Source organism: Genypterus blacodes, unplaced genomic scaffold (genome assembly GCF_046128005.1).
Source record: "Genypterus blacodes isolate CSIRO-AG114 ecotype Tasmania unplaced genomic scaffold, CSIRO-AGI_Gbla_v1 ptg000090l_1, whole genome shotgun sequence".
Lineage (NCBI taxonomy): Eukaryota > Metazoa > Chordata > Actinopteri > Ophidiiformes > Ophidiidae > Genypterus > Genypterus blacodes.
Window position 1 is genome coordinate 530,699 of NW_027466895.1, and position 61,205 is coordinate 591,903.

Consider the following 61,205-nt stretch of genomic DNA (forward strand, 5'->3'; position numbering starts at 1 on the left):
ACGCTGCTTGACAAATCACCCATTAACACGCGCGCCTCTCCTTCTCTCTCTCTCCCTCTCCCTCTCTCCACTAGATGACTGCCTCGCCATGAACCCTCCCTCCATGATCGCCACAGGCAGCGTGGGAGCCGCCGTCTGTGGCCTGCAGCTGGACCACACCGACCAGATGCTGAGTCGAGACAACCTGACGGACCTGCTGGCCAAGATCACCAACACGGAGGTGGTGAGTACCGCAACGGGGGCGCTGTCGGGAAAAACCTGTACCTGCTAAGAGACTCTAAGTAGTACTCAGGGTTGGTACCGGCGCTGTTAATCATAATGGTTTAAATGTGTCACGATGGGAGCGCAGAAAGCATTCTAGTAAACAACGGCGGTGAGTTCTGTAGTGGCAGACTGAAGCTATTTACTTTCCATAGAGAGAGAGAGAGATCTGCTCTTGGCTGGGTAGCCAGACTGCTGCTATAAAGAGCAGCAGAGGGGAATGTCTTCTTAAAACTCCCGAGCCCACATTCTTGTGGTAGGACACAGGCAATTTCTTTGCAGGGTTCCTGCTTATAGCCGCGCGCCCCTCCTGGTAGAGGAATATGCTCCTCGGCTCTCCAAGTCTGTCCAATCCAGACCGGGAAAAGATCTCCCGTTAAGCCAGCCACTGTGTTCTGCATGTAAACACGGGAGCTGTACATGGAGAGGCCACTTTATTAGATACACCTGTGCACACACACACACACGCATCACACTCCTGCTATAATATAAGAGTGTTATGTTGAGTTGTATTGTACAGGTGTGTGTGTGTGTGTGTGTGTGTGTGTGTGTGTGTGTGTGTGTGTGTGTGTGTGTGTGTGTGTGTGTGTGTGTGTGTGTGTGTGTGTGTGTGTGTGTGTGTGTGTGTGTGTGTGTGTGTGTGTGTGTGAGAGACGAGTTCACAGGCTTAGATACCCGAAAAGGCTGCAGCCAATGGGCCAGCAGAACAGCACAGTTGCCTCTGAGCTTTGTGGTTGCGTCGCCGTGACAACGCGGGCCCCGCAAAAACCCAGTCGTCACAACACGCTCCGGCACCAACTGCAGCTCCATCGGGTTCCAATTATCCGTACGTTTCAAAGGAATGCTGGCCTCTTTGCGAGCCTCGGTACGTCCTCCCCGGGTCCCGGCGGTCGGCGGGCTCAGGCGGACCTCCCACGTCTCCCACAGACCTGCTGCGGGGGAGGGGGGGGTGCAGAAACAGGAGGATCCCCTTTCATGCGGGCTGCGGGGTAGCTGCACTGAGGAGGCATCCAAAACATCCGGTCCCACTGTCCTGTTCTCTGCTTTACTACCAAACTTTTGAGGGCCAAAGGGCAGTAGGTCAAAGCCATTTCCTCTGGACCTCCACATCAGACTGCACTGCGTCCCCGGGGAGAAAAGGGAGGTCTGGAGTCCGATTTCCCCCCCCCCCCCCCCCCCCCCCATTCGCTTACACGCATACTGCAGACGTGCACAAGATTCCAGTGCCCACCACGTCGCTCTCAGCACTGTGCGTTCGGTACCGGAGCGTGCCAGCCCCCTTTGTTCTGCTCATGATGCAGACGGGGAGACCACCTACCTACAAGACGCTTAATTCCCTGCTGGTATGCGGCGCATGTGATCGGAGCTGCAGGGCTGCTAAAGCACTGGATGTGTCCGATTGCGGTCGTGCCAATGCCAGTGTGTGTGATATTTTATCTTCAGATCCCAATGTAAAGACCAAACAGTTGGCGCTCCGCTGGCCCAAATATTGTACATTTTGGCACATTTTTGGGATTTCTTGATTAGAAATGTAAAGTGATGCCGAGTTTAGAGAGGATTAAAGGCCTCAATGCTCTATTTTGTTTGTTCCTGAATGATTTTAGAAGTAGGTCCACTAGAGGGCAGAGAAGTGCTGAATCACCCTGGAGGCCAACAGACACTAGAGAGCTGGAGCTTTTGCACAATTTAATCTTTTTTAGGTGTGTGTGTGTGTGTGTGTGTGTGTGTGTGTGTGTGTGTGTGTGTGTGTGTGTGTGTGTGTGTGTGTGTGTGTGTGTGTGTGTGTGTGTGTGTGTGTGTGTGTGTGTGTGTGTGTGTGTGTGTGTGTGTGTGTGTGTGTGTGTGTGTGTGTGTGTGTGACAACTCTGACCCCCCTCTCTCTCTTTTGGTCCCAGGATTGTCTGAGGGCGTGCCAGGAACAGATTGAGCGCGTGTTGGCCACCAGCCTGCAGCGGGGCCAGCAGTGCAGGCAGGACCCCGGGGTCATGGCGGGGAGCAAGGCGAGGGAGCAGCAGCAGGACCAGGCCAGCACCCCGACAGACGTGCGCGACGTCAACTTATGAACTCTCCTCTGCCACCCGATCCGACGCGCCGCTTACGCCCGCCCGTCTGCCAACGGACTAATGGGGAGGGGGAGCGGCATGAAGGTCGACCGACGAGCTGGGGCCAGAAATCCGCGTCACGTCACCCTGCGAGCTCCTGTCGAGGTGTCGAGTCAATCGAACATTTTAGAAATCAAATTCCAAGACAGTAATTCCGAGTTTTCCTCCTTTTTCTCTCCACTCACACCCGGATCGGTTGTCCTTTGTCCTATTGTATGGGCCGCATGTAATCAAACAAGCTATTTAAAAACGGTTAATTCTTGAAAACTTGATAGTGCCTTAGGTTCCCAGACGGAGACCTGAATATATTTTCATACTTGAAAAAAAAAATTGCATAATTATATGAAATATGCATATTTCTTTAGATAAAACCTAGAAAAAACAAATGTATTTGGATAAGTAATGTCTGCTTATTTAGTTAGTAGTACATAGTAACTCTTTTATCGTCTTTACCAAGCAGTTATCAAGTCACAGTTTCATCGGGGTTTCCTGCGTCTGTGGTTCAGACCCAGGCGATGGATCCACCGCGGCGTTTGAAGCAGCCAGCGAGCTGCTGGGCCTCTTATCATACTGTGCACCTGTAGCACTGCTTTAACTATTTATGCTCCGATGTCCTGGCCGGGAGCGGGCTGGGCCTGCTCAGAGGAAGGAGGCGAAAAGGGTCAGAGGTCAGAGGACAGGGTCGGTTGTTAAGGGCTTGATCTCGATGCCGACACGTCAGCGGGGACGGTTTGTGCGTTTATTTGAATTCAGCGAGGCCACGTTTGGGGTAATAGATTAATATTATTATTGTTGTTCTGTAGTTTGTCTGGGTCTGACATGTTGGGAAGTGAGTTTGGCGTTCCCTGGGGACAGGATTTGTTTTGAGGCGAAGTGGAGCAGTACTGACGAAGAGAGAGGAGAAGTTGGCACGTCGATTGTTTGCGAATACGCAGGTTGGAAACGTTTCTGCACGAGACGGCGAGGCGTTTAGATAAGGAAGTGCGATGTAGTAGAATGAAAGAACGAAGAACGGATGAATGAACGGCATGGGGAAGTGAACTTAAGCTACGTCATGCATCTGCAGTTGAATGATACTTGAGGAAGAAGAAGAAGCAGCCCTGGTTTGTCTGATAGGTGTGAAACGTGGCTGAAACTGCAGCTTTATCAGTTTGGATTTGACCTTTTTTTTGTTTTTGGTTTTGTTCTAGATATTTGGAGGGGGAGGGGAGGCTCAGAACAATATCGATGCACTTTTAAAACACACTCCTTAAAGAGCGGTAAGGGGGTGGGTGTGGAGGCGAGTTCAGTGGGTTATTAGGGTCATTTCTTTTGTTGTTTTTTTTGGTTTAGTTTTCCTTATTTTAAGTTATTTGATCTTTTTTTCTGGGGCTGGATTCCCATAGGGGGTAAACGCACCATGTCTTGAAAGCTACACCCCGACAGGTGAGAGACGGCGTAGTAGGATATTCCATGTTATAGTCTGTTGAAATATGGAACCAAAATCAGTTGCAATGCAAACTAAGGAAAGCCAAGTCACCTGTAGACTTAGATTATTATTATTTTTTTTTTAATCTGTGCTTTTATTTAACCTTACTTGAATTTTTTTCGTTTGACCTAATTCATAGCCAAGCAACCTTCCAGTAGATCTCTCAAAGAGTTCCATACATACTGAGTCCTGAATATTGTGTCGTTGGTGTTTTATGTACATTGGACTCTAAACAGAGTTGTTGTTTCTTCTTTGTGAGTTTTCTCTCTGGCATATAGACGTAGGTATGTGGGGGTTTATACAGTGTGAGCGTTTCTCCATATGGAACCCCCCCACCCCCGTGAGCAGAAATGCCGCATTATGTTGTAGAGCATTTTGTCTCGTTTCTAAATTCTCTGTTCGTGCACGATGTGTCTTTCCAAAAGCCCCAAAAAAAATGAAAAACTGAACTTTAAACAGGAAAATTTTAAAATTTAAGCTTTAAAAACAAAACAAAATTGTGTATAATTTGAAATTCCAAAGTGACTAAACTAAATTATACACATCTGTCTCTTGCTGCTATGAAAGCTTTTCTTGTCTAGTCTTACACAAAGATGACATCGCCTTATTGTGTTTCACTTGAGTGTGCTGCTATATTATGAAATGTTTGTATATGTAACGGTCTTCTTGCTTTTCTGTTGTGCCTGAACTGGAGGGAAAGAAACCAGTTTAGTGTGGGACTGGAAGTACCTGTTTGCCAATCTTTATTGATTAGCATGTCAATTATTCCCTTATTGTTTTTCCATGTGTATCTTATATTCTATCATATCCTAGCTGCTTCCTGTAATGTTCGTGTACCTCAGGTTAATTGGACAGATAGAGCAAGAATCCCATCTTGCATTACCTCATCACACCTCGCAGCACACATCCTTTCACCCTTTTGTTGGACGGGTTTCACCTTTTAGTTTTTTTTCCTGGATGAGAAGGGAGGGAGGGGACGGTACTTTCTCTCTTTAAATCACAAGAGTCAGCCGCCAGATTCCAGCGAGCAGCTTCAAGTGCCTGTGGCTGAGATGGTTTAATGTGTCTGCTGATCAATCAAAAACTGCTTATACAGTATGTTATGCATATATCTCAAAGACAAAAACTTGGACTTTATTTGGAGTGTTTAGACCAGTTAGAATTGTTTTTGTGAGGTACCCACAACCAGAATGAGAATGTTTGTCATTGTTCACGGTGTGGGGAAGAAAAAGAAAAGACCAGCTTGTTATTCCAACACAGTGTACCTCAAAGGTGTCTGATCCACAATTTCTGCTCAATAAATTGGCTACAATCATTTCCTTATGTTGTCCTCCTCTGCACACACTGCGACCTGCCTCCCTGCTCCATTTTACACATGTGAAGAAAACCTTACAAGATGACGTGTGTAAAAGTCTGAGATGTTTTTACTCACATTCACCACAAGAGAGCGACCAAGCGTTGGAAAACATGAAGAGTTGAGACAAACTATGGAGCGTTTGTGTCTGTATGAAACACGTGAAGAGAAAAGAAGCCGATAATACAAAGGTTGACGATATAAATTATTTACACGGACATACTATTGATGTCTGTAAGGCATGAAATCATATTAGTAATTTCCAAGCACATTAACAATCTCCCCCTGCCTCATCCTGTGCCCGTCTCGCTCTCATCCAGTTCAAGGTCGTGCACAGACGTAGATGACAAATGTAATAGATGTTCGATGCCTCACTGTAACTTAAGCCACATGTTTTGTCTTTGCCCCAGGCTCTTCAACTACTGGGCGGGTTACTTCAACATACTGTCCACCATATTGGGAATACAAATTCAACCCTCCCCTTATATTGCCATCTTCGGTACTCCGTATGACCTACACCGTTTTAACACCCCAAAGGAAATCATCATGTTCACCTCTTTGCTTGCAAGGCGACGCCTGCTCCTACATTGGAAATCCCCCCCAATCAAATCAAATGAACTATGAGGAACCACACTGATAAATTCTATCAGAGATGGCAACCTGTCCTCTCTTATTTCACAGATCTACAGGCTATGACAGACCAGTGACTGTTCACCAGAACACAGATCAGTTCCTTTTTATTTTATTTTATCATTTTATTTTGCATTTCAGGCAGTCCAGGATGGGGGTGTGTGAATGCGGGGTTGTATGACTGTGGGTTGGGTGTTGTTTCGGGGTGGGACGCCATCTCTCTGGTTCTTTCCTTTCCTGTTTGTTTCTCCCCTATCTCTCTCTCTCTCTATCACAACCTATGATGCGATTTGTACTAGCCTACATTGCTGTTTGACATCATCCTGTAAGTTCTGTATGAACCCTATGACATCACTGCAACTCCAGCCCACTTGTACTCTACCTCAGGGTCTATGTATAAAGTTCAACAACAATAGTAGAGATATCACAACCTTCCTCCCTTCTCTCTCTCTCTCTCTCCTCTTTCCCCCTCTTTCTATATAAAAATGATCTCCAAAATACCCTACACCTGTATGCACAATGTCATGTACAATATCTACTTCAATAAAAACAAATTGCACAAAAAAAAACAATCTCCCCCTATATAGAATCCTTTTTGTCTGCCCTGTATGTATAAACATAGCTGGCTTCTCTTCTGACCCCTTGCACTGATTAATGTTACATTTGCTGGGATCTAAAGAGGCTTTAGTACATTTATAAGATTTGGGGCACAACGTAACAAAGACTTGTTCAGATTGCTTACACATACATTTCTTATTTTAGTATTTCCTTATTTTTTGGACTCAATCTTATTTTTAGAAATCCTATTGTAAATGCTTTAAAGTGAGAGATTCATAGACTTTTCATGTACGGTTTTAACAAATAATTTCAATACATAAATCCATTATAGACTTGAATGCCTTTATTTGTCTCGGTCAATATATTAACGATTTCCTCCACCACAAAAGAATTATATGAAATTCCTCCGTCTTGATTTGCGTCATGACGTAGCCAAGTGCGTAGCGACGTACGTAATGCGCAGAGCAGGAAGGATGCTGGCGAAACGTTAACGTTTAACACTTAGCTTTTGCTGCGTCCCTTGTTGTACCTGAGCCGGAGGGACAGGAAGCAGTTGAGTGCTTGGACCGGAAGTATCTGCTGCGTCACAGCTCCGCAGGTGCCGGGAGGACGCCGACCAAATGTTTACGTTTAGCTTAACGCTCATCCGACAGTAAGTACAGCCACGGCGGCTTCGTTTTGTGTAATATTTAGTGTCAAACGAACATTGAACTAAGTGTCGTTGCCGCCACAATGTGAGGACGTGTTGCTGAAGTGAGCGCACAAGTTCGACGCTAGGCTAAGCTACGTGTGTGTGTGTGTGTGTGTGTGTGTGTGTGTGTGTGTGTGTGTGTGTGTGTGTGTGTGTGTGTGTGTGTGTGTTTGTGTGTGTGTGTTTTCATTCAGTGGGGAAACGCAGTACAACAGAGACAAGCTGCTGCAAGGTACGTTGATTAAAGTCTTCAGGCTGAATCCACGGAAGGGCCTCATTCTCCGCCTGCCACCATGCCGGCACTTCCGGTTAAAAGCGTGAGCGTGACCATGGTTGAACATATTCTTACTAACACTGGCTTGATGTTCCACTAGTTCACGTTCCTCAGGCCTAATCACAGAGTTTGTTGATGGGGTCTTGCGTGTGCTGTAACAGTTTAATCATCTGTCTTGCGGCGATCAATCTCTGGTCTAGTCTGGACAGAAAGACACGCCTGACTGCCTTGTGTTCTCAGGTCAAGGTGTGGACACTTCCTTGTCAGAGACGGGCCTGCAGCAGGCTGAGGCGGCGGGTCGTTACCTCAGAGACCTCAGGTTCAACAATGTGTTTGTGAGCAACCTGCAGCGAGCACAAGAGGTGAGACAGAGATGTGACTGTTCAGTATCGGCCACTGGAAAATCAAAAATATGTTACTATTATAGACAGAGGTTGACGTCTTTCCTCCGGGGATTTCTCTGTTGTCTTCCCGTAAATCACAATGACTTTCAAATATGAAATAGTTGTGTGTGCGTTCATCCCTCTGTGGTGTGTGACTCAGTGATGTCGGGCACATATTAAAGCCTTCCCATGAATATGTTGAGTAGTAACTTCCTGATCAGTAATTACCTGTGTATCTTTGCTTTGTCAGACCGCTGAAATCATTCTGAGGAAGAACACTCACTCCTCTGGTACAGAGATGGTTTTGGATCCCTTACTCAGAGAGAGGGTGAGAGATTTTGCCTTCAAGATGTGTGGAAATAAACGGCGTTTGCTGTATCGTTTTCACTCTTCTGAGTTCTAAATTGTGGTTGTTGCTAATGCAGGGTTTCGGCATTGCTGAGGGACATCCCAAAGAGCATCTGAAGAACCTGGCCAAAGCTGCCGGCCAGTCGTGTCGGGACTTCACCCCTCCTGGAGGAGAAACCATAGCCCAGGTGAGTCAGCGCAGGCACACTTCTTTGGAAACTGACTGACTAACTGATGCTGAAAACTGGAACATAGAAACTCAAGGTCAAGGGTGCATTACTTGCACAACAGTGCCGTGTGGTGGCAATATCCGGTATTGCAAGTTTAAATGTGTTATTTGGGTTTAGACCTTATGCAAAATAAGATGTGTGGGTCAGTGTGATGTCATCACACTGTGATTAAAAATGTATTGTTAACTAAAGGATATAAGAGGCAAAGCTATTTACAAGTAAATAAATGTGAAATTTACCAAATAAGTACTAAAAGTGATGATCAAAGTAAAGAGTGTAGCAACAATAAGTGAGTCCTCAGTCTAATCGTGTCATATCGAGGATCGAGGTGGAAACTTCCACACTACAATACTGTTCAGGGGTCTTAACCTTCTTTTTAGTAGAAATGTAATACCAGTACACAATATAGGAATCAAGCAAATGCGCCTGAAAATTGAGTTTGACTTTGGCTGCAGTTCCCGATCGCTCGATCTCAACCCTGCTGGAGTAGAGGAGCAGTTTGGGCTCTGGTCCTGTCTCACTGTCGCCTTGCTTCTAGGTGAGGCATCGATTCCAAAAATTCCTCAAAGTCCTTTTCCAGCGCATGTTGGAGGATCACGGATGGTCGGGACCGGCTCCTTGTGAAGGGGCGCTGGAAGCTGCAGCAGCAGCAGCAGATGGGCCCGCGGCTGACGACGGGCTCGCCGGCGTGCCGGTTCACGCTCTGGTGGTGAGTCACGGCGCTTACATCCGCCTGGCCATCAGGCACCTTGTGGAGGACATTGTGTGCTCCTTGCCTCCCGGGGTGAAGATTCCCCAGCTGTTCTCGCTCTGCGCCAACACGGGCATCAGCCGCTTTGTTCTCAGCCTGAGTCCCTCCAAGTCTGGCACCAAGCTGAGTGCTGCTCGCTGCGTTTTCACCAACCGAGTGGATCACCTGGAAGACCTCGAGCCTTCTGAGTAGTGATGTGTGTGTGCAGGGGTGTAAACACTGATAGACCTCAAATTTACCACTGAGCTGTTAGTAAATGAACACCAACAATGCACACCAACACTGTAAAGTGAATATGCAGCCCTTAAGTATGTCACTGTGTTCTACATGGAGCCTCCTTCTGTCTGAATCACTGCACTTTATCTAAACGTGTCAGACCATTTACTCGGCAATGAAGTTTTAAATCATTCATTAGTCTTGTTCTGTGGTGTGTTCTTAGTGGACACTGTGCACATGTGAAGCATCACACTGTAATAACACAACAACACTTCAGCTTCACTGTATTTATGCTGCTTTAGGTTCCCTCATTTTAACAGACAAATAGCAGGAGGAGACTTTTCTCTTGATTCCTGGGATATAAATAAAAACCCCTGATTCAAAAGGCTCCCCGGGTCAAGTGGAGAGAGAGGCTGACATGCTGCTTTCAGGCGTCATTGAGAATAGATAAGAATCGTGTTGTTTTCTTGGAAAGTGAGGGAAGTGAAGGCTAATGAGTGGAACAGGGTTAATGTTAAACCTGCTTACATATTCATAACTTCCTGCCACCTAGCCTGGATGAAACCACGCACAAAAGACCAAACACACAACCAGGCTTTTCCCTCTCTGACTTTATTTTTGTCCCAAATTCAAGCAACACTCCCAGCAACACACATTCAAAGACAAATCACGTTTTCTTACATGTACATTGAACCATAAAGCATCTGTATAAATACTATAAATAACAATAAAGGAATGGATTTAAATAAATAAATACTCTTTGGGACTGGTTCTGTTGTTGGCTGGTGGTGCCCAGCACCTGTAGAATCACTGAGTCACTGCTCTACCCTGTGCATGTGCTCCTACTGTAGTCCCCTCAAGTCATGAGCTGTGTTGTGAGTGTTGTGTGTGTGTACTCTTTGATGGAAAATAATACACAAATACTACAACAGACAAACTGTGATTGGATTCTGTAGTTTGGATGAATTTGTGGATTTGTTTGAAGTTGTTCCGGTTCTTCTCCATCCACAGGCACATGAAGTGAAACCTGTTGAACGTGTTTTTGACTTTGTGTTATTTCATCTGTGGGTTTCTCAGACCAGCTGTGTCAAACCTCAATCAGAACCAAACCAAGTAGAACAGGAATGTGTCCCACGCTGTCCTACGCTGTCCCTGTGTTGGACTCTTTAGGCTCTGGATCTTCGTCTACCAATGTTCTTTCTTCCCTTTTGCTCAATGCTTAAAAAATATTTCCACCAAGATAAATAATACATTTGTCTAATCTACTGTAGCTCAGTGTAAGAGGATCCATTATCAAGCTAAAGAAATAAAGCTAATTCTGCTATGTAAATGCTAACATTCAATAATTAAATTACTACTGAGATTAAGATTAAAGGGATCAGATTAGCAAAGGCAAAACCCCAAACCCCAGCCTGCTCACGAATGCACCAAATATTGACGATTTGTATGAAGAATTGATTGATTGTCGTTTTGTGAATAATTGATGACTGGCATCTTTTTTTGGCCAGTGCTCTTTCAAATCAAGCAAATGTGATATTTCAATATTTCCCCTCTGAGATATTTGATCATACGAGGCTGGTTAGCGATGCTCCGCTGCGGCTCTCGGCCCTGAATCAGCCCATGATCCCGGTGATCCGCGGGCTCGCCTGGTTGGATGAATGCACGTTCCAGGGGTCGTGGCTGGACGGAGCCAGCGGCGTCTCTCGGGACACGTTGCGCCCTTCGTCCCCGGCCTCCACCTCCACCTCCAGGTCGGCGTCGTCCTCCTGCACGGCCCGGGAGTCTGAGCCTTCCTCGGTCTGACCCAGGTAGACGTTGTGCGGGTCGGACGGGTCCACCAGCTGGTTCCGCTTCTCCCTGTGCAGCAGGAGGCGCTCCAGCGGCACCGTGTTCTTCTTGGGCATGAAGAGGGCCGTCTGAGGGAGGTTCTGACCCGCCGTGTACACCTGCCGGGAGCCCTCCAGGTTAAACAGGATGCCGGTCCGGGTGGAGTAATACACGTCCCGGTTGTTCTCCAGGAGCTTGTGGTTGAACAGACAGTCGTCCCTCAGGCAGATGGGCTGAGAGGCACAGAGAGACACATAAGGTGAACACGCTTGGAAATACGGAGATTTTGTTCCAGTGCGCGTTGTTTAATTTGAAGCAGACTGTGAAACTCGGAACATTTTTACGGAATCGTTTGAAATTTTCTAATATTCTATGTAAAGCTGGCAGGAAATGAATCCGCAAACCCTTGGGGTTGAAGTATTTCGTGTTTTTGGCAGTAAAGTTTGCGCGTAAAAGCGATGGACTGGTGCGTAAAAGTCCTCATCCATACAACAAAACACACCAAACCTAATCGTTGTTGTAGATATGGCTGATTGAATTCATTTTAAATAGATTATAATTCACAGTGAGGTTGTACTTACAGAGCTGAAGGAGTTTCCCTCCGCGTCCATACACAGGTAGCGGCTGCTTTTGATGCCCAGGATGGCGACGCGCTCCCTCGTTTCTGACTTGAGTAAGATCACACCTGCAGAGGAGAGGAGAGGACAGAGAGAGAAATGAGAGATGAGAGTGACGTAACCTCACAGGTACTGTTTTGCAATACCGGTGGATGACGTGACTTGAGTGTCTCTTACTGTATGAGCTCCGGAGTGTGGTCCGGCGCACTGTCCCATCCAGCCTTATCTCCAAGTAGAAGGTGTTGAGGTCCGTGGACGTCTGCAGGTGAACGTATCTCCGCGGGTTCCCCCAGTTTGATCCAACCAGCGGTGATGGGTTCGGGGCCGTTTCCCCCAGAGGGAAGCCGTGCAGGACGGCGAGCAGCAGGGCCAGCAGCGCGTCTCTCATCCCCAGTCGCTTGGTTACGTCCATCCCCGGTTGCAAAGTTCCGATTTCCACTGCGCGCTTTTCTGGGAGTCTTCAGACGGTCTGTTGTCCCAAAGTTTGGAGACGGCGCCTATTTAAAGCCCCCCAGCTGCCACTCCTGCTCACATCCGTTCATGCAAAAAAAGAAACATCTGCCCCCAAAGCAGATGTGGGGGGAGGCAGCAGCGGAAGGGGCAAGTTCACCTCTGCCTGTTTATTCCGATGCTGTTGGTCAAACAAAATTACATTTGGTCTGTTTTTGTCCTGCAGGGTTCAGGACCGTTATTCCTGTGCGTCCTGATGGGCCAAAGTTCAGAGGTCCCGTTACTTTGTCTCGTTTGGGCTGGAAACATTTTAGGACCATGAAAAGACAGAATTCAAATGACTCCTGGAAAAATGTTTCAGTTAAATGACGTATATTATTCATTAAGCATTCTGAGGTGACGTCATGATTTATGTTTCTTCCGTTGTTACTTTGAAGTCTTGTGTTAAACCACAATGAAGATGAATCGCTGAAGTCTAAGCAGTTAGAAGCGAGTTACGTCTTAAACCCTTATTGTTTTGGCACAGTTCTGCGTTTACACACCTGCCAAACTCAACACTTCCACTCTTTGTCCAGCAGAGGGAGCCGCGCTCTAATGGTTTCATTCGGCCTAGTTTCCACATTCAAATAAATAAAAATCAGCAGCGTTGAAAAAGAGCATAGAAGAGTTTTGTCCCGGGAATCGAATCCATCATCAGCTTAGAAGCCAACTAATACAAATGTGCACGACAGGAAATGACTCTTAACCAACAACCAGTAAAAAAACAAACTTTTATTGTAATCTCAGGAATACAGTAGACTGCTGTGCACAGCACATACGTACAAAAATAAAAGGAAAAACTTTTTTATATCCTTACTTAGCATCGTCGGTTTTCAGAAACAAATAACGGAAGAAGTTCTGTTTGTTACTTCTTATTTTACAGTCATCAGCAAACCAAAACTATAAGGCAGAAGGTGAGGTATATGAGAACAGAGATGAGAGGAATTAGGGTGCAGGCTCACTCCCTTCTGAGCGGGAGTCAAACAAAACTAACACCAAGTTTGCAAACACACATCAAGCTCGGGGCTCAGGCATGCTCTCACGTACACTAAGCTTTATAAAAACAAACCGATTCCTCACCTTAAATGAACTTCAATTTGACCTCTATGATAAGCCGTGGAAAGGAAACGCGGATATATTTGGATAAAGTTTTTGGTCAAAGCTGAAAGGTGAGCTTTTTGTTTTACACACAAACCTTCACTCTTTAGTGATCCAGTTATATTTCATCTCGACACACACACACACCAAGATACAAATAAACGCAACAGCGCTCGCTTCTTTACTCTCCCTCTCTCATGGAGATGTTGTTAATAAGGTGCTACTAGAGACGTTAGACATCTTGACTGTGATGTGGGTGAGGTAAGTGCTCGTTGCTGTGCATGCACAAAGGTCACCTCCACACCTTCCTCTGCTGAAAATGTGGACTGTGATTGGTTTGCTATTTAAGCCAAAACGACGACGATTTACTTCAAGTTGTTTCGGACACTCCAAACAAGTATTTAACATCCGTGGTACTGCATGCGGCCTTGTCTACAACAGCAACAAGTCTTATTAGCGAGCTTTGAGCTAAGCCCCTGATCATATGGCTATGCTGTATTGCATGGCGGCACACTAATAACAGGACGCTATCATTCACTCACAAATGTCCTCCGAGCAGAGAGAATAGGGCAATACTGTTCAATTCATGGATTGATCTCTGTTCTTCGTACAAAAGAGTTGAGCAGCAGGTGATAATGTGCCACGCCTGTGTGTAGATGGAGGGGAGGGGGAGCATTGCCCCAAATCTGAGGGTGTGTCCCGCAGATGGCAAAGGTGCCACCCTGCAGGATAGGAGTGCAGCAGGAGAAAGAAGCCTCTGCGTGACTCTGCTTTCTGCCTGCTCCTCACACACACACACACACACACACACACACACACACACACACACACACACACACACACACGCTGCATTAACTCTGCAGATGTCTCCTCCCCAGAAATATCCCGACACAAGTACTTGGAAATGGGAGTGCAGGGGAGGGGAAGGGGGACAGTATGTTGTGGAGCTGCATTTCAAAGACGTGTGGCTCCAAATTCACAGAGGGAAGATTGTTATCAAGCGATTGCAGATGGCAGAGCAGTGCACGATTTCTTGACTAGTATACAATGGAAATAGAGACTAGCATTTGTGAGGCCAGTCCTGATATTGTGTTCACGCAGAAAATGCACTTAATGCATGAGAAAGATGGTTAAATTTCCTATTTGGTGGAAACACTATATCCTATATAGCGGACCACCCGGGCCACAGGGTTGGGGCCAAAGCTGGTCCATGACTCTGACCTTGAACTAAAAAAGGCTGAAAGGAGAGGAGGAAGCTCCTAGGTTACTCTTGTGTGTGTGTGTGTGTGTGTGTGTATGGGGGGGTTGTTAAAGCTTAGAGGGGGGCTGCTCAGGTATGTGGGAATCTGCCCGTCATCCTGGCAGATCCACATTCCTGCAGGGCGTTTGACGAACAACAAAGACAGCAGGCCCGCTCCCTACCATAAGTCTTTGCCGGACTTAAATAGTCCTGCTTCCTCTCTCCTCCAATAAACAGACCAAACGGAGGGAGGCAGATGATGGTGCAACACATCCATTTTTCAAGTAAACAGCTGCAGAAACTGCAGTCATTAAAGGGCAGATGCACTCTATAAGATCATAGCAACTGTGTGAGGGAAGAAGCTTCCTGTCACAGTCGACAACGCATGATACATGTGATGTACATGTTGTTATACTACAGAGAGGCTGTCTTTCTTTCACTTTGATTACTCTGACCATTTCATTTGAGTACCGCCACTGAAATCCATAAAATCCGGTTAAAAATGTGTAGCTTAAGTCTGCCTCTTCAAGTCAATCTAGAAAATCGTCTTGAATGACAAAAAACACAGCTAATACCACTAAATCTTATAGTGTGCATCCATTCCGTAAAGTCTGCTGCCCTTTAGTACTTTGAGCACATGATTAACGTTTCCTTACTTGCGTTTAAAACTATCTGCCTACAGCTCCCAACACCTCTGTGCCACTGCAGTGCTACTGCAGCGCACGCAGACAATTAGGGAAATAGCCTAGGACACACACACACATTCTCCACCAAACACATTAAGATAAATAAGAGAAAGAAACATCATGGAACAATTCCTACCAAACATTTAGGCACCATCATTGATGGTCTCTGTGCAACCTGAACTCTTTTTGCCTCATTCAGGCAACTGCAACAAAGCAGCGTCAAAAGCTCCTGAAGTTTTCTTTTACAATTGTTTCACATTGCGACTATTTACATCTTTTCACTGGCTTTTAGTGGACAGTAGAAATCGTTTCCAGCAGCAGCAGCAGCTGTTGACGTACTAAAGCTCGCGCTCTTTGCAGTTCAAAAACTCAAAGCCAGTCTCTTTAAGGAGCGGTGTCAAAGACAAATGTGCAGATACTTTTTCACTGTGCGCTGGCGCTCCACCCGCTCAATTCTTGTGTAGACACAAGCCAGGTCCAAATAGAAAAATGTCAAGAGTTTTCACTCCATGCTTTGATATATAAGCATTCCACCCTGTTTATACACTCAAACCTATAGCTTCGTGCCCAACCCTCCCTCCACATCTATGGCTGACCGCTCTCTGGTCTCGACCACAGATTGTATATTACTTAATCGATCTAATTACAGAAAAGAAAATAAACCAGAGATAGTCACCCCCCCCCCCCTCCTGAGGCCCTCTCCAAAGTGTCAGCCCTATTTCTGACTGCAGCGGGTGTCTCTTACATGCAAGTTTAAGGGGGCCACAAGTGGGAACACCAAGGCACCTTTAAATCGTGCAGCAAAGGAAGTGCATTTAAGTCTCTTTTCCCCACTGCTGGACATCTATAATTGAGCAGGGAACCACAAAGCGCTCAAAGGTTTCAAAGAAATGATAAACTTAGCAGATATTTGAGCAGAAGTCCATGCATCCCATAATCTAGTAAAGTGGTTCTTTGAGGTAATAAAAAGTATTCATTTCACTCTCTAAAAGCACAGGATATAGCTCATCCTCCATCTCAAATAAGGAAGTGACACGTAGTTCAGTTACAGCAAGCACCAAGGTAAAGTGAGACAGGCGAAGGCTTCAACTCTCCCCGTCAATAACCATCAAAACAATAAGCAGCACAGTATGGCATACATATGTAATACAAAGATAGCTATCCAAATATACATATATAAACAGAATAAATATGTGTTTGTATGCAGTCCACTGGTGTGTAATTCATGAATATGCATCTCTATGTTACCTGGAAGAACATCCACATGTGCAAATTAGTGAGTTATTGCCAGTTTCACTCATAGTCGGGGGAGGAAATGTGTGACGGTCATGGCGGTGGTGGCCTTGTTGCCTCTCTTTACGCGGCCATGCTTGCTGAGGGCGATGTAGAAGCCCTTGTAAACAAAAGACTCGTAGGCGTTGTAGTTGTTGGGCAGCAAAGTCTCCTTGAACTTGCACTCATCCCCAAAGACTCTCTGGAAATGTCCCGAAAACAAGAGGGAGAGAGAGAGAAAAGTGGGTCAATAAATCATGCAGGAGCTCACAGGATGAACATCGTAACATATGTTACCACATGACCTTTGCGTTGGCAAGCAGCCTGCCTATAGGAAGCATACTTGGAGGGAAACTGGAGGAGGTGGCATTTTGTCGCTAAAGAATCGCCCTTTTCAAATGCAGCTACCAGCCACCCGCCGTTCCTTTTTTCACTGGAAATATCTACACGTGTGAATTAAGATGTTCACACTTATTCAAACAGAAAATGCAACTGCAAAAGTAACAATCTAATACAAAAGAAAAGCATATAGAATTGGAACAGACAGGCACAATATAGGTGAATACGCTGAACTAGACTTTCTGATTTGGTGATTTCAAGTTGGATTGGAAAATGATTCAACCAATATCCCCGTGCCTTACATATGAAGTCTAGATAAAGGTGGCTTTAATACCGACATGATGTTTCAGTCAGGCGTCCTTAAATGATTTCATGTCCCCATACACAGACAGACAGATGGCTAAGGATTAGCACTTGGCGTGGTACAATCTTCAGTAATTGGGACAGAGGTGGAACGTAACTAAGTATACAAATGTAAGGACTGCACAGGTGTTTGTGCTATACTTGAGTATTTCCATTTCTCCTACTTTCTACTGCATTTATCCACATACAACACATTGTGGAGATAAATACTCCCATATTTACTACTTAGTTGTATAAAGGCTTCTCATTTCTTACTGGGGACTTTGCAGATTCAGCATTTGATAAACTAATGAGATATTGCTGTGGTTGCTGTGTATCTCAGCCTTGTTTAAGCATAATGACAGAATGCATTTTTCCTATCTCAGCTCCTTTGCAAAGGCAATTTACTCTGGTGCAGAGGAGCATTTGATCATAAAACCCTTAAATACGTTGCTTTTATTCGCCCAGTGCTCATTATTTCACTTCAAACGCTGCTGAACAGGATACGAGGTTGTTCGTGCTGTCAGATGAAATACATCGGTTCTCCACTTTGGGATATTTCAGCACTGATGCATTTAAACGCACCACACGCGCACACATATGACTGATCCTCACTTTAAGTACATTTTACGCTAGAGTAGAATCTGGAACACGGGACTCTTACTCGCGCTGGACCTCTGGTGGTCCTCTGAGACCCCCTTATATCACAGCATATTAATAACACAACAACGCTCATAAAAACATTGAACGCAGCAGCTGAATTAACTCATCTTACACTGATCGGGATGTGTGTGTGTGTGTGTGTGTGAAAGAGAGAGAGAGAGAGAGAGAGAGAGAGAGAGAGAGAGAGAGAGCCCGTTGGATTTGCGCACACGCACGTACCGTTCCATATAACCTTCCCCTGCTGTTCATTGCGACAAACAGCTCACTCCTCACTCCGAACATGCTGATCACTCCACGGTCCACGGTGGAGATCTCAATCAGACCTGGAGGAGACAGAGCGTTAAGGGGGACACAGGCAAAGACTGCGCCGCTGCCACGCGTGGGGGGCAAAGTGGAGGAAAGTGGCCTCTGCAGCAGCGATGGGTGTAACCTTGCAGGTGCATTGCGACTGGATGATGATGCTCTCCCTGCTTAAGTGTGTGTCCTAAAAAGTGTGTGTTTATAGTGCAGGATCCGTGTGTGTCCTAAAAATAAGCCGGAGCCTATGCTGGGTGCACGCATGCATGTCACGATTTTGGTGGGGGGGGAGGGGGGAGGGGGGGGGGGGAAGCATATTTAATAGTGGAGTTTCAGGAATATCACGCAACACAAAAGTGACCCGCTGTAACTTTCACACACTCTTTTTTTGTGGGGGTGCGGGGGGACACAGTGCATTGCCGGATGCAACTCACTGTATTGATTCTCACTGTGTGCGCCGCTTATCCTGCCATCCGGGAGGACCTGCAGGTGAAACCCAATGCCCACGTTGCAGTAGAGTCGCCGCACTCTTTTGATGCCTTGCAAATAGTCGCTCTGCCAGTTCAGCTCCGATTTGGCCCCGGTGATACCGAGGTAGGAGCGGGAGAAGAGCGTCTCCCATCTCTTTTCCAACAAAGTCGCGTTATTAGTCCTGCTCGGAATCGGATAAGACAACACGATCCCCAAGAGAGAAGTCCACAGTACAATAATCACTGTTTGCAGCGTCCAGTGCGTCCTGGCCCCGTTGGACATACTGTAGAGGCACCTTTGCGCAATGGCCATCCAGTTCACCTTTGGGGCACGTGGTCAAAGTTACCTGCCCTGAAAAAGAAGCTCTTCTTATTTGTCGTCCTTTGGCATGGTGGTAAAGGCTTACTTGGGGAAGGCAGATCAAGGCCCCATAGCCCGAGATCTGAGCGGAAGGAGAGGGACAGAGCGCGTCGGAGCTTGAGTTGGTGCCGGTGGCGATGACCATCTTTCGCCGCTCCGCGCCTCCGTTCAGGCAAACGCTGAGCCGTGGAGGGAGACCACTCAGCCAAACAGCAGCTCACCTTGCCCAGGCTCTCGCATCCTCACATGACATCACTGTGACTTCACTGCATGCGCCCCCTTCATCAAAAGTAGGAGATGGGAGGAGGACGAGGAGGTGAGCGAGAGAGGGAGGGAGAGGGAGAGGGAAAGGGAGAGAGAGAGAGAGAGAGAGAGAGAGAGAGAGAGAGAGAGAGAGAGAGACCTGAATGATGGGGGGTCCTCGGTGCCGCTCCATCACATCAGCATGAAGCAAAACAGAATAAGGAAAGCAATTTCCGACTTTCTCTTTCAAAATAAATCCCGTATCGATGCCCTTCAGCAATAAACAACCAAACGCTCCCTAACCCCTTGTGCTATGTGCCCAATTTACCCGATTTACTTATTTTGTTGCACATAAAATAGATAAAAACGACAGACTGTGGTGCATATATTTATAATGTATCCTAAATACAAACTATATGTGCACGGCTGATCATTGAATGCTCTTATTTTGAAGGCATGGTCACCTAAATGTCTGTTTTCTACGTGCTACATTTAATGGGCTTGACGCTCTCTAGAGGGAGGGAGAGGGTGGTGGCGGGGGAGGGGTGTTAGACTTTCATTGGCGTTGAGCAATCATGGGATGGATGGATGGATCCAGTGTCCAGGACCCAAATCGGGATGGTGGTCATATGTCCTGACAGCCTGCTGCCTTATTTAGAAGGAAGGTGTAAAAACAGTTTGACAGTCACAGGAGAGCAAATGGCAATCCTGTCTGACACTTCCTTAGCTGTTTGTCCAGGAAGTTTACACAACCAAATATTTTGCCTGGTCAGATTGCGAGTTATTATTGTAAGAACACACCGTAGCACCCCGAATAATAGAACCACTATAGCATGGATCAAATACATGGCATTAGTTTGGGTGGTGCATTACTACCTGTGGTTTTGGTCCGGAACAGAGCAGAACAATCACCAATACATCAAAAAGCACCAATATCTGACTTATTTTCCCTCAATATATTCTATGACCCCTTCCCTCTTTGGTGTTATAGAATAGAAAAGCTGTCCACACCACTGGGTGCTGGTCTTTACATCCATGTTTGCATCCCTTCCTGCTTGGTGCCACTTGCTGGTAGGTTGCTCGCACTCGGGGGAATTCCCACACGTCACAGAACGCCGAGCCACGGGACCCCAAGGTGCTCTCTGCTGCTATGGAGCCTCGGTCCCTCTAGCAACCAGAGAGGCCTGGCGGCTGATAAACAGCGGCAACATGACAACCCATGATGGAAAAAACAACAAACAAACAAAAACATTTCACTTATAGCCCAGAATGTGCTTAGAGATGCGTTTCACAATCCGTTTTGCAGATGGCAATCAGAATACAGTATATTTTTGATATAATTATACAGATATGGTATGTGGACCGGACCAGACTGAATAGCAAATAAATCTGAGGTAGGGTCTGGATTTGCTGGGTAAGCACACGGCCACGCAAACAGACAACCAAGAGCCTGAATAGACAAAACTGCCGGGCTATTGACAGAGTAAACTGTAAATCAATTGTGAGTGGGCACTGCTAATGAGACGGTGCTGAGCTGTGGGATTAATGCAGATAATACGTTTAGCAACAACACAAAATGAGAGGCAAATGCACTTCTTAACCCCCATTTACACAAGGTGCAGATTTTATATATATATATATTGTTTTTAGTCTTCTATGTGAATTATTGTGTAGGTGAGTAATGGTAGATGTTAACGATTGTGATCTTGGGTTTTGTATATCATCCATTGACTGTAGGCGTGAGTTTGTGTTGGTAATGGGTATCAGTGGCTGTATTATTAAGAGGAAGAAGATATTAGAACCCCTTTTGGGATTTGTTTGTTGTGTTGCTGATGAATGAAGATGGAAGCCGCCACTGTCTAACTGTCTAACTGTCTAACTGCTCTTGCTTTTCCCTCTCATCAAATAGTGGAATTAGAAAGATGGAGCTATGAAAAATGGAGTAAACCCAGTGCGGTGGACACCGTCACATCAGGGCAACGTGAGGGTCAAGGCCAATAGATGGAAACTCTCCTACATAACACAACAAATTGAGTGTTAAAACAGAGAAGAAATCCGGGGCTGGAGTAAAAGAAAAAGTGTCTGCAGTTTTCCATTGTCAGGTCAGCTGTCTTTGTTGCAATTGCAGGATCTATAGAGTGCGCACACACACATACACACACATCAATCAGAGCGCACCGAAAGGGAACGACCGCACACACAGCTTTTGTCCTTTTTATGCCAGTAAGTGTAAGTAACTGGATACAGGAGGATGTAAAGCTCTTTCAATTACCCTTTTATTAACATGGGCTTTAAAGGATGATATTGAAACAACAGCTGGGGAGACACAGCAGCACAGGGGGGGATTTCTCTGGAATGACATCAGAATCACTGGCATAGATGGGCAATAATATAATACTGCAGGCCGGGCCAGCTCAGTTCAGCTGTGTGCCTATTGACAGGAGGCCCCTGTGCATTAAGAGGCAGAATTACAGCAGCAATAGCAAGCAGGTCTCATATCAATAACAATTTAACCCACACATGCCTTTCATATAACATAGTTTACCAACATCACTCATTTGCTTCATTCAATTGATTCATTATAACCAAAAATGCCCATGACAAACCTCCCAGAACCCAAATCCCTCATTTCAGTGGTTCCCAAACTGTGCTACAAGTGCCAGTGGTGGTACTTTCAGTTTTTTGTTGGAGTTGTTCTTGGATGTTTTGGTTTAGTTCTTGTATCTAAAATTCAAAACACATTCTTTTTTCGCCTGAGTCACAGCAAAAACGCCCAAACGTATTTGGTTTAGAGCCATAATGAGCGCACCCTCACACAAATCCAGCGAGTAAACCACAAATGTTTGGCATTTTACTTGATTAATGGAAAAAAAGGATAAAATTGGTATTGGTTCATTGTTGATCGATCACCTCCCCTAAAAATCAATTAATCATTTCTGCATGACTCAGGTTTTTGGCTACCACATTCCCTTGCTAGGTATGACTCAGCCCCATTGCACCAAATTTCATAGACTGAATCTCAATCACTTAACCAATAACTAAGCAAGTTAGAAACCTGGAAACTTTGTCATTGTGATTATGCAGAGACCATATTAGTGATGCAGTGATCAATGAAGAGGAATTGGATTTCACTCTAAGGGAGTGAGGCCGTGTTGAACAGTACACTCCCCCTGTGTGGAGCTCCGGGGTCCAGATTGTTGCTGAATCAGCTGATGTATAATTCAGCAGCCAAAACATGCACTTTCGCATGCTTTTTCACTGCCGCTCTGCACATTACACACACACACACACACACACACACACACACACACTCACACACACACACACACACACACACACACACACACACACACACACACACACAGGCATGAAGAACTAATCCTCTGGGAGCCTTGCGATAACCTACTTGCGATGTCAGTGTAACATATGCAGGCGACGAGAAAACAGACACGACTCGTCATTTCTAAATGCATACAAAAGAGATTTGCCCTGCCTCTAACATTACTGAGTGGAGCTGTGAGCTGCTGATCAGAGTGTTCCCAGTAAAAATACATTTTCAAGGGCACAGCTTGTGCACTTTGCAGAGAAAGACGTGTCAGCTGCTAAATTGGGTGTACAGTGACTAAGCAAGGCAGGGGTGACTTTTCCACGTGTTACGAATCTCCACCCAGTGTGGGCCATGACACAGCAATTTTAACGTTCACATTCTAAAACAACAGAAACAACATTCATTTGACGCTTTCACCGATACAGTATTGTAGTGTAGTGTGTGTACAGCGTGGAGTCGACTAGGTCAGCCAAATAACGCCGGTATGCCTGTAAACTCACAACTCATACGTGACACAACCTTCTGTTTTACAACTCGGAACATCTAACCCCTTCTGCCAAAACAACATAGTGGAACAATTTGCTTGCTTGCTATAGAATTTTAAAGCCAAAACAAGTCAAATGGCAAAAGCGTGTTCTGCCACATCATTCTCCTCTTCCTCCTCCTCCTCCTCCTCCCCGCTCTTCTCCCTCTCTTGCTGAGCCAAACTTAGTGAAATGCAGAGATGCACATAACAAAATGCAAGGCTCATTAATCCTGTTTTTTGCTTCTTTACAATATTTTGTCAGCATTCTACCTCGGTGAGTACTTGTCAGTCTTGGAGCCCCACTAAGATGTTTTAGCACAGTTTCTCTATTCTGTCCAGCTCAGATTGGATGGAAGCTTCTCTGTATGTGTCACAACACATTTACAATCTCCTCTTCTCTCCTCTGACCCCTAGACCTGCCAACACGGAATGATGATTACAGCGAAATGTGAGATGTTAAAGAGAAAAGAGGCGGAAAAAAGGGACCACATGAATTCTGATCTGACCGCTCTCACAGCAGATGCATATCGAGAAATCAGATATGTGTCACATCAAGGACCACAAATGCAAATGACCCAAATCTGAAAAAAAAAGAGATTTGGTTCGTTCACGCTGCTCACAGAAATTAGAGCAATGTCACATTATAGCCAAAATATCAGATTTGGGTCACTTCAGCCTGTGAAGAAACTGTAGCCAAGTAGGCCTCACGGACAAGGATCAAACACTTGGGCTTCACATACAGAACAAGGAAAAAGCAATTCCTATCTGAAAGGCCAAGATGGCCTTTCACTTGATGAATGATGTAGAGGCCTCTTGCGTGGCCATCGATTTCCCTTTGAGCTCCGTAATCACATTCTCGTCTCAGGAGAGCTGATAGATGGGTCAGCGTCTGTTCAAGATGTGAGCCAACCAAACCTCACATGACGGCCTGTGGTACCCTCCAATGTGTGAGCTTAGTAGGACCATTAAATTTGCAAATAATGATCTGCCATTCAGACCAACCACTGGATTTGATGCCCACATTGCCATCTTACATGAAAACTGTATAGAATAGATTTGCAGGGCAAGTACAGGAATATGTCATTATCAAGTCAATGTGAGTTCACGTTGTTGTCGTACTTGTGTAAGTGTACTTAGTTTACACATCTGGTACCTGCCCCTGTGTCACTAGGTCTTTAAAAGGTATCAGATTTAATAGAGGACAGGAAGAAAGGTGCATTTACATACAGTATATGCCGGTGCCATGTTGGAAAGTCATAAGATTTGCTTTATGGTTGTAGGAAGAGATCGAGATCAGAGGAGGTGTCAGCTGCTGAGTCGGCAACCGATTCCCCGGGCTCCTCTTCCATCTCTCCCAGGAACCCAACACCGAGCCAAGGCACCGGGACCCGAGCTCCGGAATGCAAGGAATCCTCTCACGCATTTGCTCATCTCTTTGCACGTTCTCACCCCCCTGTGGGATGCAAAACTCCACCGCCAGGCCCCCCGGGGATGTGACCACCTCGCTGCCCCACAGGCTGTGCCTCGAGGCGGCAATGAGCAGGGGATCGTGGCAATTTGGCGGATGGGTAAAGAAGAGCGAGAGGAATGGCACTCTGCTGAGAGGGTGAGTCATACTGGATCGGGCCGCTGTCACTCTGCCAGCACAACAAAGATCAGATCGTTTATTTTTGTCACACAGCCCCTGCTGGATGAAATCTAAACCCACAAGGAGGTGATCAAAGATGCTGGCTCTCTGCTGGGCCTGGAACAGACACACATTTATATTCACAAATGAAGCCGTGTTGTAAGGATGCCAAAGAATGAATGGCACGTTCCAGTGTACCTTCACCAAATCTCTTACAAAAACCATCAGGAAAGTCTAATTTACACATAAGAATTTCATTTATTTACGTACATACACATAGATTTTGGATTCCGCAGTTGCCTTCTGATTCAACTGTGCATACAGTACTGTAGCTGTGCAGGTTTAAAATACAGCAGATGATTGTAAACGATTTTTGAGATGTGTTTGCAGTTATTTGCACTTTCTAATAGTTGTCCTATAAGTGGGATGAGGGCAGGATTTGATTGATAACCCATCTGAACGCCAGTCTGTAGTCCAGCCCGTGTGACCTGGTGCACGCTGTTGCAGAGCTGTGTGTTGTGGAGTCGTGTCACCACACCCTTAGATTGCAGCATATCAAGTGATTAGCTGTGAAAAGGAGTCTGAACTGATCCAACTAAGGACCAGGGTATATTTGAACAAAGACCTTTTCCTTTCATATTGTAGAAAAATGTTGAAACTACAATTCCTGCTCCAACTCTCATATGTGGATATTGCCCTCTGGTGTTAAACAGATGTCAAAGCAGCCCTTCCCTGTGAAAGGACGATAACTCAACTGCATTGCAGCATTGAGACACTGTCATGTGGGCTGAATGGGCCACTGTCACTCTACATAAAAACTGTAATAAATGTATTTTTAGGATTTGAGTTCCCTGCATTATAGATCACATTTACTTAATGAGCGTTCACTAAAAGCACACAGGCTTCTCCAGTTGCATTGCATGCTGTCCAGGTGCTCGGCTAAACATAGTAAAGAAAACTGTGTCATCCCCTGCATTGCAGTCAGTGCATCTCAGTGGAACGCTTAAGAACAGAAAACGTAACAAACACATCATTTGCTTAGTAATGCAACGTTGAGCAGAAACTACAGAATCTAAGGGTTTTTAAAATTGACTTCTAGGTTCATTGAATTCTTCTTGCAATTCCCAAAGGTAAAAATGACTCAGCTTTTCCTGATGTTTTGACATTGAAATGTTGCAACGACTGTTTAATCAACAGCATGATCAGTACGAGTGTTCTGTGAGCAATATGACCCCTCGCGAACCAGCTAGAGTCCCTGTTATGGCTACGTGCAGTGGATGCCCGGTGATGTCAAACGTATATTTGTAGATGCTGATCACTGGTTATTAAACATGGATGTGCAGTATCTGTGTGTGTGTTGCAGCTGACCTGTCCAGGAATGAGACGACGAGGGTCCCCCAGGCCCGACGGGATAGGAGTTGGTGAGATCTTATCTGTTCAAGCATCTTTTGGCCCTCCCCATCAAAAGGTCACCATAATGAGATTGCTTCCACGCTGCCCTTCAAATCGTGCCGTGCTGGACTTCATGAAACAATTCGTTTTACAGATGCTATTTTGAATGGTGTCACAGTTTAACACTGGCAGCCTTGGATTGTTGTCGGCCCTTTGATGCTGTTTTTATCCCTGCCGTCTTGTCAACACATATAATCATACTGCAGATTCCTGATCCGGGGCCTGATATTGCCAATAACCCCGTCCAACAACACAAGTGCTGACTGCTTGTCATGTTGATTCAGCATATGTGAACTAGAAAACTGCCTTGATGTTTTATTAATATCCCTTTTGCACTCTTCTCAAGGACGAGAACTGATTTGTGCTAAAATTCACTGTAAATGTGCTCTCATTGTTTTGCTCTTATTAATCTATTGAATCTCTACAACCTGCCAGTCTAACAGACCAGTCACACACAATCAGCTGCAAACAATCATTATCAATTGTGCGACAGTCGGATCCATAACTGTACTGTTTTTGGATTAGGTTATGCCGAGTTTTGTCAATCTAAGTTTGTTCAGTCGCAAACCCACACTTCCTACAATGTCTTTGCGATTGTTCCCCATCTGCCTAGCAATTAGTTTTGTGGCTGCCGCGTGTGTATGCTAAAAAAAATGTCCTCTAAAGCGGACATTTAAGAAGACGATGTCTCAGAAAACAAACTCCGGAAGCCACTGATTGACAGACCTGTCTGCCCACTCTGCTTCCCTGGCTAAAGTCGTGGCTACTCTGCGGTTTGCCACTGGTCTGCGCCTAAAGACATCTGACGCAAAGGCCATTTCTAGGTTACAATAACACCACACTGTCACAACTGCAACGCCGGATATCCGAAACACGTAGTAACTCATCGAGCCTTATTTAGTTTGAGGCTTGTAAATACTGGAGCCCCCTACAGAGCACCAATGAATTTCCTCTCTGATGGAAGATTCTGTCTGCATGAAGAGCTAAAAATATTCCCAGCTTATTTACATCTATGCAGCATAATAATGTACACTTTATTTGTGGCGAAATCGATTACGTGTGCTGTTTTGGTGCAGTGTGGAGTCTTCAGCTATTCATCCTGAACCTGGTCATATTTTCTGTCAAATATCTCTTCAGCAAAGCGTCTGCTTGTCCTTTATGGAATGTAAATAACAACACTGCAGACTGCCTGCGGAATAACCAAACAAGGGCAATGGTACCGGAGTGAGAGCCCCACACAAACTACCACTCTGAGATGCCACACATATATTCACATCAGTGGTTGAGGAGGAAATCTGCCTCCTGACCACTTCCAACAAACAAGCTCAAATTAAGAACACCGATGACCTCACCACTGCCAACTAGGCTAGTAAAGGTCTAACTCCAAAATAGTCTAGTAATACTGCCTGGTGGTGCCATGAATAGAGATTGCAGTTATGGGACTGTTGCGTATCTCAAGTTTAAATGATTTAATTATATCTAATGAGGCTAATTTAATATGTGAATAAGCAAGTTGATTGGTTGTAGCTGTTGGACCATCACATCTGTTGCTAGTACAAACATGTGAATGTTGCATTAGTGTGTAAAGCCCACTTAAAATGTTAACTATGTTCTTATCTGTGTAGTTAGTAACAAGTGGACATAAATTATACTCATATTCTCCTGCGCATTCAACCACCGCTCATCTTCTAAAACAAGTAAAATATCGGTCTTACTATGTACTTTCAAGTAAGGACAAAGACAGATAGGAAGATTTAACAGAGTCAAATTTGCATTTAGTCCACCAGTGATCATGTGACATTGTTTGGGAATATAGGAGTGGAGGCAGTGCAGTTTTCACTCCAACAACACGATGTTCCAAATCGTTTCCTGTACCAAGTTAAAAAGAGATGTATCTGTGGGGAAGTGTCAGATAAATAAGATTTTTGTAATGTCATGATGAGCCTGAGCTGCAGTGAAAGTGGCCTAACAATTCACAAAGTCACATTATCACCCTAATCCTTGAAATATTGTCTGGAAAGCAAACAAATACACTTGTAAACATCTATACGAGTGAATGTTGATGTTGTGACCGCAGCGTTTGCATGGCAGGATCTGATATTTTGGTCACAGCTGTAGGCAGCGATGTAGGAGTTGAGGAATGTGTGACCACAGGGCTCTTTGCTTATCCTCCTCCCTCGTCTGGGTCCGAAGACACCGACCATCACATCCCTGAGCGTCTACTTCAGGTCCACTGTGTGACAAACCGCAGCCGTCAGCCACCCACTCGCAAACTGGAAAATGACAACCCTTGGGACGGCTGCTGCTCTTACAAAAGTGCAGGGAAAATGCAGCGATTTCTCTTTCACTGCACTTCTGAGGGAGCGGTGATTGCTTCCGCTCCAGAGTGTGGGCGAGGGCCGAGGACATGTCGCATTCATGTCACTCGCCAGGTCACAGTGGCAACCTCTGTGATCTGCAGGCCCTAGACCATCAGGAGGTTGCTGCCATCTGCTGGACTGCTCTAAAACCTACAGCTCTACAGCATATGACACACACAAGGAAAGAAATCAGTTCATGTTCACTCCAGAACATACAGTATGTGTGAGATTTGCAAACAACAGTTATAGATGACGCTGATTTGATGTATTTGTATACCCTTTGTACTCATATGACAATATGTGATCATATGTATCATTTCAAGCATCTGTACCTTACTTTTTTCCACTGTGGCTATAAATCATGTGAGTGATAAACTAATAGGTGGAGGCATTGTTTACACTGCTACTCGCATATGGTCTCTCTAAAAGACAAAGTAATAAAAATGGAGCCCAAAATAAGGCATGAACAAATATTGACCCTAAGGCAGAAATATCAGGTACAAGTGCTCTGGTCACAAAGGCCCATTGTACCATGTTGGATATGTACCATGTTGGGTATGTACAATATAACCACTTTTATGGGCTGTGAGAGAACAAACACGGCTGAATACACTTACAACTAACCGGTTGGTCTGCAGTCGTAGGATCATTGACATAATTTAATAGGCTACATTGCTGTATGCCTTCAGGGAATTCTACTTTTATGGGAGTTACATGTGTTGCATTGGGTTGAGAGTTGTTCTTAATATTTTGTCCCATTCATGTATGTATGCATGTATCCCATGAATAAATAAAAGATTAACAAAAGACTCTCCTACCATAATATTCATCTGAGACGTGATGATTTAAAGAACTCAAACAGCATTATATTACCCAGCAACACCTATCTGTTTAGCAAAAGCAGATTCGACGATTCGACCCCCCGCCACCATTTCAGGAAACACAACAAATAAATACAAGCATTTGAACGAATTTTGCATCCTGATAACAGATTCAGTCAGTCGGTTGTTGTTTTTTATTTATTTTAAAACATCAAAAATAATACGTGTTATTTTGGAAGAACATGGCGAATCGGGGGCAGATTTTCTTCAGATTACTCACCAAAGTACGTCACTTCCCCGGTTCGGGCGGGCTGCTTAAAAACAAAGAGAGTTCGTATACAACGATAAACAGTTCAATAGGATCGTTAACTTAGTGTCAGTTGTCTGCTTTTTATAAGCGAATCCACAAATATACGTACATGTTTGTGCGTGATTATCGACGCGTGGTAGCGAACGCGAGACTGGCTTCCCCGGTTAGCTAACAGCTGATGATAAAGGGGTAAAAGTAGACGTTTTTATTTTATAAGGAATGGAGCGACAGTCGAGGTTTGTGAAGCTTAAGTTCGGTAAATGTTGTACCCGAATAACTGGTTTGAATTTGCCAGCAACTAACCAACGTCTTGTGCTTTTATTTTTGGCAGGAAGACCAAAGTTGTGAATTACAGTGAAGCCAAAGACTTTGATGACGGTGAGTAATAATAACAACCCCCTTTTCCGTTTGTTTACCCGCTGTCTGCTCTGTAACCACATGTAATTACGCTAAGACAGGAGCTCTCTGTCCTCATAGTTAACCAGAGGGAGTTGAGCTAATCAAAGTGTGACACACAAAATAACATATAAGCCTTCTAAGTGTGTGCTTTTCTCTCAACCATCATTACATTACATTACGATCATTTGGCGGACGCTTTTATCCAAAGCGACTTACATTACATTATGTTACCACCCTTCTCAGAGGAGCACTTGAGGGTTCAGTGCCTTGCTCAGGGGCACCTCGGCAGGGACTCGAACCGGCAACCCTCCGGTTCTTGAGTGAAAGCTCCACCCACTCGACTACTGCCTCCCTACCCTCATGTTTGAACAATGTCTCCTGTTGTGACAGATGAGGACTTCGCCCATGTCAAGGAGCCACCCTTCAAAAAGGCCAGAGAAGACTTGACGCAACACAAGTACATATTGAGCACGTCAACACAGGAGTTGAACTCACCGGCTACATCAAGCAGCAATGGCAGGTGGGTGAATGTATCATAATGAGTCAAGCTTGCTCAGACAAGGGGCGGTGATCGTCCACGGTTGTGCTTGTTTGTTTTTCTCCTCTGGATTCTCATCCTTTTGTCAGCATGAGCCTGACAAACCTCATATTCCTGCACTGACATCATCCTCTAGTTGTTTCCATCTGGTTTCACATAGAGTAAAATGTTTGGAGGTGCTACTGTATTATAATTATTAACCCGCTGTGTTTTCCACAGAAAGCCACCGGGCGAGAGGCTTCTTGAACGAGATCTAGAAGCAGCCCTCACTCTTTCCTTACTCAACCCTGCAGATGGGACAGATGAGCAGTTTCCCACCAGCAAAGGTTTGCTTTTGTCTTTAAAGTGTCGGTGGAATCATCTGCACTTTATTCGGTGTGGGCATTCATTTTTTTCTAAATTCCTTTAGGAGATTTCGGGGTTGATCTTCCCGTAGATGAAAACACAGATCCGTCTTCCTTCCATGTGTCTAACTGCAGTGTGGATAGCTCTCTGTTGGGTAAATGTCCCTCTGCTTTTGTCTACCATTCACATGTCATTCCTTTTGCTGCTTATTTCAGTCTTATATGCCAACATTTTCCTTAGGCCTGGATAAGATCACAGGGGAGACAGATTCCAGAAAGAGAAAACCTGCCTGCAAGCCAACTGATGGTATAAAGAAACTGAAGAATGAAGATGAGGACTATCGGCCCAAACAGACACCAGGTTATCATCCTGCCCTCCCTCACTAACGAGCCGCCTGCTGATTCGTCCAAGAGTTTCCTGTTCTTATTTGTGTGGTGCTAAGAACAATGTCTTTCTAGATTCAGAAAGTGACGACGATTTCAGCGATCAGGCTGAGAGCGAGGACGAGGAATTCTCGTTGAAGAAGACGAGCAAAACATCTAAGAAGGAGAAAAGAACAAAGAATGAGAAACAAAAGGCCAAACCGGCTGCTGTCTCAAAGAAAGACAAGCAGCCGCCCAAGCCATCGAAGCCCAAAACCCAGCGTGCAGCAGGTCTAGTTTGAATCCATCAGAATATTAAGAGTCTGATTGTTGATTCACATTGTGATTTATGAACTTATGTCACTGTGTTTCACAGGAGTCCACACACCAGTGAGAACTCCCACAGCAAATGTTCCGTCAGGGCCGAGAAGGCCTTCATCCTCCTCCTCCTCCCCCTCCACATGCAGACCTGCAGTTCATCCAAGCCCATCAGGGAGCAGATTACCCAAATGGAACCCACCAGGTATTCATGGGGCTCTGGTATCAAATATGCTTTTTTTCGATGCAACATTGCTGAAGAGAGAAAAACACTAAGTTTCAGTAGCCGTCAATGATTCGGAACAATATTTAACATATAGAGCAGATATTGAAGAGTGCTGGTATGATTGTGAGCGCTGCCTTTGTTTTATTGTTTTTTTCATGTATATTTTTATTGATGAAAGCATTTGACATGACGCATCCAGTTATGGGACATTTTGGAGATTGTTTTTGATACAGAAAGAGGAGGGAAAAGAGACGGAGAACAGAAAGAAGGTTGTGTATTTATTGACGTGTGTACATTTTTCCAGGTCAGCTCGGAAGAAGTCCCACCTCACTCCAGACTCCAGCCGTGAAGTCTCCAGGTCAGGGCCTGAGACTGGGCCTGTCCCGTCGTGTTCGGGTCAAACCCCTGCACCCGAGCGTTTCAAGTCACTGATTGGTCCAGCACACCTATCTGAGGCTGAGCTGAGGCTGTTTGTGCTGCGGATCTCCCAGTTACACTTTACACATCTTAATGTAATAAATTGCGGTGTGAACTCTCTCACAGGTGCAAGTTGCACCTGGAGCAATATAATCCTCATGTAAAGTTGCACATTGATAGGGTGTGTTTAATTGTCTTCATTCCATTCAGTCTGTGTGCAAATATAGAGCTTAAATGAGTGTCTTAACCCCTGTCTCTTGACTTTCTCTATTGGTGTTAAAATATTCTGTAAATAAATAAGGGAAATCGAAAAACCTGACGTATTGTGTGTCATATGTATCCAAACTAGGTATTGTTTTGAAATGTTGATAAGACTCTTTAAGTAGGTTATCATAATGGCAATTAAACATCGAGCATAAGGAAATTGAAAGATAGCAACCATTTCTTTCTTACTCACGACTTAGAGAAGTTAAGAAGTTATATTGCATAAGAACACGGTGCAGCTGTGTACAGATTTAGGACACATTCGACGTGTTCATTCATGACATAAAGCTCTGTGTGTAGGATGAGCCACGCCCGCTCCGATTTGGTGGCGAACCACTGGCTCGAAGGTAAGGTAATGTCAAAAGGAAACGACCAATTGTTTATCCGGGTTGACCCAGGAGTCGCACACGTCGATGAAGCTAAGATTGCGGGTTTATGAAGGTATATGAATGAATGCAGATAAACTGGAGGATTTAGATTTTACAACCTGGTGTTGAAAGGTTATCAGATAGAAAAATAAATCACAAGCAAAGGTATTGATATCAAACCCCCACCGGCCCACCAAATTTGAGCCCAATCACATTATGACCGTTCACTTTGTCGCTCTGACGGACAGAGAGATAGTAATTTATACTGTCATGACGCCTTGACCTCATAATTGCAAGTTAGGACATGCTTTGGTGTGTCAAACAACAGTGCGGTGAACATGAATATGTCCTGACAGGCGATATCAGTATGATGGTCTGAGGTCCATCCTGTATGGACTGGTGCCCTCTCTTTTGTCTCTCTCTCTTCTAAACTGTAATGTTTGAAAGTTGAACAAACACCTGACTCATGTGACTGAGGCTACCGGATTCAGGACAGACACACCTACCATTCATCATCCAGTAGGGGAAATGCAAATGATCATTTACTGTGTCAATTAACATTGTCATCCTTGTGACGCCTTGATCAAACATGGAACTTAGGTTGCAGGATCTGGAAATGATCAGTGCAAACAGTCTCATCAATCATCTCCTTTGTCTGGTCACATTGGAGCTTCTTGTAGCCACACAGTCATGTGAGAACAGGTATCAGATACTTTGTGGAAAGTTTTTTCTTGCAGTCCTGACTTGCTGATTGTAATGTGATAGCAATGATGTGAATGTGTTTGCTTTCTGGTTGGTGAGGAAGACGCTATGTAAATATGCTTCTATTGCCTATTATTCTATTGGTATCTATTACCCCAACAGCCATACAACCCCACATCCACACACCCTTATCCTGGCCCGCCTGTAATTAAGAACACACAAATGAGAGATCTATCATTTAGTGTATTCAGTCATTATTCTGGCATAACCTGTAGATCTGTGAAGTAAGATTAAATACTGGTTGCCATTTGTGATAACTCATCAAATTTCTTAATGAATCTAAGTCACTAATGAGTGAGGCACCCTCAGCTCAAGCAGAAGAAGTTAAGGTATTTTCTTAAACTTGAGAACGTATCAAAAGGAAATGATTATGTTCACCTCTTTGCTTGCTAGACTGGCAGAACAGACAGACAAAATAATCTCCAAAATATCCTACAACTGGATGCACAATGTCATGTACAATATTTGCTTCAATAAAAAAACAAATTGCAAAAAACTAATGAGTGAGGCACCCTCAGCTCAAGCAGAAGAAGTTAAGGTCTTTTCTTAAACTTGAGAACGTATATAGGGATATCTTCCTTTTTTGTTTTCCTCCTCTCTCCGTCCCCAGGTTTTTTTCTCCCTTTTCTTTTCCCTCTTATCAATTTTTTATACAGAAAGAGGGGGAAGAGGAGAGAGAGATAGAGAGAAAGAAGGAAGGTTGTATTATTAATACTATTGTTGTTGTTAAACATTATATGTAGACTCTGAGGTAGACTACAAGTAGATTGAAATTGCAATGATCTCATAGGGATAGGGGATTTCCGATGCAGAAGCAGGCGGAGTCTACATCTAGCAAGCAAAGAGGTGAACATGACCATTTCCTTTTTTGCCAAAAAACCGAAGAGATGGCACACCCCCGTCCTGGACTGCCTGAAATGCAAAATAAAATGATAAAATAAAATAAAAAGGATCTGATCTGTGTTCTTGTAATCAGTCACTGGTCTGGCATAGCCTGTAGATCTGTGAAATAGGAGAGAGAAGGTTGCCATCTCTGCATTTGCATTTCCAATATGGTGAGTGAACATGAGTATGTCCTGACAAGCGGTATCAGTATGAGGGTCTGAGGTCCATCCTGTACGGACTGGTGCCCTCCCTTTTGTTTAATTTTCCACATCTCTCTTCTAAACTGTAATGTTGGAAATGTTGAACACCTGTCTCATGTGACTGAGGCCCCCAGACTCAGGACCGACACATCTACCATCCATCAGCCAGGAGGGGACTGTGTGAGTAATGAACACTGTTACCATTGTTTCACGTGAACTCTTGCAGTACATTAACAATTGTTCAACCCAAGTACTTGAGTCAAGGCGACAGATTTCAGAAACCAATGGGATTGTTTTTTCTGCAGTGCTGTTTGTAGTTTTAAGTGTTTGAATAATGTTTAACTTTGGGATTCAAGCCACAAAGCAATGATGTGAATGTGTTTGCTTTCTGGTTGGTGCAGACTATGAGGAGGTCGGGTAGAAATTTAGAGATGTAGCATAAATAAAAGGACAACACAGCAATGGCACAATTTGTTATGACTTGCACAGTCTAACAGGTGTCAGCTGCACAAAGGTCATCCAACCATACAGGTGTGTCCCGTCCTACCAGCAGATTTATCAATGTTTGACAGGGTGTGTTTTTACAACATACATTGTGGTCACAGTAGATAAAAGCCATGTTCTTAAAACTACATAAGTGGAGGCAAGTAAGTACATAAGTCTGATAAATATATATATTATATATATATATATGTTGTGTTGTTTACCTTGAATCCCAGGTGTGTTCACAGAGGCTGCTTTTCCCCTTTGCCTACAACATGAAAATGAACTTGGCCAGGGGGCGAAACTGAGCGTGGCATAATTTGTGTGAGGATGAGCGGCTGTGTGTATGTGTGTGTGTGTGTGTGCGCGCGTCTGTGTACTTGAGAGAGAGAGAGAGAAAGAGAGAGAGAGAGAGAGGGAGAGGGAGAGAGAGAGAGAGAGAGAGAGAGAGAGAGAGAGAGAGAGAGAGAGAGAGAGCAGGTTTGATGTTGAGGGAATACTTGCTCTCTCCCGTTCGGCTGGTCAGTGTGCCCATGTGAGACGACCCAGAGCCCAGGACATGCACCGTGTCTCCAGGATGAGATCTGGCTGGGTTAAAGGACTGCTCGCCGTCCTCGTCTTGTGTGTAGCCTTGCTGTACCTCGGCTCCATTAAGCGGGAGGTCCATACCCACTCAGAGAGACTCCAGAAAGCCCATCAAAATGACTCTCTCCGGGGCCAGGGAATGCTGCATAGGATGGATAAGATGGAATTGGACATCAACAAGCTAAGTACGTGTTTGTCCACAAATAGTTCAGGGGTTTTAACGAAGACAGACATTAACAACAGTGTAGTTTTTTACCAGTACAAAGTCAAATGATGCCGTGTTTACATAGGAGGGAGCCACACCTGTTGCCTCATCTTTCCATTTGTTTTGTGCAGTTGTGGCCGGGGGGAAGAATGAGACATTGCCCGCAGAGCAGACACCACCCTGTCAATGTTCTCCGACACAATTACGCCGAATTAAAACCTATTGTGCGTTCAGGAATCGATATGTTCGTTTCATTGAATAGGATAGCGTGGAGGGAATTCAAACCCTCCGCCAATGTCGAGTAGTTCTCCGATTATGGTATAACGGCGTATTTGACATTTGAAAGAGTACATTTATTGCAAGCAACACAGTACAGTGCATCCGGGAAATATTGACAGCGCTTCACTTTCTCCACATTTTGTTTGCAGCTTAATTGGAGTCCATCTGGGAGAGAGAGAGCAGGTTTAAACTTTACATTAAACCTGCTCTCTCTCACAGAAACAAGTATTTCCTAAGACTACTCAAGTTCAAAACACCGCACTGGCTTCCTATTATGTTGAATACGGCTTTATTTGACTGTTACTACATATATGTGTAAATGCAAATATGTTATACAGTTTAAAAAGAACTCACACTGCTTCAAAACTGCTCAATCGCTGTCACCGTTGTATGTTTATTGAATATGGGGAGGCAGTGGCTCAGTGGGTAGTGCTTCCGCTCGGGAACCGGAGGGTTGCTGGTTCGAGCCCCTGCCGAGGTGCCCCTGAGCAAGGCACCGAACCCTCAATTGCTCCCCCCTCTGCGAAGGGTGGTAATGTAATGTAAGTCGCTTTGGATAAAAGCGTCAGCCAAATGATCGTAATGTAATGAACATTTTCAATGAAAGCATCGGACATGACGATGAGCATAAAGTTATGGGACATTTTTCAGACTGACAATGTGGCGACACTAGTATCACTCTATTATACACAATCCTGTTACTGTATGCTCATTGTCATGTCAAATGCTTTATTCAAGTAAAATATCCATAAACAAATAAAGGTGAGTACAGCTTTAGGTCAGAGTAACAATGACTAATTTTGGCCCACAGTCAAACTGTTGCATAATATGGAAAAGGCCGATGCACCGAAGGCTCCAGAAGTGAAGAAGGAGAAGCAGGTGGTGAGGAAGCTGTACCCAAACTCGCCACTCTTCAGCAAGTGGGGCAACGACCTGTCAGAGGAGGAGCAGAAGGAGGCGGAGAGTCTCTACCAGATGTATGGATACAACGCGTTCCTCAGTGACAGGATTCCCCTCAACAGGGAGATCCCTGACACTAGGCACGCCAGGTAAATATGATTCAACACACCCCTATCCTGGCCCGCAACCCCACCCAACCCCACAGTCATACAACCCCGCATTCACCCCTCCCCCACTAAAATGCAAAATAAAATGATAAAATAAAATAAAAAGGAACTGATCTGTGTTCTGGTAATCAGTAACAGGTCGCTCTGTTTGTCATCCCTTTGTCTAAATTCACATGAACATTACACAGCCTGATCCTCTTTATGGTTTTGTTCCTCTTCTTTCTCTCTGCCTCTGCTTCTCTGCCCCCAGTATGTAAATATTTTACATTTTAAGCATGTAGCATGTAAGCATTTGCATAAAGCAGTTGATATGACAATTGAGCAGACAGTTAGGGGACATTTTATGAGACTGACAGTGTGGCTTCAGGGGTGTCATTAGTCATTAGCGCGAGTCACAGTTTCCTCATCTCTCATTTTGTCCACTTGTGTATCACATTTCCTAGGTCCCAATCGATAGTGTGTTCCTTTTTCCTCTTTCTCATTTCTTCCCCTCTCACTGTATACAAAACCCCCAAATGTCCCCTAACTGTATGCCCATTGTCATGTCAAATGCTTTCATCAATGAAAGTATTCAACACGAAAAAAAGGAAGAAGTTTGTGTCTTTTTCCCACTCAGGTGTGCTGATAAAAAGTACCCTGAGGATCTGCCCACCATCAGCGTCATCTTGATCTACCTGGATGAAGCTCTCTCCATCATCAAAAGGGCCATCCGCAGCATCATAGACAAAACGCCTCAGAGGCTGCTGAAAGAGATCATACTGGTGGACGATCACAGTACTAACGGTGCGTCTGCAGTGCACTAAACACAGCCAGAGACACCAAAACCTGTTTTTATCTGACACAGGATATCTATAAGGTGAACATTTCACTTTGTTGGTGTGTTCTGGCTTTGAAAGCTACACCCATGGATTTCACAATTGGAGCAATCAATCAAGGGCATGGCAGTTTAGTAATTAATGACATTTTCAGTGACAACCAAGGATTGTGTTTGAGTTGAGAGTTGGATCTCTATTCTTGGAGGCTACCTTAATCCCCTCTGAGCTTTGTGCAGGTATTGTGCAAAAGCTTAGCTGACTCATTCATTACCTCTGAGCTACAGCCGCCAGTTATCACGTTGCTTTAACTCACATTAGGAATGTTTATGAATATATATATATACAGTATATATATGACTATTTGGAGTTTACAGTGCCTCCAAGAGTTATGCAGCTTATGTAAATGATAAAGTGATGAGTCTGTGTAGGAAGAAGCAGGTTGACTTGATGGTTCTCAAATCCTATTGTGGGTTTTACCATGCAAACTCATCCAGGCTGACCTGCTCCTCAGGAAAAGCTTGGAGGGTAATGAGCCAAGACATGGACCAAGCCAATATCAAAAACATATCTAGCTTTTCCCCGGCTTGGTCCAGATGACCTCAAATGTTTTTTGAAAACTTTTGATTTGATTAATTTCCAAAGTTATAGGCCAAAATGTATTTTAAGTTATTAAAGAGCCACTATTTGGCCAAATTGTACCAAAACTGAATGGCTTCTATCCTGGATCACATCCCAACAAGTTCAATTCCTTTAGGTCCTTTGAAGGAATCCAGAAAAAATAGTAATATTATTAATGTAAATAGATACCGTGCTTGAAGATAAATGATCTCATCTTAATTTCTCACCCATTTGTCTTCCCTACAGAGGATCTAATGGAGAAACTGGACGAGTACATCTTCTCCATCCACGAGGAGCGTCCAAAGCTGGTGAAGAGAGTCCGACACAATGAGCAGCTCGGCCTTACTCAGGCCAGACTGTCGGGATGGAGAGTAGCCGAGGGGGACGTGGTGGCCATCTTGGATGCTCACATAGAAGTCCACGTGCAATGGTTGGTCCAGAGCCAGAACGCTAACTGTGATTGTTGATTGTATGTTGATATTAATCTGTCATTGAGTTATTCACGCTTCTGTTGACACTTGTATGTGCAGGGCAGAGCCTCTGTTGGCGCGCATCAAACAGGACCGTACTGTGATTCTAACACCTGTGTTTGACAAAGTCAACTACGATGACTTGACACTGACACCCTACATCCCTGCAGCTGACGCCTTTGACTGGGCTCTGTGGTGCATGTACGAGTCCTTCAGACCCGAGTGGTACGCTCTGAAGGACGAGTCCATGCCTGGCAAGTAGGTTCACACTTTAATAACTTCTGCACACACATTTCACAACATAATTTGGACCTTAGTCATTGCATGTGCTTGTGTCACCAGGAGCCCCTCCATCATGGGAATCTTGGTGGCAGATCGGAAGTTCTTTGGAGAGATTGGAGGCCTAGATGGTGGAATGAAAATATACGGTGGGGAAAATGTTGAGCTTGGCATTCGGGTGAGCATTAACATAGAAGAATTACTGGACAATGAGAGATTTAATCATCACTTTCTTGGACAAATTTTAACCAGAAATGTTCTGGAAGCAGCTAATGTTTCTATCAACCCACTAATGGATCAGTCGACAACTAATTTCTGTTGTGTTTAACTAAATCCTCTTGTGTTTTGCCAGGTGTGGCTGTGTGGGGGGAGTATAGAGGTCATACCCTGCTCTAAAATCGCTCACATCGAGCGCTCCAAAAAGCCGTACCTCCCTGACCTGAGTACGATGATGAAACGCAATGCATTAAGGGTGGCAGAGGTCTGGATGGACGAATACAAATATAACGTTAACATCGCCTGGAACCTTCCACTGAAGGTGACACCAGACCACCCATGATGCATATGCACAGCCAGAGAAATAAGCGGGCATGCAAAATCTGCATACCGTCCATTCTTAGGATTCTTCTCTTTGAAAATATAACCGAAACACGTGCCGTTTTTTCTCTCGTCGATCTGATATTGGAATTTCCAAAAACGGAAAATGGTCTGGATTCGTTATTTGGTTTTCTCATTGTTTTGTTTTGGTATGAAACATAAGTTAGAACTACCCCGTCTTGGTAGTTCCAACTTAATGTGAATGTGGGGTTGTGTGACTGCTGTGTTGGGTCGGGTCTTTCGGTGGGATTTCTTCTTTGTTTTTGTTCTCCTCCTTTTTTCTGCACCACAACCTTCTTTCCTTTTCTGTCTCTCTCTCTTCTTTCCCCTCTCTTTCTGTATAAAAAAAAACGATCTCCAAAATGTCCTATAACTGTGTAGATGAATCACCTCGTATAATTTATATTGTAACACCTCAACTTCTTTTGTGTTTGTTGTCAGTAAAATGGGTAGGTTTTTGCATGTTTTCCTCCTGGTCATACACACATGCCGCAGCATTAGCGTCCGCGTTGACTTTGCTCTCCTCCTCCTCTGCAGGACCACGGGATAGATATCGGGGATGTTACAGAGAGGAAGAAGGTAAGAGAGAAGCTGAACTGCAAACCCTTCAAGTGGTACCTCGATAACGTTTACCCGATGCTGGACCCGCTGGCTGACCTGTTTGGCTATGGCGCTGTGAGTAAATGCTTTACATTGATTTCAAAATGGGACACACGGCGACAGAAATGTAAAAAAAATAACTATGAAACGTCACTTTTATGCAGGGATCCTGATTGGCTGCGTAAAATAAACTAGAAGCAGGAAGTGGAAAGAAAGCACCATTTGTTTACATTATTACTTAACATGAAGCCTGGCTGCCCCGGATATATTACTTCTACACATTTGTTATGTGTGTCTGATTGACTTTTACTGGGTGTATTATTGTATAACAGATTCTCTTCCTTTCCTTAGTTGATCAATGACATGAAGCCAGATCTCTGTGTTGATCAAGGCCCAGTACCTGGAAACTCACCCATTCTCTACGGCTGCCATTTTTACTCCCCACAGGTATGGTTCATCACTCAGTAGTAGTCACTTTAAGTTGCCATGACTGCCTTGTTATCTGTGCTCTTTTGTACCAGCATGTCATCTTGCAATCTTGTACCACAGGGAAGCATGCATGTATACAGCAAATAGTCAAGATAATGCCTGCAAAAAAGAGCACAGATGGCATTTCCAGTCTCTGCTGATTTGCGGGATGTCCAAACTAAGTGACTCACTGGTTTTTGTACGTTGTAGCATTCTGTAGCTTTCCAGTCCCTCGCATCTGATCTGATGCACTTTCATCATAGACTGGGGCTGTGTTTGTTTGTGATAGATGTTCTTTCTTTTAGTTCTCTTATTATCGAATCAATGGAGAAATCTACATTGGAGGCATCAAATCTCATAAGTACAACAGCAACCGCTGTCTGGTGGACCGTGGGACTGGATCCTTCCCAGGACTGTACGAGTGCAAAGTGGCCGAGAATAAGAAATTCCATTCACTGTGGGATTTTAAACAGGTAAAGATCTCAGTTTACAACTATAATGATGAACCAAAGTCTGAATAAAAAACTAACCAAATGTGCTTTATTGAAAGGGAGAACAGATCCAGAACAGAGATACCAAGAGATGTCTGGAGATTGCCCTCGATACCGACAACTCATACAAACTTATTGTTCAGGGGTGCACTGGTCAAAACTGGAAAATACAAAATCTTATGAAAGACATCTGAAAGACTGACGGGCAGTCGGGCCCTAGAACGCAAAGTCAAACACACATCAAGGGCAGTAAGTACACAAAAGGTGTATGGAAATTTTAACTTTGCATTGGATGTTGTGGAGCCTCAACAGGCAAACGGTGCGGGAACAATGGAGAGACTAAGTAAGCAAAGTAAGTCCGGAGGGGCTTCTTCTGAAGAAGATGGATGTCGGAGAACCTTCACAGGCATCATTTGTGAGGTTTTATGTTTTTTTAAGTGGAGCCATGGGATAACTTGAACTACCATTTTTATGAATAATTCCTTTTGATTCCTGAAACATTTCCTTTACTATTTATGCTTAAGCTTAAGAAAATCACCCTAGCCCCGACAACTATGCAATTAAAACCCGTTGGGTAAACTCCATTGATTAGCGTGAGCAGACAGAGCATCACCTCTGACTTTCTCTTAAGCAGTGGGGGTGGAGAAAAGTCATAATAGGCTCTGGATCAGTCTCCTAGAGGACCTCAAGGCAGACAAGGGTTTCCTCTTCAAAATTTGAGGCCTCTAAGCAATGTTTGACCACTTATTCAAGTCAAACAGGTTCGCTCAATGTTCTAAACTCTCAGTAATGAAAGCGTCCCATTTGTCCTGCCACATGTGTCGGCCCCTCTCCTTCAGGGGAGGTGGGAGGGAGCTGTACCTGGAGGCAAAGTGAGAGAGTGTTAAACGCACATCACAAAGTAAGAAATGTGACCGATCAATAACAAGAGTCCAGGGTCCAGAGTCACCCCCCCCCCCCCCCCCCCCCCCCCTTTTTTCTTTTCTTTCACCACAGCCCATGATGTGTTCAGCAGTTGCCTGCACTGTTGTACAAATTGTAATTACACATTGTGCCATTTGCTTGCTGCTGTCGCTCTATCATCCCTTTGTCTTAATTTACACGAATATTACACAGCCATGTTTTTGTTCTCTTCTTTCTCTCTGTCTCTGCTTCTCTTACACACATGGACCAAACTAACAGAACTGTGACAATGTGGCTTCACTCTGGTACAGAACACAATTATTCATCACCAACAAGACTACTTTACTTAACCCGAGAGTAAGTCATTAGCTCGAGTCACCGTCTTCTTATGATAATAAAGCTCATAATAAAGCTGAATGCGAGCTTTCAATTTTGTCAAGCCAGCGATCTGATGAGCTTTCTTCGTAGTACAGACCCCGGCACAAAAGAAGAATCGATTGATTGTGTCCCTGCATGAACTGTATCAAGAGGGTCCAAGTTCTGGAAAGGGTTGCAAGCAAATTGCGAATAATCAAATGCTGCTATTTTAATTTGGGCCAGCAGATGTCAACATTGGGTTAGAGGTTTCTTTATGCGTCAAACTGCCATCTCTACAATCCCAATGTTTTGATTTCTATCATTTATTTCCTTGCAGATTTGTTTGAAATATTTCCAGGATTAAATAAGTTAATTTTCTTAAATTTGTTGTCTTACCAAATAAAGGGACATTTACAGTTCATCAAATCTCTCTTATTTAAACGTGTACTTTACTTGATGGAGTTGACAGCCAGCTCTTTCAGAGTGCCCAGGTTTGCTTTCAACCCTCCAATGCCCACAAAGGCTTGATAGAAGTCATAGGAGAGGCCAGTGGTGCCAAACAGAGACGGGTCATCGGAGCTGATCACCATTGGGTGGCCCTCAAACATCAGCACCGCCGCCGGGTGGTTCCTGAGGTCTGATATCAGCTTCAAAACCTGGAGGTCAGAGGTCAAACACTTAAAGTCTTGACAAACCTCTCTCCCTCAACTTTGTCTTTTCCTTGCCTCTATTCATTATCTCTTTTTCTCTCTCCCTTAATTTATTTTGAAATAACATCAAATTTCCCAATGCATTGAAGGTTAATGGACCTGGTTTGAGACAGGGCACACTTCCACTGCCACACTTTGTTTCCTGGAAATCTCCTTGGCAACTGGGTGGCGCGCCAAAGCGAAGCCGTGGCCGATGCGTGTAGTGTTGAACAACAAGGCGTCGAGAAGGTTTTGATCCACGCCCGTGCCTTCATCATCTACATGCACAGACAAGAGTATAAAGGGTTTCAGGGATTGCTGTTGTGTTTCCAGCTCAGTACTGTCTAAGGCAAACTGAGTCACCCACCCGTCTCTCCAGCATGAAAGTAGTAAGGCAGTGTGACACCCAGGTCAGCTGGTAGAGAAAGAGCCTCCCTGAAGTACCAGAGAGGCCTCCCACTGTCCTCCCTGCCAACCTTCACCGTGGCAAAGACCAAGGAGAAATCCAACAGCAACATCAGTGATATCTGTCAAATTTGTTCAGAGATTCTATGATACTCGTGAATTCTTACCATGTCAAATCCTGCAACAACATCTGGGAAATCCTTTTGCAGCTGAATGGCCTCCTTCACAGCTGCTTTGACCTCGGATACACTCAGTGCCCTGAAAGAAGCAGCAACAAAACATAAAGACGGGATTTAGCTTTGAAGTTGATTTAACTGTATATCATGAAAAAATAACAATCAAGCAGTTTTTCATTGATACAGTTTCATTCATTCATTTTGTTTAGTATCTACACAATTAAAGATCATCATATGAAGATCAGAGTATCATCACTCAAAGTAATCTCCCTACAACTCAGGAAAAGTGTAATGCAGCAGGAGAGATTTTAGGTCCTTTTCTTGAATGACTCAAAAAAAAAACCTAACACAGACATCATCAACATCTGAGGCCAAATGGGTTCCAGCTAAATCATTTCGCATTTTCCACAAAAGGAAATCATCATGTTCACCTCTTTGCTTGCCAGGTGACGCCTGCTCCTACATTGGAAATCCCTGAACCCAGAGCAGTTCCTTTTTATTTTATTTTATCATTTTATTTTGCATTTCAGGCAGTCCAGGACGGGGGTGTGTGAATGCGGGGTTGTATGACTGTGGGGTTGGGTGGGGTTTCGGGATGGGACGCCATATCTCTGGTTCTTTCCTTTCCTGTTTGTTTCTCCCCTATCTCTCTCTCTCTCTCTCCATCACAACCTATGATGCGATTTGTACTAGCCTACATTGCTGTTACAATTACAACTCCAGCCCACTTGTACTCTACCTCAGGGTCTATGTATAAAGTTCAACAACAATAGTAGGGATATCACAACCTTCCTCCCTTCTCTCTATCTCTCTCTCTCCTCTTTCCCCTCTTTCTATATAAAAAATGATCTCCAAAATACCCTACACCTGTATGCACAATGTCATGTACAATATCTGCTTCAATAAAAACAAATTGCAAAAAAAAAAAAATCATTTTACACAAAAGAAAGAGAAGAAAAGGAAGCAAAATCAGGTGGGGTGGGTGCTTATAGTTGACAGCCAGTACGTACATAAACTGTATATTGGATGACTTTCTCCGTTGTGTGTGACAAACAAACAACTGATGCAAACCTTATGTATCGAGCTCAGAACTTCTTTGTAGATTTAGTACCTGTGCACAGAAATGATGACGCGCGTCCCAAGGAAGTCTGGGTGATCAGCAGTAAACTTCTTTGTTACTACTTGGAATGTTTTCAGAGTCCAGGCCTTATCATGAATAGTTCCATCAAGCTCGTACGTCTAGAAGAGATCAATATCCAATTAATTTGCATAAAGGGAGATAATATCAGATGTGACAGCCTATGCTTGTGACTTGTTGGCCGGGTTGTGCTGCAGGTATGGACGTACGAGCAAAGACTGACCCGGCTGAGGCCGCTTCTAAGCTCCAGGTACATGATGTTGTCTTGGTGAAGCTCCTCCAGGCCTTTGTAGAAATAGTCTCTCAGCACGGGAGCGTGTGTGATGAGACCTGCGGCCGCAATAAACGCCTTCTCGAACTTCTCCCACACGATATCCTGGCTTGGATACGCCGAGTCTGGATCATCGGTGAGCAACGTGAGGTGCTGCATTAGACTGGGAAACAAAAGCTGCACCTCAAGGAAACAGTCACACGTTTAAAGGTCTAAAAGTATAAAAGACACATGCATGGAAGGAATAAAAGAAAGGGAAGGAAAGGAAGGAAGTGGAAAAGTTACCTGTTGTCAAATTCCGTAGGGTCTCCTATCCTGGCTCGGAGGGTCCGGAGGAGCTGCCAGTAGAAGCAGTCCCAGCGGGGGAAAGGCTGCCGGTCAGAGAACAGGAAGCGGACCGAGTTGTCCCACGTAAAGCAGATGTAGCAGTTCGGCCTGTAGGTGACGTTCTTCACCAGCCAGTCCACACCGACCAGAGTGGAGCTGTGGATATGGAGAGCTGCTCCTGGTGCCAGAACACAAGGAGGACACGGATGGTGTCATTCAGGTAGAAAGTACTACGAATAGTTAGTTAAGATCTCTCAGATGTCCCTCACTGCCCCAGGGTCCTACACTGGTCCACCACCCAAGGATGTAAATGACGTTCGTCCATCGTCACCACCACCGACTAACCAAGCTGCCCCATCCACTGAACCTCCCACAATCTTATACAAACCTTAGGGAACAGAAACAAAACTATACACTCTCTTACATGGACACTCTCAACATGATCAATCATAGAAATCTTTACTTATATTTAGATGAGTTAAGTACTTCTTCCACTTTTTGCTCACCTTTAGGCATCTTCTGAAGCAGTCTGAAGATGGTGCTCTGTTCAATGAGAGGCTTTGCCTTGAAGAAGTGAAGAGTAGGAGGAAACAGAGCAGCAGACATCTCCTGCTCCTTTAATCGATGGAGGCGAGCGTCGAGGCACTGCTCTGCGGCTGTCAGCGCCACCTGGCCTCCCGTCTGTCTCGACGCCTCCTGACGCATCAGCATCTCCCTCTGAGCAGGATCAGGCATCTCATGGCTCATCCTCACAAACCACAGCAGAGGCATATACGTGATCACAGCTCGACACACGGAGAACATTTCCTTATCTGGCAACAGGAGGCTGCTGTATCCTTGTATTCCTCCAGTAGCGTTCTCGGCCAGTCTCCAGAAAGAGCAGGGGGAGCTGCAAGGACAGAAAGAACCTGAAACACAAACTCACTCACACATGCATCGGAGGGGGCACCGCAGGGCAGCCAGCACCCGCGGAGTAGGTTTGGGGTTTGGTGCGGTTCGTAATTACAATTAATTTGATTTTGAGCCGCTATTGATTACTTTGTGATTATGAATGAGAACAATAGATGTCATGGTAAAGTAAATAGCAGACGGAGGATACAGGGACGTTTAAAGTGGACACTTTAGAGTCAGAGGCTTTCAATAGGTTTAGAAATATGAATAACAATTGGACAAAAATAGTGACACAGGCCTGATCTACAATACAAACCACACAACACCGCCAAAGGCCTTCACCATGCCGTCATATTATAATACGTACTGTATAAGTATATAAATAAGAATAACGTTTTCACATTACACTTTCAGCACACTTTCAGAACCTGTTCATTTTATAGTGGAGTTACCTGGGGAAGATTCCTGCTGCTTTTGCCCCAAATGCAGAGGTCCCTTCTTAAAACATCCTCAGCAAAAATCTTGAAGAATTACAACAAAATAGTCCCAAACAAGAAGGAGCCTCTGGTGTCCTTCCTCTCAGCTTGCCTCACGCCCAGCATGTCAGCAAAATCCTCAGGGCCTCACTATAATTGGAGCATTTTTCTCTGACAAATACCATGTGATAAACTAATGGCTGAGGCATGAAAGGACTGCGTGGCAAAACAAATGGACGTAGAAGTGAAAACTGCAAAGATCCTGAATGCAGCATATCAGTAAAGACCAGAAAAAATGATACTCATGATTTATACTTTTATTATGTTATACACATCCACGATATGACAGAGACAATCAAAAACAGGGGGAAAAAAACAAAACCAAGAAAACAACCACACATACATATAATTTAATCTGGAAACCTCATATACATAGAGTGCATTCTCAGCCACTCTCCGAATTCATGACATCAGAATAACGCAACACCAATGTAACATCAATAACTTAGTTAACTTCGCAAGTTCATGTACGGTCTTCGGTTGTGTTTCTCAGATTTGATTGGCTGGAGCAGACACCCATTAGCCACACAAAGCCCCATGCAACTTTGTCATGTGGGTTAGAAGTAAATGAAACTAGGTAAAAATGGGATATAGACGCTGCGTTTGTCACGAAGACTGATCCAATTAGAGCAGGAAATGTTTAACGTCCAGCCAATTACGATTCCCCTGACTAAGCAAAGTGTAAACTGAGACCATTCAAGGGCGCTTTACGTCTGTGCAACAGCCTGAATGCACATCTGCAGCGTCTATCCTGTCTCTTAATGCACCGAAACATAACAGCAAGACATCACACAACATCAACGAGTCTCTTTTCAGTTGGAATTGCATTGGAGAATTGCTTTCACAGACACAGGAATTTCATTATTTTTGTCACAAAAATAAAAAATAAACAGGATTTCTTTCTCTTTTTCAGAGGCGGCTCAGCTACTCAGTCCATAAACTTGCGGTTCGGGTTGGCGCCGAAGAGAGAAACCCGGATGTCAGGCATCATCTGCAAACACAAGGACTCAGGGTTTCAATCACTAAATAAACATGACCGTCAAGTAGTTTGTTTTTGCAGCCCCTCGCACGAAACAATACAGCATTAGCTACTGTGAAATCTGTTTACTCCAATCTTTACTCCAATCAAATTTTTGTCAAATGAACATTGAGTGAACAAAAGCGCTCCTCGTGTAAAAAAGGTGGTAATTCCATCAGCGAGCCCAAGATGTGAGTGAAGTCTGTTTCTTACCTGCTGAGCCATGAGTTCCAGTCTGCTCTCCAGGGTGTTGGCAACTTTTATCTTTCCGTTGCCATTGTAGATCTCAATGCCTCCAGAACTGAAGAAACAGAATATACTTGATTAACTTTTATAGCCAAGACTCCATTACTTTCATTTATTTGACTTAGAATAGGTTATTTCTCTATTTGAGAATAGATCTATTTGCTTACATGTCTGGGGAGAGGAAGTTGTCCTGGTCAATGCGGACCTCCAGACTGTTCTTCACAGCTGCCTTGTATATGGGAATGTTCCTCTGGATGGATGCCTGAAAGACAAGAAAATCAATCACAAATCATTACTTGGGAAGACGTATTGGAGCATGCGCACACAAACGTAAACGTCACTCACCTGCACCACCTGTATGTCCTGTTTACGGCTGCGAAGTGTCACCTTGGGCTCCAAAAGTTGATAGAATCCCTGATTTGAAACATACATCATGATCAAACTTCAGCTTTTTAACATCCACTCGACACAGCCTTCTTATATCAGCGTATAGAAGTAGAGATAAGCTGCTAACCTGCAGCATCAAGCCGTCCATCAGAGCCGGGTACCTGGCTGGGTCTTTAGCAACATTGGAGAGCCGCTGTCGGGCTTCATTCAGCATTTCCTGAGGGCATGAACAAGCATGAATTGTGCACCGTCAATCTCTCAGATACACACAGACTATAGATAGTATGGTATAATGCACGTCAGCGTACCGAGATCATATCATCGCGAGCCTTCAGGACCTTAAGTCGAGCTTGATTCATCAGGTTGGACATCTGACTGTTGGGGGAAACAAAAAACACATTGGTTTTATTCAGATCTATCTGAATGTGATTAAGTTATGTTTGTCAGAAGAACCACGGAGACAATTAAGTAGGTTAACAATCGAGTTTCTGTTGGATGAAGCAACTAAATAAAATTAGGGAAACTCCGTGTCACACATACAGCAATTGCTTTGTTCTTTAAATGACCAAAAAGCAGGACATGTGAGCACAGACGCCCAAACCCTGACTCACATTTTCTTCTGCTGCTCGATCTGCTTCTCCTTCTTCTCGTAGTACTCCATGATTTTCAGCCGCTGAGTTTGGACCAGACGGCCTTTCTCTATGTTGAACTCCTCTTCTGCCTGCAGGGGGAGACACATTTCATTCAGAGGCAGTGGAAAACACTGGGATGTGACATCAACCGATCAATAAAATTATTCAGGATCAGAGGGGAAAACATAATAAGAATCAATTCAACAAAAAAATTTCATAATGCAGTGTTTACATGTATACACCATATATGCATGAATACAAGTATAAAGGAGGAAACAGAAGCTAGACCACAACAGACAAAACAATGGGAAAAACATAATGGTTAGAACTACAAAGATGGGTCAGATGTGGGTTTTAAAACACATATTAAAACATAATTTTTAAGAGTAGAGAAACAGCCAAACAAAGACAGCATTCATTCATTAATAAATTTCAATTAAACTGATTAAAAGTCACACAGAAATCATTAAAACATATAGATGAACATATCCTGCATGTGGTTTGTCTCAAGATTCATTTGCATTGTGAAGTTGTGGAAGGTTCACTATGCCACCCTCTGCTTTGTTGGGGAATAGCACCTCTGAAACTACATACTGGTGATGGTTAAGTAAAAACTAAACTAACACACATGCAGCAAGCACATGCCGTGTGTGTATGGTGCTGTACCTTGGCATCGATTTCCTCTGCCTTCTCATTGGCCTCCTGCTCAATGAAGGCCATCATGTGCTTGATCTGTAGATGGGAATAAGAAATGAGAAAGAAGAAAAAATAAGAATAAGAAAGACTGTCAAGGGGGGGAGGGGGGGCTCCATCAAGACAGGCAGCCTTATGTCTCCAGCTCAGGACTCATCAGTCAACCAGCTAAAGTTTCCATCCTCACTTAACACATCTCTGAAAATGAAGACCAGGAATGTTTTATCACCATGCCAGCAAACATTCTCGCACTATAATGTGGAATGTTTCATTTTGTTAAGCCTTTGCTATCTGAATTTATTCTTTGCAATTGTACTTTAGAATCTGTTTGTATTTGTTGTTTTGCAGAATTATTATAATAAATTATACTTTTTCTTTAATTGTGATTTCCTTTCTGTATACGTTTGTCTAGAATCCACTGAACAGTCTAAACTCAAATTACACTTTTAAGGGGATTACACTTCCTTGCACTTCTTGTCTTTTCTCCAGACTAGCATAAAATTGGCATGAGATGTTTTGACAACAAACTTTTTAGGGTCTTTACAGGTGCAAATAAAAGCCCAAGTCAATGAAAAGAAACTGTTAAATGACTTGATGACAGATGCCACAAGGAAATATCTGCAAACCACGACTCTGAAAGATATATGAGGATCTGCTGCTGAATCTGGCATTACTTCTCCTTTAGACTACAGCTTTTTCAGTATTTTTCCTCTTTTCTCGACTGACAAGAGGAGGGATCAAGTTCCCCCTCAGGCCTCGTTTATCATGTGACCACAGGGAAAAAAAATGACCCACGACGTTTCAGTTTTACTTCCGTATAATATTAACTTCAAAAACAATATCTTACGGTTGTTCAGATTAAATGTATGCAAAGATGACGCAACAGAGGGCGCCTTTCCTCTCATACCTGTGTTTAATTCATTCTAACCTACAGTATATCTCTCAATGTCATCGACCATTACACACAACTCGCACGTATACACATCAAATAAACGCATTCATCACTTCAGTAAAGAGACACAGGATGATGTAATGTTTCGTTTTTGTGGCCATGCGAGGCCGATTGTTGACATTGTGGAGTTTAAAACGTTGATTACCTGCTTCTGTACGTCGGCATCGCTGAGCGCCATGGTAGCAGCTGTCAAATATCCGCCGGGGCCTGCAAAGAAATCGACAACAAATACAAAACATTAACCCCCTGGCAGGCTAAGGAGAGGGTCTTCGTTAAATAAGTCAAAAAAAATGCAGCATTATTGTGTTTCAATAGACGTTCATTTACCCGAAAATCACAGGAAACGATGTCTGAATTGAATGCTGCAGTCGTGACTCGTAAAGATGTCTACTAAGGATCAGCTGATTTTCTGTGTCACATGATGTTTACTTCCGGTAGAGTAGCCAATCAGGTGTGAGGCTAAGGATGACGGCGATAATACAGGAATTACGATGAATCTGTTCATTTCTAACATGCAGATGAAACACGTTAACGAAAACAACAACTACTACTACCAATACTACTACTGTTATTACAATTACTACTAATAATAATAATAATTCATAATCTTTTCCACAATCAGAACGACATTTTAATTTCAAGTAAATCTAATTGACGATTAAATTGATTGGGAGAAACAAAATGCCATTGTGCGGGTACTTTCTGTAATATAAAGAAATAAAGAAATAAACCATTCTTAATCTTTTCATTAATTTATCTATTGATTCTGGCAAGAACATGCAGAACAACTTACTTTACTAAAAAAGATATCGTGGCAGATTATAGTTTTTCATCATGGGAATTAATGTGGGATTTTCCCATCTCTTGAAATGTATCAAATGCAAGGTAAACTGAAATCGAAAATAACAAAAACAACTACAACAACAATATTAACATTAATAATAACAAATAAAAGGATTGCTTTGCCGGTAGATGGAACTAGATCACAGATACTTCAGCTCTGCACGCTCTGTTCCCGACAAATTCCACACAGTGTCAAATGCTCTCAGCACTCTGTGGGTTGCTCATCTACTGTTTAGACATGGAACATGAACTCTGGCAGAGGTTTAACAGCATGAATGGTTTTCGTTCCTGACCTCTGACCTTTAAGCTGTGTCGGTTAAAGTCCCATTCAGGATTCAGTGTTAGGGTTAAAGCTCAGTTTATTCACAATTACTAACTGCAGTGTTTGTGGTGTTCCTTACTCTGAATAGATGGCAAAGTCACCTCTTGACTGCGCTCCAGTTATCTGTTATGTCATGGATTTGGGAAGTGGGGTGGGTGAGAGAAAAAGAGAGAGAGAGAGAGAGAGAGAGAGAGAGAGAGAGAGGGAGAGAGAGAGAGAGAGAGAGAGAGAGAGAGAGAGACAGACCTGTGCTCGGCTTGTCCATCTTGTGTCAGCTCTGGCATGCATGTCCGTGTGGTTTGGTAACGTCGCCTATGAATCCGCGTCTCTCCCTGACCTTCAGCCTCTGCCTTTTGGCTTGAAACTTATCCGACACCGAGACCAGGTATGCCAGACACTGTCCTCTTCACTCTTCACACTGCAGAAAGTTTGAGTTTGAATTCAGGAAAAGCCAACACAGCCTGAGAATGTACAATGAGCTCAGATTCAGGAAGGTGCTTTGATTTAAGGGAGTGTTGTGAGATTGTCTGGGAAGGGATCATTGCAGGTCACCGATGAAAAGAGTGGCAAAATACTACTTAACCTTGTACATGAAAGATGAGCTGGTTTGTCTCATCAAACGCTTTCCTTCTGTGTGACATTCACAATGACCTTATGTAAATGCTGGTATCTGATATCATCGTCATTCGGCACACACACACACAAACACATACACACACGCACACTTCTGTTACCATCACAGAAACAGTGGCCTAAATCTGACTGATCATTTACTTTAGCGCACATGTATTATGTCTGGGAGAGGATCAATGGGAATCCAATTACTCAAGTAGGCCGACAAGTAAAGGAGGATCAGAGAGTAGAAAAAGTAGATTGGTGTCGAAGCAAACAGACATAGGAGCTGTTTGGTGTTTGAACTGTTTCACTGGCCGTCTGTAATGTTTACTGGCCATGTTTAATGTTAACGAGGCCTACAGCACAGCAGGAACACGTGGTTTTAACTCCGGATGGAAAGGTTTAGCCACATCAAAAGGGAAACTATGTGCTATAGTATATATATATATATATAATATAATGTCCACCATTTGGGAATGAATGGATTTGGTCTAACTGCTGGATTCAGAGTCCAAGGTCTTATGGCACAAAAAGTACCAGGTTATTGCAAAACAGACACGGAGGGGGAAGTGGAGGGGGAGGAGCGGGTGCTTTCTACCAGCAGGCTGCACAAAATAAATAGTGCTTAAAATTTGGAATGTGTGTGTGTGTGTGTGTGTGTGTGTGTGTGTGTGTGTGTGTGTGTGTGTGTGTGTGTGTGTGGTAAGTCAACAAAAGTAAATATATTCTGTTTATATGTCTAATTCTTGACCGTTGAGCTGTACATATTTTAAGAAATCTGACATGTCATGAACTCCATGATCTATTTACATGTACCTATAATGCAGATTCTTCACATTTGAATCATAGATTGGAAACACATAGTACATACTGTAATATAAATGTCACACACCTTTGTATTGTTTTTTACAGGGATCACAAGCAAAGTTCACTTCATTCCTGCAACCACGTAAAATTTCCAACACCAGGCAGACGTGTAAGTATTGTTTATTTATCTCTTTGTACGGTGATAAACACCAACTTTGTTCACTTTCGTGTCTAAATATTCCTTATATTCTTAAGCAAACTTACTCATCTTCATATTCAGTAATCACTAACAACCCTAAACTAGGTGGTAAGTCTGTGTTGGAGACTTAGTAGCTGCTAATTCCGACTCATTATTACTGTTAACTTTCCACTAATCAGCCTCTCCTCCCAAATGTCACATTTTGGATTCTCCACCTGCTGTAAATGAAGGTGTAAATGTAACAGATATTTCAGCCAAGCAGAGGTTGTTCTGGGATTTATTCTCATTAGGGCACAGATTCTGAAACTAGAGCGCTGAACACACTGGCAACACGTAATCATGATACAACATCACACAGCAGAGGGTGAGCGTTTAAAGCTTCTATTCTGGGTGCTGCTGGGTGGCAAATACTTTCTGCAAGCAGGGCCCAGAAGTGCACAAGGAGCAAGGAGAGTCACCTTGAGATCCATGTTTAAGCCTAATTTACGTCACAAAATTGAAACTAATTAAACTTTGTGTTCCGAAATACAGACTGAGGTTGAGGTTATGTTAGAATGTTGTGATACACATTTTAAACTTGCTGTATCTAATATCACTTCCTTTTTATATCCTCACTCATGTGCGAGCCTCACGTCATGTGAAATGAGTGGAATAGCTTCCACTGGGCCAGACACTGGAGATGTATATGAAGCCTAAAGATAGAAAACTATGCAGGGGAGGGCTATAGATAGACACAAGCAACGACTGAGCAACTCTTTCCAGCCGCAGACTCACCCGTGCCACTGAGGACATCGATCTTTGGAAATTAGAGTGTGCAGGAATGTCCAGTTGGATACAACGTGCCAATCAAGTGCAACAGTTATGCAAAAAATAACTAATATCACCTGTGTTTGTGGGTTTTCTTTACTAATCAGAGGATCTCAGAAGCTACCAGGTTTTGGGTCAAGGAAGAAATGTTTTGATTATAGCACCAACTTGTGGCCATTTGTTATCAAGTCTATAGTTAGCTACCTCCAAGAGTTGGAGATTGTGGAGTGGGTGGAATTGTGGAGAACATTGTAATCGACTCCCTCCTCAGACAGGAAGGTTGACAACTGTGGCAGCGACATTCCGACAGCCATAATTCAGTTGTCATGAGTCTGACCGCAGGGGAACTTTTCCCGTTACTGTGCATCCCCAGTGACATCAATGAAACTGATGTTAGGTCAAAATAATAATACAAATTTCAATAAACAACAAAAACACAGAGAGCATCAGGTTTGTTAAGGCCTGGAATGCAGAATGCAAATGTAGAATATGCAAACGGTTTAGTCAATATTAGAAATCAGCATGACTTTTGTTTTTTGTTCCCATAGCAGCCGGCCTTCATTCTGGAGGGAAAGGCCCCAGTTGAGTCCAGCAGGGAGGATGGAGGAGGTGGGGAACCCAGTTCCTTCAGCCCGAGTCCTCTTACTCAGGCAGAAAGTTCCGGGCCGTGGCAGAGCGAGAGCCTGCTGGTAGAGTCCTGGTCCACGATGGGCGACGCGGACCCTGAGGACACTAAAAGCCTGGACAGCATCGACGGGATGGCTCTGGCTGGAGAGGAGAACCACTCCTCCAACTCCGACATGGTCCACCTGGAGCGTGAGGAGGCAGAGCTGCTTGAGGAGGCGGCAAAGGCAGCGGCGGAGGCTGGGGAGGAGGCAAGGTGGAGGAGAACGGAGGAAGAGGACGAGGAGGAGGATGAGCTACAGACCAGCGTGTTGAGTGTTTTAGGTGAGGAGAGGGAGCTGGTCGACCTCCAGGCACCAGAAACTCAGGAGCTCCTGGTGTCAGCAGAGGAGCCGTACATGGAGGAGCAGCCTGCAGAGTTCATGCAGGTGTTTCCCCCGATGGCCCTGCCGCTGCTGCCCATCCTCAAGCTCGATCCTCCATCCACCACATCCACACCGGTCCATTTACCCACAACGGCTGAGGGAGAGGAGCTTCCTACCATGCAGGGCCTCCACCCTCCTCCTGTTCTGGCACCAATGGAACCAGAGCCTCCAGTAGGGAGCCAAACTCATGACCAAGTGAAATACTCACAGGCGGTACCAAAGAAGCAAGAACCAGAACCTCCAAAGCCTGAGAGCTCCACCGAGCTGCCAGTGCTGCTGTGTGGAGGCGCTGCTTTAGTGGCCATTATCGGCATAGTTCTGTACGGCGCTATGGCCTATAGCAGAAAGTAGGAAACCAGCCTGCTCGAGCCTCAGTTTGAGCCTCAGTTTGAGCCTCTCCCGTAAACATCGTCTTTACTTTGATGCTTACATATGAATCACACATCGCACAAAAATTCAAGCTGAATATTGACATTCAGTTCATGACAATATGGTTTCATTACATTACGATCATTTGGCAGACGCTTTTATCCAAAGCGACTTACATTACCACCCTTCGCAGAGGGGGGAGCAATTGAGAGTTCGGTGCCTTGTTCAGGGGCACCTCGACAGGGACTCGACCGACGACCCTCCGGTTCCCAAGCGGAAGCTCTACCCACTGAGCTACTGCCTCCCTCGAAGAAATTTCAGATACCTATAGAATTCGCCCAAACATTCTGTCAACACAAGCCCTTATCTAATACTCTGCTTCTTTCACTCTCTGAATTCTGATTGTCTGACGCTCTTTGTGTTGTAGTAATGGTTCTTGTGCTACCTCAGCTCACAGCAGAGCTCATGGCCTTTGTTCTTCTGTAGAACTCCCACAAGACTTTAAAGAATTCTTCAAACCGCAGCGTTTGTTTGTTGTCTTTGTGTGATCGTTTCATATTATATGACCAGAAACTAACATGACAGACAGAAGACAAAGGAATTCAGGATTCAAAAACGGTTGCAGCCGGAATTTTTTTCAATGTCTTTCATTTGATGTGCAAATTTTTAGTTTATTTGTCAGGGATAAAGTTTGGAAGGCAAGTTAAAGTCTGGAAGGATCATTTTGAGCTGTTCTCTATGATTAGATGTTAACTACCACTGATTGTACCTGTTAAATTCTGTTAAATGGTCTTGGGGGAGAAATAAATAAGGGTGTAAAGCGTTCTATTGCTGTAGAGGGCGCTGTGTGATGTAGCTCAGTGTCTCATATAATGACTAAAATGATAGCATGCACAGCAGCAGCTCCCAGAGAAGAAGACGAGGAGAAACTTCTTTAAATTCTTCGTATGTACGGGAAGTCTGAGAGATCTTGTGTGCCCAGGTGTGCAATGAGAGCCATTCGTGATGAGAAATGCAGTTTACAAAGGAGGAAAAACAAGGATATAAAAGTAGAGGAAGATGAATAATATGACAGATTTATGGTGCAGATATATGAGTTGTGTAAACAATATCAGTTAGATGGTATCACTCGGCTGATCCAGCTGTCTTTACATTTTCACGGCTTTTACCTTCAGGATAAGGACTAAGTGTAAGTTCTTGATTAATTTTAACTTTGAATGAGATGAAGTTGAGCTCCATTTACTTACAAAAGGAGTTTTTCTGAATTCATTTTCAGCTTAGATCAGAAGTTTGTATTGTAGCTGCATAGCAAAACTCTCTGACGAAGTATAGACTATGGAAGATAGTATCCCTGTCCTGGGATGACACCTACTGGCAAGGCAGTGTCATTCGTCTTCCATAAACGACAATGTTTACTTTACGGTTTATTAAACTAAAAAAAGAGAAATAATTCACTTTTATAATACATTTAAAGCCGAGAACTCAACCTCCCCGAATAGATCACACCTAAAACTCCATGAGCATTTTACTTGCTTAAGCTTTAAATGTCCTTTAAAAGTCATCTGGGATCAGTTACAAAAGTGTAAGTAGGTCAAAAATCATAAAACCTAATTCACAGAAAACTCTACATTAAAGCCCCAATCTAGAGTCTAGATTAAGGTATTAAGCTCTCAAAAGCAGTAATTCTTCAGAACTTGTTCACAATTGGATCAAAATCTGAATAATACGTAGAAATGTGTATATTTTTGTATTTGCTTGAAAAGTTATTTGCTCACACTTCAAATCCAGAAAGAAGTGAAACTCTGTGTGTAAAGATGAATACAATAGACAAACGGAAACATAGTGAACCTGCTTAGACAAACAGCAGCTTGTGCATACCTGGTGCCCAGCAGCGCTCAGCCATGACACAAACAATATCTCACAGATAATCATTGTTCAACTCTGCGGTAACACTGGCGCTCGGTGTGATGGACTAAATGATACTTTGGGACTTCTTGATTTTCTTTGAGTGCCAGTAAAATAAAGAAGAACAATGAGTGTTTGATATGCTGCGGTTATGCTGCCGTTCCCACATGGGTGCCAAAATGCACGCAGCTATTGAATTGAGAAGGGGAAGGAAAGTGCTTCTTTGTTTGTGAAGATAAAACTGCAGCACCCCCGCACACACAATGCACCACCTCAACATGCAAAGATGCACGTTTTTATTGCTTATTTACCTGATAATGTTCTTTGAAACAGATTGGATATATAATAGATACTTCATAAGGTGGAATTACTAATGAATTGCCACTTAATTTGCCATTTGTAGTCAATTCCCTGAACTTCTGCACCACAGCCATGGGTGAGTTTTAAAACAGGAAAGACAAGCTTCAAAGAAGAAAGAAAGAATAAACATAAACAGATCAGCAATGACAATTTCAAGCTGAACGGATGAAATTGAAGTAGTGTATCAGATGTCCCATCCTGGCAAACTAAATACCACAAAGATAAGGTAAATATTGTCTTAGATATGAGGGAATGCTTTAATGGGCTGTCACAGGCTAACAAGGCATGAAGTTGACTGAGCTCAATTAATCAGCCGATGATCAAAACAACACGCAAATTAAAGACAAATACTGTACTAGTAAAGAGAAACAAACTGTTCCAACATCTGCACACAGCTGCCAGACTTTTTGCTGCAGCCGGGTAACTTGTGGTCACTAATTTATGGAGCTGACATGTCGGAGGTTTCACCCTGAATGGGGAGCGATGAGGTGGGGCTGGGAGTCTGGGGGGCAAGAATGAGGTTTGTGGTTCTTTCGTTTTTATCAGCAAGCTGCACAGTCAGGAAACGCGCACGTGCAACACACTCACGCGCACATATGTGCACACACACAAACACACACAGAGATACACTGATGTGATGCTGTAACCTAAATACGCCAAGGCCTGTGTGAAGCTTATGTTTATGAATGGATGGACAAAGAAAGCAGGTAAAATTAAGAGATAATGCCATAAATAGCAAACACTATTGTAGATTTCATACCAGCACACGATAAAGGGTTGTTTCAGATATATTGATTCCATTATTTTGGCATCACTCCTTCATATATGTTTTAAATTTAAATGAGATGAAATAATATTGCATCAAGAACCATTAACACCTGTAAGTCCACTCAGATAGGGTTAATATTGTAATGGACTGATTACTGCGAGCACATTCAAAACAAGTGATGTGGACTCGAGCCTCATGACTGCAGCTGAGAAATGGACTGAATTGAGACATGTGAGTTCACTTGGAAGTCAGGCTGTTCATATGGATTTTAGATTTGATCTCTGATCAATTTAGTCTCTTTGGAAAGTGCAAATTCTAAGAGCAACTCCATTATGTGTTAATGTTATGTGTTAATTGCTTAGGACTCAAAAACCTGCACTTGGGTCTTGAGTGTCAAAATGTGAGGCTGATTTGAGACTTGCAAAACAAAACATTTCTAGTATTTCTAAAATCTAACATTTAAATGTATTCATATTCTGTGATGTAGTTTTGCTTGTTTTCATGGGAACGAAATAATCCAGTGGACAAATACACAAAGTACATTATGTAAAGCACGTTTGCTTTTGCGTGTAAAATGAGGCGTGTTGTGTACATAAACTTGCCTTGCCTGAAATGCAGCCAGGTTGCTATAATCTGTGCATCTCTACTATTCTGTTTTTTTTATTTTGTTGTATCCTTCCGCCTCAGCGTTTAGGCCTGACTGCTGCCACGCTCGCAACTTAACTGGACCGAAAGGGGAACTTCAGGTGCAAGTCAGTTGATATTTAAAACTGTGAGCCGGTGATAAATAAACTTCTCAAAAAAAGGCTGTGTTTATTTGAAGAGGGGGTTGGCTTGGTGAACACAACACAGGGAGACTTTTGCAGAGATCGCCATATTATTAACCATTAACCATTTATGAGAATGTTTATCTTAACCTGTATTTATGACATGCATATATGATATGCTTGTCAAGTGGGAAAACAAGACATTAGGCCCAATAAAAAATTCCTAAGGCCTACACTTAATTAGCAGTGATATAATGGTATATAATGAAAACATAAAAAAAACATAAAACATAAAACTACAGGACAACTTAAAAGTACAACTGCTTAAAAATACTAACAGGTTCTTTGTTGAACCACTGGTTGGTTGCTTCTTCATTTTGAACACCTGAGCAACTAGCAAAGGTCAACGGTGTCAAATCTATGTGACAAATTACTTTTGAATCATTGGTAATATCTTTCTGTTGCTGTTGATTTTTAGGAAACAGCAATGGAGGCCGACTGAGTAACTGCTGCTGTCCACTAGAACATGCAAATACTTTTCAAACGCTCCAAACATCTGGATCTGTGTTACTTTCCATTATATAATTGCACCACAGTATTGTAGAGTGACGTATAGGGAGCAAATATGCAAACTTAACATTCTTATCTTTAGAAATAATGAATAATTATAATTATAGAAAAATATAATATATATAATATATAAGTACAATAAACTTTACAAAGTGAAGAAATGTAGGTAATTGTACTGTGCTTCTAGTTAATCAAATGATTTGAACATTATTGTTCTCAATGAAAAAGTAAAAACTTAATCTACACATCTGTAAGAGAAAACAATAAGGGCAATGTGTGAGCAGCAACACTATCCATGCAAATATACAAACACTTGCTATTCAGCCTTAAAACAAAGGAGCACAGAGGAAGATGAACACACATCTTTAGGAGCCACTTTAAACTGCTTTAACGGTGCAGCTCACATTATTGATATGTACGTTTGACCACGCATCTCGCCTGCTATGCAAATCTGCACATCCCTTAATGCTATTCCTGGGTTGATTGTGTAAATACAGAGGTTTTTTTGTGTTTGGTAGATTGTGATC

General features: G+C 43.7%; 9 protein-coding genes across 9 annotated transcripts in view; 5 read left to right on the plus strand and 4 right to left on the minus strand.

The window, feature by feature from the left end:
* The window catches only part of LOC143007565 (G1/S-specific cyclin-D2-like), a 10,320-nt gene extending 5,174 nt beyond the window's left edge, over positions 1-5,146 (plus strand). The window contains exons 4-5 of the mRNA XM_076158965.1: positions 75-223; positions 2,157-5,146. Of these exons, the coding sequence (XP_076015080.1) occupies positions 75-223; positions 2,157-2,324 (317 nt within the window). The 3' untranslated portion in view covers positions 2,325-5,146. The remainder of the gene's footprint in view (positions 1-74; positions 224-2,156) is intronic.
* A 1,678-nt stretch (positions 5,147-6,824) lies between these two features.
* tigarb (TP53 induced glycolysis regulatory phosphatase b) lies at positions 6,825-10,191 on the plus strand. Its single transcript, XM_076159003.1, has 6 exons — positions 6,825-7,025; positions 7,259-7,296; positions 7,579-7,700; positions 7,972-8,049; positions 8,147-8,257; positions 8,838-10,191. Exons 1-6 carry the CDS (start codon positions 6,994-6,996, stop codon positions 9,240-9,242), a joined length of 786 nt encoding a protein of 261 aa, XP_076015118.1. The 5' UTR covers positions 6,825-6,993; the 3' UTR covers positions 9,243-10,191.
* A 688-nt stretch (positions 10,192-10,879) lies between these two features.
* Positions 10,880-12,122, minus strand: fgf23 (fibroblast growth factor 23). Its single transcript, XM_076159027.1, has 3 exons — positions 11,888-12,122; positions 11,675-11,778; positions 10,880-11,326 (listed from the first exon to the last, which is right to left on the minus strand). The coding sequence occupies exons 1-3, from the start codon at positions 12,120-12,122 to the stop codon at positions 10,880-10,882; spliced, it is 786 nt and encodes a 261-aa protein (XP_076015142.1).
* A 4,398-nt stretch (positions 12,123-16,520) lies between these two features.
* LOC143007580 (fibroblast growth factor 6-like) lies at positions 16,521-18,919 on the minus strand. Its single transcript, XM_076158982.1, has 3 exons — positions 18,571-18,919; positions 18,059-18,162; positions 16,521-16,697 (listed from the first exon to the last, which is right to left on the minus strand). The coding sequence occupies exons 1-3, from the start codon at positions 18,917-18,919 to the stop codon at positions 16,521-16,523; spliced, it is 630 nt and encodes a 209-aa protein (XP_076015097.1).
* A 10,699-nt stretch (positions 18,920-29,618) lies between these two features.
* rad51ap1 (RAD51 associated protein 1) lies at positions 29,619-32,536 on the plus strand. The gene is made up of 9 exons (XM_076158971.1): positions 29,619-29,870; positions 29,966-30,012; positions 30,424-30,553; positions 30,791-30,897; positions 30,981-31,070; positions 31,157-31,276; positions 31,375-31,569; positions 31,655-31,801; positions 32,127-32,536. The coding sequence occupies exons 1-9, from the start codon at positions 29,854-29,856 to the stop codon at positions 32,252-32,254; spliced, it is 981 nt and encodes a 326-aa protein (XP_076015086.1). The 5' UTR covers positions 29,619-29,853; the 3' UTR covers positions 32,255-32,536.
* A 3,119-nt stretch (positions 32,537-35,655) lies between these two features.
* LOC143007554 (putative polypeptide N-acetylgalactosaminyltransferase 8) lies at positions 35,656-43,334 on the plus strand. The gene is made up of 11 exons (XM_076158951.1): positions 35,656-35,971; positions 37,082-37,319; positions 37,954-38,120; positions 39,017-39,200; positions 39,301-39,498; positions 39,583-39,697; positions 39,872-40,057; positions 40,654-40,791; positions 41,068-41,163; positions 41,490-41,657; positions 41,735-43,334. The coding sequence occupies exons 1-11, from the start codon at positions 35,761-35,763 to the stop codon at positions 41,867-41,869; spliced, it is 1,836 nt and encodes a 611-aa protein (XP_076015066.1). The 5' UTR covers positions 35,656-35,760; the 3' UTR covers positions 41,870-43,334.
* ada2b (adenosine deaminase 2b) lies at positions 42,443-46,676 on the minus strand. The gene is made up of 9 exons (XM_076158952.1): positions 46,448-46,676; positions 45,900-46,119; positions 45,567-45,777; positions 45,317-45,444; positions 44,197-44,287; positions 43,992-44,100; positions 43,745-43,902; positions 43,389-43,591; positions 42,443-42,536 (listed from the first exon to the last, which is right to left on the minus strand). The coding sequence occupies exons 1-9, from the start codon at positions 46,674-46,676 to the stop codon at positions 42,443-42,445; spliced, it is 1,443 nt and encodes a 480-aa protein (XP_076015067.1).
* Positions 46,677-47,610: 934 nt separating this feature from the next.
* atp6v1e1b (ATPase H+ transporting V1 subunit E1b) lies at positions 47,611-51,733 on the minus strand. The gene is made up of 10 exons (XM_076158993.1): positions 51,624-51,733; positions 51,442-51,503; positions 50,318-50,383; positions 49,631-49,740; positions 49,328-49,394; positions 49,147-49,236; positions 48,978-49,046; positions 48,800-48,894; positions 48,600-48,687; positions 47,611-48,359 (listed from the first exon to the last, which is right to left on the minus strand). The coding sequence occupies exons 2-10, from the start codon at positions 51,472-51,474 to the stop codon at positions 48,297-48,299; spliced, it is 681 nt and encodes a 226-aa protein (XP_076015108.1). The 5' UTR covers positions 51,475-51,503; positions 51,624-51,733; the 3' UTR covers positions 47,611-48,296.
* Positions 51,734-53,991: 2,258 nt separating this feature from the next.
* On the plus strand, positions 53,992-57,127 carry LOC143007610 (uncharacterized). Its single transcript, XM_076159025.1, has 2 exons — positions 53,992-54,034; positions 55,438-57,127. The coding sequence occupies exon 2, from the start codon at positions 55,597-55,599 to the stop codon at positions 56,287-56,289; it is 693 nt and encodes a 230-aa protein (XP_076015140.1). The 5' UTR covers positions 53,992-54,034; positions 55,438-55,596; the 3' UTR covers positions 56,290-57,127.
* The last annotated feature ends 4,078 nt before the right edge of the window (positions 57,128-61,205 follow it).

Excerpts from the sequence above, each read along its gene's own strand:
- fgf23 (XM_076159027.1), bottom strand. The coding sequence starts at position 12,122 with ATGGACGTAACCAAGCGACTGGGGATGAGAGACGCGCTGCTGGCCCTG. Across the intron at positions 11,779-11,887 it reads CACACTCCGGAGCTCATACA|GTGTGATCTTACTCAAGTCA; the intron begins GTAAGAGACACT and ends TCTCCTCTGCAG. Across the intron at positions 11,327-11,674 it reads AGGGAAACTCCTTCAGCTCT|CCCATCTGCCTGAGGGACGA; the intron begins GTAAGTACAACC and ends TGTGCCTCTCAG.
- ada2b (XM_076158952.1), bottom strand. The coding sequence starts at position 46,676 with ATGCCTGATCCTGCTCAGAGGGAGATGCTGATGCGTCAGGAGGCGTCG. Across the intron at positions 45,445-45,566 it reads TTAGAAGCGGCCTCAGCCGG|ACGTACGAGCTTGATGGAAC; the intron begins GTCAGTCTTTGC and ends GATCTCTTCTAG. Across the intron at positions 44,288-45,316 it reads GTCATCATTTCTGTGCACAG|GGCACTGAGTGTATCCGAGG; the intron begins GTACTAAATCTA and ends TGCTTCTTTCAG.
- LOC143007610 (XM_076159025.1), top strand. The coding sequence starts at position 55,597 with ATGGGCGACGCGGACCCTGAGGACACTAAAAGCCTGGACAGCATCGAC.
- LOC143007580 (XM_076158982.1), bottom strand. The coding sequence starts at position 18,919 with ATGGCCATTGCGCAAAGGTGCCTCTACAGTATGTCCAACGGGGCCAGG. Across the intron at positions 18,163-18,570 it reads ACACAGTGAGAATCAATACA|GTCTGATTGAGATCTCCACC; the intron begins GTGAGTTGCATC and ends TGTCTCCTCCAG. Across the intron at positions 16,698-18,058 it reads GGGGAAGGTTATATGGAACG|AGAGTCTTTGGGGATGAGTG; the intron begins GTACGTGCGTGT and ends GGACATTTCCAG.
- atp6v1e1b (XM_076158993.1), bottom strand. The coding sequence starts at position 51,474 with ATGGCGCTCAGCGATGCCGACGTACAGAAGCAG. Across the intron at positions 50,384-51,441 it reads ATGCCGACGTACAGAAGCAG|ATCAAGCACATGATGGCCTT; the intron begins GTAATCAACGTT and ends TCCCATCTACAG. Across the intron at positions 48,895-48,977 it reads AGGACATACAGGTGGTGCAG|GCATCCATCCAGAGGAACAT; the intron begins GTGAGTGACGTT and ends CTTGTCTTTCAG.
- LOC143007554 (XM_076158951.1), top strand. The coding sequence starts at position 35,761 with ATGCACCGTGTCTCCAGGATGAGATCTGGCTGGGTTAAAGGACTGCTC. Across the intron at positions 39,698-39,871 it reads ATGTTGAGCTTGGCATTCGG|GTGTGGCTGTGTGGGGGGAG; the intron begins GTGAGCATTAAC and ends GTGTTTTGCCAG. Across the intron at positions 41,658-41,734 it reads CACTGTGGGATTTTAAACAG|GGAGAACAGATCCAGAACAG; the intron begins GTAAAGATCTCA and ends CTTTATTGAAAG.
- tigarb (XM_076159003.1), top strand. The coding sequence starts at position 6,994 with ATGTTTACGTTTAGCTTAACGCTCATCCGACA. Across the intron at positions 7,026-7,258 it reads AGCTTAACGCTCATCCGACA|TGGGGAAACGCAGTACAACA; the intron begins GTAAGTACAGCC and ends GTTTTCATTCAG. Across the intron at positions 7,297-7,578 it reads CAGAGACAAGCTGCTGCAAG|GTCAAGGTGTGGACACTTCC; the intron begins GTACGTTGATTA and ends TTGTGTTCTCAG.
- rad51ap1 (XM_076158971.1), top strand. Across the intron at positions 30,013-30,423 it reads AGCCAAAGACTTTGATGACG|ATGAGGACTTCGCCCATGTC; the intron begins GTGAGTAATAAT and ends CTGTTGTGACAG. Across the intron at positions 31,570-31,654 it reads CAAAACCCAGCGTGCAGCAG|GAGTCCACACACCAGTGAGA; the intron begins GTCTAGTTTGAA and ends TGTGTTTCACAG.